At 35.9% G+C, this 72,089-nt stretch overlaps 2 protein-coding genes and 1 pseudogene across 4 annotated transcripts in view; all 3 read left to right on the top strand.

Moving 5' to 3' along the window:
- The window catches only part of LOC110735445 (vicilin-like seed storage protein At2g18540), a 3,552-nt gene extending 1,669 nt beyond the window's left edge, over positions 1–1,883 (top strand). Inside the window, exons 5-11 of the mRNA XM_021915637.1 lie at positions 47–109; positions 232–324; positions 409–485; positions 769–858; positions 978–1,064; positions 1,316–1,423; positions 1,633–1,883. Of these exons, the coding sequence (XP_021771329.1) occupies positions 47–109; positions 232–324; positions 409–485; positions 769–858; positions 978–1,064; positions 1,316–1,423; positions 1,633–1,883 (769 nt within the window). The remainder of the gene's footprint in view (positions 1–46; positions 110–231; positions 325–408; positions 486–768; positions 859–977; positions 1,065–1,315; positions 1,424–1,632) is intronic.
- A 28,726-nt stretch (positions 1,884–30,609) lies between these two features.
- On the top strand, positions 30,610–38,353 carry LOC110735402 (BTB/POZ domain-containing protein At3g05675-like). 3 transcript variants are annotated; one of them, XM_021915595.1, is made up of 3 exons: positions 30,610–30,707; positions 36,134–36,190; positions 36,700–38,353. In XM_021915595.1, the coding sequence occupies exons 2-3, from the start codon at positions 36,179–36,181 to the stop codon at positions 37,993–37,995; spliced, it is 1,308 nt and encodes a 435-aa protein (XP_021771287.1). In that variant the 5' UTR covers positions 30,610–30,707; positions 36,134–36,178; the 3' UTR covers positions 37,996–38,353. The 3 variants fall into 3 exon arrangements, with proteins under 3 accessions (XP_021771287.1, XP_021771286.1, XP_021771285.1); XM_021915594.1 differs by lacking the exon at positions 30,610–30,707 and adding an exon at positions 33,755–33,840; XM_021915593.1 differs by lacking the exon at positions 30,610–30,707 and adding an exon at positions 34,537–34,623.
- LOC110735401 lies at positions 32,600–34,303 on the top strand (annotated as a pseudogene).
- Positions 38,354–72,089: the final 33,736 nt, after the last annotated feature.

A 72,089-nucleotide genomic window follows, 5' to 3' on the forward strand; every position in this document is an offset into this window, starting at 1 on the left:
TTATGTGGTTTTTTTTATTGAAAGTATTACCTAATATTGATTTCAGCAAGGTAAAAGAAGTTGAATCAGAGGGGAAAAACAATACAGAAAAGATAACTACTGGGCCAAAGTAAGAAATATTAAATTTTCATTTTATATAGACTTTATGTTCATTTTTTATAGACTAAATGTTCATTTTATAATTAATTAGTCAAAGTTATATATTCATATATGTTTTTAATGAATTATCAGAAAAACCAAAAATGATGATCAGAAGAAGCCAAAAATAACAACTTTAAAGGAGAAGATGCAACAAATACATATAGACATAGAAGAAAACCCAAAGTATGTTCAAATTTGAATAACTAAATAAAATAAAATAAATAATGTTATATAAAAGAATTTCATAACACTATCTCACAATTACAGGAAGTACAATGAATCAACACCGAGAATCATGAAAAATCTCAAAAGAAGGGAAGAGTTGTACAAGAAATTTAACAAAGGTAAATGTTCACATATATTGAACATTTTGTCTAATGTTTATATATATATCAGTTATAATAATCATATTAATTTTGCAGGTGAAGAAAAATAGAAGAAAATAGATTTTGTAAAGAAGAATAATCCTGAAAAAGAAAAAAGCCCTAAAAAGAAAAAGCTGAAAGGTAAAAAGTTAAAATGTACATATTTATTTCATAAAATGTTCATTTTTTATATATATAATAAATTATTGTAATGTTCAATAAGATTAATCAATTTCAATTTTGACTAATTTAATTCTCTTAGAAGGACAAGAGGAAAAGAGGCAAGAAATAGAGAAAAACACTGAAAAGAATACTGTGGAAAATGTTTTTCAAAAGTCAGATGAGCAAAAAGGTAAAAAATGTAAAATGTACATATTTATTAGATAAAATGTTCATTTTTAATCTACATAATATTTAATGTTCAAAAAGATTAATAAATTTCAAATTTCCCTAATATAATTCTTATACTAGGAGAAGGGAATAAAGGGCCAGAAAATGAGAAAATCCCTATAGAGAAATCTGTGGAAGATGTCTCTCAAAAGACAACAGAGCTAAAAGGTAAAATTTTAAAATGTACATATTTATTACATACAAAGTTCATTTTGGATCTGCATAATATATAATGTTCAAGAAAGTTAATTTATTTCAAAGATAAAATATGCATAGCAGGGCAAAAGGAAAATATACCAAAGGCAACATAGAAAGAAACTAAAGGTAAAATGTTCATTTATATTGTAAATAATAAACATTTTACATTATTTTACATAAATGATCATTTACTATTTATCCTTTGATCATTTATTATGCAGCAGAAATGGCATGTGATTATTATGAAATTGAGGATGAGACTGATCTAATATCTGAGGATTTGGATAGTGCACGTGTAAATGATGATCCAGTTCCATCATCTCAAAAGAGTGAACAATCAAGCCAAAGGAAATCAAAGTGAACAATCAAGCCAAAGGAAACCAAGATACAAAACAGTAGCAAGAAAAAACAAAAATAAAACCCCTATAGTGCCAAATACAAGAGTTACAAGAAGCCAAAGTAAACATAATACTTTTGTATTTAATGTTAAATAGAACATTTTTTATCTTTACTAACAAAAAGTTTAAAAACACAATAGATGTTTTGTTAGATGAATCTGCTGAAGGAGGTCAAAAGGAGGCAACTACTGATCCTGCTGAAGGATCCACAAAAAAAAAAGGTGTGGAAAGAAGAATTTCTCCAAGGAAATCTGCAGCACCTACTCCAATAAAACAAATGACAGGTGCCCCTGCTGAATATGTTCAAGCACCTATTAGAAAAATGGCTGGTGCTCCTGCTGAGAAAGTTGTGGAACAACAAGGAAAAAAGGGTAAATGTTCAATTGATTAAAAGTTTGTTATGTTTTAATTAATTTAAAATTTGTATGTAATATATAAAACTTTAAAATTATATAGGTGGAAAAAATAAACCTGCAGGACAATTGCAGAAAACTTCTAAGGTTGCTGGCAAAAGAAAAGCAGGTATACAATGATATGTGATAAAAGTTCAATTTCAATGTATAGAATGATCATATATAAAAACTATTTTGTTCATTTTGTCATTTGATTAAAATTCATTTAAATACATGAATAATCATATATGTTGACTTTTATATTCATGTCAATTTTCAGCTGCCAAGAAAAATGTTGGAAAAAGAAAAAAAATTCAAGAAGTGCCATCTGATGAACCATCTAAAGATCCTTCTGACAGTGGTGATGACAGTGAAGAATCTGTCTATAAAGCTGAACAAGAACCTGTTAGTGAGGAAGATGATGAATTGGAGGAGGAGGAAGAGGAGGAGGTTGAAATTAAGCCAAAGAATAAAAAAGCAAAGAAGGAGGAGAACGTAGTGAAGCCAAAGGCTGAGAAGAATGTGCAAGAGCTGGTTGTGTATAAGTCAGAAGGTGAAGGTAAGAAAAAAAGGAAAGCAAAAACTGAAATAATTGAGGCAGAGGAAGTTGAAGAAATTGATGAAGAACAGTTTCAAGAAGAGAAAGCATCAACAAGAGGGGGCCATGTGAAGTTGATGCAATGGATAAAGAAAATGAGTGCAGAACAGAAATTAAAGATACAGGAGATTGGATTCGGAGCCTTGCTTGAAATCCAGTTACCTCAATTAGATCGAAGTTTCTGTTATTGGATTTTGAATAGTTTTGAAGAAAACAATCAAACTTTTGAACTTCCAAAAAATCATTCGATTGAAGTGGAAGTAGAGGATGTTAGAGTAGTTTATGGTCTACTAATGGGAGAAATACCCATTGATGAAGAAAAATCAGAAAAAAGCAAGTGAGGAGTTTGAAGGTTTTATGAAGAAGTGGAGAGGAAAATGGAATGGAAAAATTCCTTCCGTAAGCCAAATTGTGGCAAAATACATTGACAAAAAGTTTGAGAAAAACAGACCTGACAATGAAGATTTTATTACAAACTTTTTGGTGGTGGCGGTGAATGCATTGATAAAGTGCATACAAAACAATCGATGCCATTACAAGTTTCTCTATTCAACAATGCACAAGGAAAATATTAAAAATTTGAATTGGTGTCAATATGTGTTTGATTCACTGATGAAAAACCATGTTGATTGGAGAAAATAGTTAAGCAAGGGATTCCACAAAGGACCCCTACAATTTCTAATGGTATGAATAATAATGTTCATTTTTTAAATAATTGTTCAAATTTGTTATAATAATTGTTCAAATATATGTTGATAATTGATCAAATAAAATATTCATTTATTGTTTGGTAATTGATCAAATATGTTTTATAATTGATCATATATAATCTTGATCATATATAATCTGATAATTAATCATTTTATTTCTTTTGTAGCTGTTCTATTTTGATAGAGTCTAGAGATTGGGGAAAAAGCCACCAAGAACAATTCCAATTATTTCTGTTTGGAAACGGGACATGGTTCTTGAAAGAATAAAAAATGAATTGGAATTGGGACTTGGTAAAGGGAAGATACTTCCTAGAATTGTTGAAGAAGCTGAAATCAGTCCTGAGGTATGTAAAATGAACACTTTGAAATACATAAATGTTCATTTCTTTAATATGAAATATATTGGTTAAAATCTAACAATTTATTTATAATATAGATTTTCATAAATGATTTCATTGATGTGATGATTGAAACTGATCGTTCCTTGTCAAAACTATCAAGCAAACTGTTGAAAGCTAAGGAAATATTCCCTGAAAATGACTTGGTAAAGAAAGTTGTAGAGGTTATGGGGAAAGTGGCAAGAGAACCATCAATATTAAGCCAAGATGAAGAAATCTATGGCTCGGAAGATTTCTTGAATGCAATTGCAGAAGCTGAAAGGGAATTTTTTAAAGCAGCTGATATGGATAAAAACAAAAAAGGAAAACAGAAAAAGGAGGAGTTCAACATCGACAAAGCATTCAGTTTGGGACTTACTCCTCTATCTCCACAAATTGGTAAGAACAAAATAAAAATGTTTAAATATGATACTCAATATATTTAATGATATGTTTAACTAATTTTTTTTTTTTTGTAAAAAATGAAATCAGATACAAGAAATCCAACATCTACAACAGTGGGTGTTATTGCAGCTGAAGTTTCTGCTTCTGTAGAAGTTGAAAATCCTACTGGAAAATCTCCTCCTATATGTAAAAAAAAGGTTCATAATTATTATGTATAATGTTCATATTCATATTTGATAATGTTCATGTTTATATTTGTTAATGTTCATTTTAAAAATTGCAGAATTGGCAAATCCAAAGAGCACTGAAAATCAAGCCTCTGGTTTTGTACAAGTTGAAAATGAGCCTGTTAAACAAAAAAAATTGGAGAAGACATTTCACAAAATAAAACTCCAGCAGCTAGTGAAGTTATAAGGAACAAGGAAAGTGAACAGGAACATGTGTAAAAAACAAAACCCCTAGCAATTAGTGATGTCCTATGTATTATTAGTAATAATGTAGTTTATTTTGTTGAATAAAAAAAACAATTAAGGTTTATGTAACTTTGAAGAATGTTTTATTAAATCAAGAACAATTAAGGGTTATGTAATTTATGAATTTCAACATGTTATTGTAATATTAATTAGTTTTTGTGTGGTTTAAACTATTTCTATTAATAATTTAGTTGTTAAAATATAAACATAACATTATGTTACTAACTTCACTTTATTTTTCAGAAAACAAATGAAAAATCTAACAATGGAGATACATAAGAAAATTTTGACAATGAAGAAAAAGAAGAAAGATACATCTTCCTGAGATACTGACAAAAGGTAAATATATTACATATCTTCCTCAACAAATAAATGAACATTTGTGGAAACCAATATGTTCATATATAAATTACTTTTTGTTCAGGGAAGAAAATATAAAAAAAAGTCATCGAGAAGTCAAATGAAACACAACAAGAAAAGAAGATATATGAGAGGTATAAATTACAATCCTTAATTTTCTAATTATTTTAAATGTTCATTTGTATATACATATATGATAATATTTGGTTCATAATATGTTCAGTTCATCAAAGAGGCTACAACGTCAATCCCAAACTCTTCCTCTTGCATTTAGATCTCCATATATGGTCAAATACAAAGATCTTTTTAAAGATGAGCAAAAAATGAATCAACTTGTATGTGACTTTGCTTATAGTGGAGAAGATGAAAGGTAACTTATTCATAATACATTAACTTTTATAAGTTTCTTGGGAAATTACTCATTTACACATTGCTTAATGTTCATTTGCAGTACACTTTTATATCATGATGGATTAAATAACATAAATAGAGCAAAAATGAAAACACTTGGAGATGATGTACAAGTTATGAATTGTGTCATAGATTCATGGGCAACAATTCTAAATCATAAGAACACAAAAAACAACATATATTTCTCAACAATGCCACATGTAAGTTTATTTCAATTATTTTAGATATTTATTACTCAACAAAGGTTTTATCAATTAACGTTTACATGTTTAAAAATGCAGCAAATTATGTGCACCAATAATGTCTGCAGAGAAGGATCAACAATGGAAAAAATATTTAAGGAATTCATAGAAAGAATAGACAATGAATTGAAGATGTACAAAATCAAAAGCATTGTTGGATACAAACAGGTAACATCAATACATATATTATAATATGTTCAATTCTAATAAATTAAATGTTCAATAACAATTTATTATTTGTTCAGATATTTTTTCCAGTAGCAACTGCCATTCATTTTTTCGTGTTGTGCATCAATTATATGAAGGATACCATTCATATCATCGACAGTAGAAAGCTACCATAACATGTATCAGTATATCAAAAGTATCTTGACCAACCAAAAATGATTGCAAGTTAAAATATTATTCAATCATTTTGATAATTGACTAATTTTTTATTATATATAATTTAAATGTTCATTTTCTAATTAATAAATATTCACTTATTGATTGATAAATGTTCATAACAGCTAAAAGGATTGGCTGCATACATGAAACACATTGGGTATGAAGATGCAAGTTACATTGAAGATTATCAAATTGTATTGGAAAAAAATGAAATGGCGCAGCAATGCCGACTACACAAACTGTGGAGTCTACATCATGAAGCATATGGAAACTTTTACTGCTGATCCTATGAAGAATGGATTTGTGATCTGAAAGCAAACAACGTAAGTATATCAAATGTTCAATTATGTAACATATAATGTTCATTTATATAACATAGAATTGTTCTTAACTTATAATTCATTCTCATTCACAGTTGAACCAAATAAGGAAATTGAGGATGCAATACACAGCTGAACTGATGCTTTTTGAAGAAAACACTGAGTCTAGAATTAACAGAAGAAAAGCAAGAAAGTTGGAAAAAGAGTAGTTAAATAGCAAGAAAAGCAAGAATGTTCATTTATATGAGCAATATAGACATATTTCATATATAGACTGTTAGTTATTATTTTACATATGTTTGTATTTGGATATTTCTTTTTAATCAATTTTATGTACAAACAATATTACATATCATTTCAAAAATGAACCATTACCATTTCAAATATGAACATATAACAAATAATTATATGAACATTTATATAAGCATATATATTCATATTTGAACATAAATTAAAATATAATTATTTATGTCAATAAAATGTAAAGATTCAAAATAATAAGACTATGATAATTGATCAATTGTGAACAAATAATGTACAGCATATATATTAAAAATAATAAGACTATGATAACTGATTAATATAATTGTGAACAAATAATCATATGTTCAGCATATATATTAAAAAATTGCAAGTGTTAATAATATTCTAAATTAATGAATTGTATTAACAACAACATTTTGAAGAAAAACATTATAATATCAATAATGGTGTAAAACAATATATGAAATACTACAAGTATGAAGTACTAATGAGCTCTCTTATTTACCACTATTAGCCAATCTCTTGGCTACATTAGTATCAAAAAAAGCTAAAAATCTATCATACTTGGTAGAAAACTGTGAAGAACCAACATAATCAATTCCTGAAACATTTGATGCACTTTCATTATTACCCCTTGAAGCACTAGCACCAGCTTGAACATTCTTTTGAGAAGAAGGATGTAGAATGTATAGGAACTCTTGGAGCCCTAACAACAACATTATCATTTAAAGAACCAACATGCAACCTCTTCGGAACATTTGTAGCTATATGTCCACTAGCATTGCCTTGATCATTCTTTTGAACAGCTTGAAGAACAGAACGTATCGGAACTCTTGGAGCACTACAAGCAGCATTATCATTCACAGAACCAAAATGGACCTTTTTGTAACACCTCGTCCTTAACAACGGAAAGATGTCAGCGGAAATAACATCAGGACGGAAATGCCACTTAAGAGACGAAAGGGTTTTACAAAAGAAAGACCTATGTTTAGAGTTTCAAAACAAGATAGATGAAACTAGGTTCAAAACACAGCCTATAAAGCCTTATTACACTCAAAACATCATACGGGTTACATCAAAAGTCTTTTTAGTATCTACCTCTATCAAACAAACCAAAAAGGATCTAGAGAAATACTATAACATAAAAGGACTCTCTAACGCCGTCCTCATAAAAGTCTATGATAGCCAACAAAAGAGGGTAGGTCCTTAAGCCAATCCTCACTGACCCAGCCCAGATGGTGATAATCCTACAATCATTCAGCATCTGTAACAACAACAAAAATTCCACAATCAGTGGAGAGTAACTAGCAGTTCTCCCTAAAACAAAGAATCACAAAGCATACATGAAAGACTACGCCATTAGAATGCAACCAAGAAACATAACAATTCTTAACATAACAATTTAGCTTTCTAAGAGAAACAACATGAATTAATAATTAAGGCTCATAGTGTAATAGCCCAAATCATAGGAGTAATAATTAAAGTGATTATTCAAACAAAAATGAATTGAGGTAGAAATGAACGCTAGTGGATCCCGCAGCCCACTTCCTAAGGTTTGTCAGGGCGAACCCCCAGACGATCCCACAGCCGTCTGTGTCTAAGAATGGCCAAACTCCCGGTTTTCCTACTCGAATTCTGCAGCCCGAGTAGTTCCGGACGACAACAATTAACCCAGGTGGTACTACTTGAGTCCCGCAGCCCAAGTAGTTGGCATGTTCTAACCATTGGATCCCGCAGCCCAATGGCTTCTTACCCTCACTTATTTAAGAGAAATTATAATAAAATACTTTACTCAAACATCACCCAAAAATAGTAGAGAAGCCAAGACGGCCTTACACTCGTGCTCATCAACCAATCCATTAACAAAAAAACTTATAATTTAACGGTACTCGTCTAATTAAAATAGACCCCAAATAAAGTCAACCAATACACACATTTTAACATACGACCGATGGAGAAAAAATCATGTCAGTACAATGTTTTGTTCAATAAAACAAGCATATATATGTTACTTTATACAACTAAAGCTGTTGATACAGATTCATCCTAGGTGTTATCAAGCAACCAAATACCAACATAATCATAGAAGTGTAACCAAATTATTAAGCTAGGATAATGAATTCTCGTTTTTATAATTAGTAGTATCAAAATGAGTAGCTAGTATACGTGGCTTAGCAAGGTAAGGATGATTAAGCTTATAACTTGGCAAGTGTTCCACCTTCATGATTATAGCTAGTAAGTTAGGCAAACCTAGAATATAAACTAAGCAAGGATGCATGGTCATAAACATAACAGTAGGACAATCAAACAATTTTACATGGATAATGAATAATATTATTTCATTAACAGTAACACAAATAAACTTTCCACTATAAGGTGAAGACATATATATTGATTAATTAACAAGTTCACAAATTAATCACCAATTCCTATGAATAATTACAATTGCCAGATTTATTGTATAATTCCAATCAGTAATCGCATGTAAACCATAACCCACCATACGAAACCCCTACACCACCACATATATAACTAGCATGTAAATCATATATGATAGGACTAGTAAGTGCATGATTATGATTAGCAAAATACAATTTAGCCCACTCTAATTCGTAATCTGACATCTAAACTATGAAATTCTAAGTTTAAGAGATTTTGCTAGTTACCTTATTGTAGAGTAGAAGTTACACAAGAAAAACCAAAGAACGACGCTTCCCACTTCAACCTTCTCCCCTTGAGTGTAATAGTATAGATTAATTTTGAGTGGAATTGTGTGAGGAAAAAAAATAAGAGAGTTTGGCAGCCAAGACTCACGGCACATAGCTCTTAATATAGATGGAGTGAGAAGTTGAATGGAGGGGATTTGAATGGCTTACAAGAATAGGAAGTGAACGCAAAATTAAAGCGGTTATTAGTGACATAAAATGGAGGTTAAGAAATCCAAAGGTTAGCAATTAACTACTAAACTTTTCACCTTAACAAATGTCCACCCATCAAGTTCACGCACCACTTGGGTTTCAAGAAATAGAGTTGGTTCAAATAAAAATGAAAATGGTAAGACAACAATGTATGTCAAATATCATACCAGTCATGCACCAATTACTCACGTACGTACTATACAAATTATTCTTAACTAACACTCTTATAAACTAACGAGATATGATAATATATATATATATATATATATATATATATATATATATATATATATATATATATATATATATATATAGGAGAAGGATCATGTGAGAACCCATGGCTTAGGTGAGAACCATTTAAGGGTGAAAACCCATCTTACACCATCCATTTTTATGTTATGGATGGTTGAGATTAAATCTTGGTGTTATGACTTGTGCAAGTGGGCCTCCTTTTTTTTTGTATTGGGACACACAATCTGTCAAAGCCTGTCATTATTGCATGCTTTTTTTTATTTCTTGCATTGAAACACGCTAATTTGCATTGGAAAACCAAGAGATTTAACTAGCTAATTTATTCCATTCATAATTTTCTCCTCTTTCTAATATATATATATATATATATATATATATATGTGAACTATTTCCTCTTTCTCATTGACGCCATTATCACTCCCATCCAGCATATTTCAAGCTTGGTTGGTTCAATCATCCGTTTTTTTTTGGTAAAGGTAGTATAAGATTTTTATTTCAATTGATTAGGACAATTAATTTTTGTTTTTTAAGAAAAAAAAATGCACATTCATGTAATAAATCTGCATATTTTGTTTACAAAATTTGCATATTTGATTTTTAATTACTTATTTTATTGTATTAAAGGAATAATTTTGAGATGTTTCAAAAGATGTTATTATTGTTTCAAAAAGACTTGTCGTTGTTTCAATTAAAAAATGTAATGTTACATTGAATTGTGTTGTCAACGTTACATTAAAATGTAGTTGAAGTGTACGTTAATGATGTTTCATAAAATATATTAAGTGTTTCAATTTATAATATTAATGTTTCATATATATTATTGCTTGTTTCATATATATATATATATAGGGGCAGGATCATGTGAGAACCAAGGCTTATATGAGAACCTGGTTAAAATGAGAACCAATCTCATGCCATCCATTTAATTAGATCTGACGGTACACATTTTGCATAGAAAGTGTAATTAATCAGCCCCATTTTGCACGCATTCCTGAAATTGAAGAGAGAGAAAATCTTATGACCCACCACTTTCTATTCTTTCTAGAAATTCTCCCATCTTCCAATTTCTCTTTCCTCCATTACTGAATTATTTCTGCCATTGAATCAACCATGTCTACCTATCAAAAAAAGCAACCATGTCTAACCTACCTCAAGAATATTGATTTTAGAAGGACGAAAACGAAGAAGAATTATCAATAATCATCCTGAGTAATGGTCTTCCTTCTTCAATTGCGTCAAATATTTATGGTCTTTTAGTTGGGAAAAGCTCATTCACAATGTCATTAATGGTGGAAAACATCCTTTTATCATTTTGTTAATTTCGTTTTTTTTTTGGGTAAAGGTAGTATAAGATTTTTATTTCAATTGATTAGGACAATTAATTTTTTTTTTTAAGAAAAAAAATGCACATTCATGTAATAAATCTGCGTATTTTGTTTACAAAATTTGCATATTTGATTTTTAATTACTTATTTATTGTATTAAAGAAATAATTTTTAGATGTTTCAAAAGATGTTATTATTGTTTCAAAAAGACTTGTCGCTGTTTCAATTAAAAAATGTAATGTTACATTGAATTGTGTTGTCAACGTTATGTTAAAATGTCGTTGGTGTACGTTAATGATGTTTCATAAAATATATTAAGTGTTTCAATTTATAATAGTAATGTTTCATATATATTATTGCTTGTTTCATATAGTTGGGCTCTATATGTATAAAACTTTATTGATGTTTCAAAAAACATACCTTATGTTTCATTTTATACTACTTATGTTCCATAAAATATATGTATTGTTTCATATACTAATGATATTGTTTTATACATAAAAATCATTGATGTTTCATATAATATTTCATTCGAATATTATTTATATTGTTCCAGAAATATGAATTATTGTCCCATAAATATTATACATTGTTCATACATAAGAATTAGTGTTCCAATTATATGATATGCTATAGTTCTCGAATTTTAATTATGTTGTTCCATAAATTTGAAATGATGTACCACACATATGGTCTATTGTTCCATAGCCATGAACTAGTGTTCCAATTGGATGATATGCTCATTATTGTCAAATAGTATTTACATTGTTCCAGAAATATGAACTATTGTCCCATAAATATTATATATTGTTCCATACATAAGAATTAGTGTTCCAATTACATGATATGCCCATAGTTCTCGAATTTTAATTATGTTGTTCCAGAAATTTAAACTATTGTACCGCACATATGGTCTATTGTTCCATAGACATGAACTAGTGTTTCAATTGGATGATATGCCCATTATTGTCAAATAATAACTATATTGTTCAAGAAATATGAACTATTGTCCCATAAATATTATATATTGTTTCATTTATAAGAACTAGTGTTCCAATTACATGATATGCTCATAGTTCCAATTACATGATATGTCTCACCATATTAATTCTTATGTATGAACAATGTATAATATTTATGGGACAATAGTTCATATTTCTGGAACAATATAAATAATATTCGAATGAAATATTATATGAAACATCAATGATTTTTATGTATAAAAAAATATCATTAGTATATGAAACAATACATATATTTTATGGAACATAAGTAGTATAAAATGAAACATAAGGTATGTTTTTTGAAACATCAATAAGGTATAAGAAATCACAGTAAACCTAGTTCATATAAAGCCCAACTATATGAAACAAGCAATAATATATATGAAACATTAATATTATAAATTGAAACACTTAATATATTATATGAAACATCATTAACGTACACTTCAACTACATTTTAACGTAACGTTGACAACACAATTCAATGTAACATTACATTTTTTAATTGAAACAGCGACAAGTCTTTTTGAAACAATAATAAAATCTTTTGAAACATCTCAAAATTATTCCTTTAATACAATAAAATAAGTAATTAAAAATCAAATATGCAAATTTTGTAAACAAAATATGCAGATTTATTACATGAATGTGCATTTTTTTTTTCTTAAAAAACAAAAATTAATTGTCCTAATCAATTGAAATAAAAATCTTATACTACCTTTACCAAAAAAAAAAACGGATGATTGAACCAACCAAGCTTGAAATATGCTGGATGAGAGTGATAATGGCGTCAATGAGAAAGAGGAAATAGTATATATATATATATATATATATATATATATATATATATATATATATATATATATATATATATATATATATATATATATATATATATATATATATATTAGAAAGAGGAGAAAATTATGAATGGAATAAATTAGTTAGTTAAATCTCTTGGTTTTCCAATGCAAATTAGCGTGTTTCAATGCAAGAAATAAAAAAAAGCATGCAATAATGACAGGCTTTGACAGATTGTGTGTCCCAATACAAAAAAAAAGGAGGCCCACTTGCACAAGTCATAACACCAAGATTTAATCTCAACCATCCATAACATAAAAATGGATGGTGTAAGATGGGTTTTCACCCTTAAATGGTTCTCACCTAAGCCATGGGTTCTCACATGATCCTTCTCCTATATATATATATATATATATATATATATATATATATATATATATATATATATATATATATATATATATATATATATATATATATATATATATATATATATACATACGTACATATTTATTGTAATTAAAGATAATAATTCATTAGAAATTAAGTTATTAGGGAAATTACTCGCGAAGGATACTAGCTCAAAATGACAGGGTATTACATTTTTATGGACATTTATAGATATATGTGAATCCTTTTCCTAAAAAAAAATTAAACATTATCAGACAATTAAATGTTCAATTTCTAAAAATACAATAAACAAATAAAATGATATAACCTTAGCAATAGCAGAAATATCTTGATCAACAGATTTATTGGATTGAAGAGAGCTTTCACCAGTAGCCTTTAAAATAACAAATTAAAAAATGTTAATAATATACATATAAAATAGAAAGTACAAATTTCAAATATTAAACATTGTTTAGATACCTGATCGACCTCATTAAGAACACTCTTATCAGAATCCTTTGAGTTAGAAGGCACATCTACAACCTACAAATTATTATTATAAATTAAATGTTTATAAAATAATGATATAATAAAAATAAAATAAAGAAAATAAATAAATTAACCTAATCTAATGGGTTTTCCAGCACAATCAAGTCAGTGGGATCATTTATAGAATTAGCATAACTAACTGCAAATCCATTCTCATCAAATTCTTATGTAAAAAAAAATAAAAATTTATGTTTCAGATAAATAATCAAATATAAATATATAAATGTTTATTCCTGAAGATATAACTGTATGTGATAAATAAAATGAACATATATGAAAAGATAAATGATCATAATTACCTGTACAACAGCTTGCCCTTTAGCTCTTATATATGGAGTATATATTGCCTTTCTCTTCCTCCAAGTACCCTTTGCTTTGTTGCATGCCTTTTCTAAGGCACTCTTTGGCCTAAAATTCCTCTCTCCAGCAGGCCTTGATTTTGGAAGTTTTTTGATTTCATGATCAACAATTTCAATACCTTCAGCAGGCTCACTAAAATCTATAGCACCAAAAACACTCTCAACCTTTTCCTTTAAAAGGTTAAAATAACAATCAACCTCAGCCCTTGCATTCAATGAAATTTGACAACTTGTTACCAACTTTACAAATTTCCTTAGTGTCTGTTACCTCCATACACTAGTAGACACAACATTAATTCTCAAAGTTGGTTCTTCAATACCATGACTACACATAGCAGCCTTTGTCCATTGTTTCATTATGTACTCTTGTGGAATATTGCGCACACACTGCAAATGATATACTCATAAAGAATGAGAGCAAAGAAAACCAGTTTCACTAAAGAACATGCAAGGGAAAAAGATTGCATGTGATTCTTTATTAAAAATAACTTCATGTTTAAAGATGTCCTTCCCAGGATGCCAAAGATGATATGAATATTCAGGAAAACGTAAACCAGAATCTCGATGATCATATGCAGTACCTTTGATAAACTGCTCTTCAAAAAGCACATAAGCTTAAATAGTATACACAGATCTTGCATGAACTAAGATACCAATGTTAGCAAAAGCTAAATGTCTATTTCCCCTCAAATTATTGAAATCTCTACCACCTTCTTTGCTTCTCCACTCAGAAATAACATCTAGAAAAACATGACAAAAGTCACATAGACCTTGTGTCTTATTAAGTCTTTGAGAAACTGACTTATTAGTAGTTTCACTACGTTGAGAAGATAGGATATATACCACCAGACCAAAACTTCTTAGAATAAGATGGACACCACATCTCCTTTATTTTGTACAAATCACACAACCAATCATCATTTGCACAATTATATTTCACCAACATTCTGTAAATAAAAAATGAACATTCATCATTTCAATAATGAACATTCATCATTTCAATAATAATAAATATGCTGTAAGCAAGTACTTGAATGAACATTAATATTAACATAAATGATCATTTTAAACAATACATTTAAACATGATCACTTATGTAACCATAAAAATGTACAGATTCAAAATAATAAAACTATAATAAATGATCAAATGTGAACACATAATGTACATATATGAATTATAAAATGATCAAATTTTCAGAATTATTAAATAGTCAGAACGTATAAAATATAATGATATTACCTTTTCCAAAAATGCTCAAACTCAGCAGGGGTTTCACAATATTTCAATAAATAGCCAAACAAATCTGTAAAACCATCCAAAGCTCTCAACGCTGCAATATGCTTCTTCGAATTTTGTTCAAGATGCCATACACATAATCGATGATGGACAGTTGGAGGGAAAATGTTTCTTATACCAGCTGCAATTGCTTGTGCTTGCTCAGTCATGATAGTGATGGGGCTTTTCTTTCCCATTGAATAGAGAAATGTATCAAATAACCAATTAAAAGAATAAGTGCGCTCATTAAGAATAAAACCCATACCAAACATCACATTGTTACCATGATGGTTCATCCCTACAAAAGGAGCGCAAATCATTCCATATTTATTAGTCTATATGTTGTATCAAACACCAATAGATCTCCAAAGTAATGATAATCTCTAAGAATTCTTCCATCACGCCAAAAAAACTAACTAAGGCGCCACTTTCATCTTGCTCAAAATCATAATAAAAATCTGCCTCATCTACATGTCTCTTTGCAAAATACTTTATCAACTGATTGCTATCACATCCATCAAGTTTAGCAGCTTTATCACATGATAATGCATTATACACATCCGAAGCCGTAAAAGTAAGTTTAGGAGAACCGCCAACCCCCTCAAAGAATCAGAAACTTTGACTCCACTCATTTTCAATGTAGAAATAAATCGAAGTTGTTCTTCATTAACACTCCTTTGAGACCTTATTAAATGCCTCTTTTCAACAGGAATCATATCATGATTATGAACCATTTCATGTATTGAACATGTCCAAACACCATCATGATCAACAAAAAACTGTATAAAAGCATTACAACCAGTTCGAACATCAAGCTTCTCATAAGCCCTACGATTCCTACGCTTATCATCCTTATAACCCTCATTAGAACAAACAAATCGTTTCTTCAATAATGAGCCATCTCTTCTCCACTTAGACTTCCCAACTCGAACTCCAAAACCCTTCCTAGAAGCGTACTCATTACACATTTCATAAGCTTCATCTTCAGATTTAAATCCTTTATACAATAATTCAGACTTATCTACTTCTTGATAAACAATACCATCCCCTTTTCCCACTACATAAATATGTGAAATAAAATAATGATCAACATCAAAGCATAAAATGTACAATAACAAAACAAGAAATAATCAACTATAAATACATTTAAAATCTATTGTAATTAAAAATGATCATATACACAAATGATCATTTATCAATTAAAAATGAAAAATATTAACAAATATATCAGTAACTCAGTAACAAACAATAAACATATGGAAATATAAAAATGATTATTTAGCATAATACATTTGCTCAAAAAACTTTAAAATGTTTAACCAATTAAACAAAACAAATTAAAACACATTACAATATATGAACAATTAAATTAAGATCTAGCAAAACAAAATGTACTAAATTGTACTCCGATTTTTAACATGTAGAAAATCAAATCGATGAACAAATCAAAATCATTAGCGAATACAGAACATAAAAATACAAACAAATCACAATTCCTTTACAAATAATCAAAATCACAATGAACATGCAAAAATTATAAAATACGAAATCAAAATCAATGCAAAATCAAAATTACAGGAAACATAAATCAGTAAAGGAATTATAGAGCATCAAAATACAAACAAATCCTGAAATTATACAAATAAAATTATAAACAGAGCAAAACCGTAACACCCTAGAAATTCCTTTCCTTTAAATGCACACTTTACTCCTTTTAAAATACGTTTTAGGAATATCTAAGACATTACCGCCACCGTGAAAACGGTTAAGGAAAATATCAAAGATACACAGCGGAAGACTTGAAAACCAAAACTATTTAGATAACACAATTTAAAAACTAAACCAACGAAAATAAAGTTGAAAATCAACAAAACCAAAGCCAATTAAAATCCACTACAACTTGGAACCATTTAAGGCCCTTATTCAAAACCCAAACAACCCAACTTTTAGTGTTAGTCCACAAAGTAATATAATAAAACATTCAATGCATAAAACAAAACATATCCTAATGGAAGCTAGCATGATTCCCTCTTCACTCATGCCCCGTCATGAACATGTTTCAATACCTGAATGAGTATCTCTACTTGCCCCCACTACTCTCCATTAAAATGGATCATCGTAGGGACAAGATAAAGACATGGCCAGACACAAACAACACACACAATCAGCAAAGCTGAGTACATAAGCGTAGCTAAACACACTAGCATGCATTCTCCTATCATCACACATACTTACCTCATTGCACCTGTTTACAAGCACACCCACAACAAACAAGACACAATGACTAGACAATAATTAATTCATTTTGCCTTGATTACGCATCGAACGGGTTTCCAACTCTTAACCTCCCCCAAATAAAATTTGAGGTTAACTGGCACGGGAGCTAACCGTGCCAGCGACAAACCACACAAAGGTGGCGGAATTCCTGCGCATAATAAATAACAAAAAGGAAGATACATCGTCCTGTACTCCATTGGAAGTTATGGTTAAATATAAAACCCCATAACCCCCCCATTGTTCATACTCAAGGTATATACGTTCCAAGAGTTTTGGTGCGTAATCTCTTTCACTGTACGTTATTTACATAGTATTAGACTTGGTGATGACTCTCAAAGCATAATAATCAATCAACAATAATTATTCAACCAAACAAACTTACCAATTTAATTCTTGAATAATTAGTGACCGCATATGATTTAATGTTGAACCCTTTTTAATTCTACCTCAGTCTCAAAGACACCTTAACCGCATAATGCGCCACAAATCCTATCCCTCGGTGTTAAACACACCTTAAGTGCACAAAGGCACCGACATACAATTTATTCCTCGTGTACATAGACACTTATCTAGCTCCTTCCTCATGCTTAAAGCACCAATAAAAATTATATGAACCATAATTAAATTCCTTTTCAATATTCCAAACATAATTAAACAATTAGTTTAATTAAACAAGCTCTCTATCATGCCATAAATAAATATGTAGTCCATATAATCATGCCAAAATATAATTTTCAAATCCATAAACCATCACAAATAATTCATGCTTCACAAATCAATCACCAACACCAATAATTCACAATTTAATACATAAACCTTAGCATGATACTACTTGTAATTGATTGAAATTAAATCTAGCATGATTCTACATCATCAAAATATGCTAAGTACGCGAACGTACCTTGAATACGATCTTAAAATCGTCACAACTAATAAAAATTGCTCACTGCGAAGTCTCCTACACATTAAAATTACAATAGAGCATTAAAACCCACTCTAACAAATTTCCAGCAATATATACTATCCTAAAATCCCTCGTAGAATAATTAGAATAAGCTGAAATTATATTTAAAACACTCTAATTAAGTCCCACTTGATGGGTAATTTAAATTTCCTTCAAAAACATAATATTTAGGGTTCTACATAAAATTCCAGCACTTTATTTCTAATTAAAACTTGCTGTAATTTGGTTTCAAAGCACTTAAATTGAAGATCTAAACATTCATACATCATATACATTCATAATTTCATAAATCAAGAACCTAGGGTTTAAAAAATTGCGGCTTTTTAAATTAAAACCAAAGCTGAAAATTAATTAACATGATTACAACATTCAAACATCAAAATTTAATCCCAAAATTCATAATTTATAATTAGATCTAAGCATAGATTGAATTAAAACAAGAAAGCTTCAATTTTTTTTTTATATATATGGTCCGAAAAAAAAGAAAAAGGTGAAGAAGGGCGGCAGCCACCACCGGCTGCTGGCGGCGGCGGCTGCCTGCTGCCGGCGGCGACCACCAGCCTGCCGGTGGCTGGCAGCGGTGGTGAGGGAGGGCAGCCGCAAGTTTAAGGGGAAGGGGGAAAAAGAAAAAGGAAAAAAATAAGGAAGAGAGAGAGAAGTTTACCTTGGGTTTTCTCCACTCTGGGCAAAGTTTGATTTGCCTCATAAGTGGGATATTTATACCCCTTCTCTACTAACCCTCTTCAAGGTTTTTTTTTCTAATTCCTTCCCTAATAAAACTTGTTAAAAAATTTAAACTTCCAAAAATAAAACCCGAACTTTTAAATAAAATAATTAAATAAACTTTCCTTTTATAATAATATTAATTAAAATACTTTAATTAAAATAATTACTACTATTTAAATACTTTATAAAATACATACTTTAATTAAAATACGTATAAAATACGGGGTATTATAGTCTACCCCCCTTAAAAAAAGTTTCGTCCCGAAACTTGGGGAACGGAAATCAAACCTTTTTCCTTATTATGTATAATATTGTTGTACTTTTTGTCACACCTTTACTTTTTTATGTCTCTTTGAGAGCATAAATACTCGAAATACTTGTTCAAATTAGTGCAAAGAGCACGAAAATAACTGAAATATAGGGGAAAAGCGCGAAATTCTACCGCATTCTACCCCCTTAAAGAAAACGAGTTACGCCCCCGTAACTCTACATACCTGAAACAACTCTGGGTATTTCTTTTTCATTTTATCCTCTGCTTCCCAAGTGGCTTCCTCATATTCTTGGTTAGACCAAAGTACCTTTACAATCTTAACGTTCTTGTTGCGTGTACTACGCACTTTACTGTCAAGAATCTTGACAGGTCTCTCTTCATAGGTTAAACTTTGGTCTAACTCGATGGTTTCTGGTTGTAGCACATGGGATTTATCGGGGATGTACCTTCTCAATTGGGACACATGAAATACGTCATGTACTTTACTAAGCTCCATAGGTAAGGCTAACCTATAAGCTACTTTGCCTATTCTTTGTAGTATTTCATATGGACCGATGTATTTTGGACTGAGCTTTCCTTTCTTCCCAAATCTCATCACTCCTTTCATCGGTGAAACCTTTAGTAACACCTTATCGCCAATTTCAAATTCTTCTTCTCTTCGCTTTAAGTCTGCATAACTCTTTTGGCGATCTTGAGCTGCTTGGATTTTAGATTGGATTTCTCTTACTTGCTTGACTGTGTCCTTAATCAATTGAGGCCCAAGAATCATAGTTTCACTAATGTCGTTCCAACAAATTGGACTTCTACATTTTCTCCCATATAAAGCCTCGAATGGTGCCATTCCTATGCTTGCGTGGTAACTATTATTATAGGAAAACTCAATTAAATCCAAACTGTCTTCCCAACCTCCCTGGAAGTCTATTACACAAGCTCTCAACATGTCCTCCAAAGTTTGAATGGTCCTTTCGTTTGCCCATCTGTGGCAGGGTGGAATGCTGTACTCATCTTAAGTATAGTACCAAAATTTTCCTGAACACTTTTCCAGAATTTTGAGAGAAACCTGGAATCCCTGTCAGAAACAATATCTTTTGGAACTCCATGTAACCTTACTACATGCTTAATGTAAGCCTTCGCAAGTTGCTCCATCTTCCAAGTTTCTTTCATAGGTATAAACACTGCCGATTTCGTAAGTCTGTCCACCACTACCCAAATGGTGTCATTTCCACTCCTTGACTTAGGTAAGCCAGTCACGAAATCCATTGAAATGAAATCCCACTTCCATCCTGGGATTTCTAATGATTGTACAGTCCCTTGAGGCCTCTTGTGCTCTATTTTCACCTTCTGACATGTTAAACACTTTGCCACAAATTCAGCAACCTCCTTTTTCATTCTAGACCACCAAAACATCTTCTTCAAATCCTTGTATAACTTGTCTCCTCCCGGGTGTACTGAGTAAGGTGTGTTGTGTCCTTCTTCCATCAACTTTTTCTTCACTTCCTCACATTTCTGTGGTACACACCATCGGCCTTTATACCTCAAGCTCCCATCTTCGTGAATTTTGAAGTCTATAGCTTTTCCTTGCTTAATCTTCTCACGAATCCTGTCCAACTTTACATCCCCTTCTTGGTTCTGTCGAATCACGTCGAATATTGTTGGTTGGATACTCAGATTCGCAAGAATACCTGCTGGTACTCCCCATTCCACGACTTCTAAATTCAATTTCGCCATTTCTCTACATAATTCATTAGCTACTACTAACGAGTTTAATCCATGACTAGTTTTACGACTTAGAGCATTCGCAACCACATTTGCTTTCCCTTCGTGGTATTGTATGTCTAGATCGTAATCCGTCGTATACTCTAGCCATCTCCTTTGACGAGAGTTCAAATCCTTTTGGGTGAAAATGTACTTTAAGCTCTTGTGATCTGTGTAAATTCTACATTTCACTCCATACAAATAATGGCGCCAAATTTTCAATGCAAAAATGATGGCGGATAATTCCAAATCTTGAGTTGGATAGTTTACCTCGTGTGATTTTAGCTGCCTTGATGCGTATGCAATCACCTTTCCATTTTGCATAAGCACACACCCCAAGCCATTCTTTGATGCATCACTATATACATCATACAGTCCACTATCATCTGGAAGTGTAAGCACTGGTGCTGTAACTAATTTGTGTTTTAAGAGTTGGAACGCCTCTTCACACTTTTCATCCCATTCGAATTTCCTGTCCTTCTTCATTAGAGTGGTCATAGGTTTAGCAATCTTGGAAAAATCCTTAACAAAACGCCTATAATACCCTGCTAACCCTAAGAAACTTCTCACATCAGATACTGTTTTGGGTGTCGGCCAGCTCTTAACAGCTTCTATTTTGGCTGGGTCTACCTCTACCCCGTCCTTGGACACAAAGTGTCCTAAGAATGCTACCTTCTCCAACCAAAACTCACACTTAGAGAACTTTGCATAAAGATGGTTTTCTCTCAATGTTTGTAGAATTGTCCTTAGATGTTCTGCATGCTCTACTTTGTTCTTTGAGTATACCAAAATGTCATCTATGAACACCACTACAAATTTATCCATAAATTGATGAAACACTCTATTCATCAAATCCATAAAGATTGCTGGAGCATTTGTCAATCCGAAAGGCATAACTATAAATTCATAGTGTCCATATCTTGTCCTAAATGCCGTCTTAGGAATGTCCTCATCAGCAATTCTCAATTGGTGATATCCAGACCTCAAGTCAACTTTCAAAAACACTGTGGCACCCTTTAGTTGGTCAAACAGATCATCTATCCTTGGTAAGGGATACTTATTCTTTATGGTCACCTTATTTAATTCCCTGTAATCAATGCACAGTCTCATGCTTCCATCCTTTTTCTTCACAAATAGAACTGGTGCTCCCCAAGGGGAAGCACTTGGTCTAATGTACCCCTTGTCCAACAAATCTTGTAACTGATCCTTGATTTCGCTCATTTCTGCAGGCGCCATTCTATATGGTGCCTTGGATATTGGGGCAGTTCCGGGTACCAAATCTATAGTAAAATCGATTGCCCTTTTAGGTGGAATCTCAGGGATCTCTTCCGGAAACACATCCAGAAATTCGTTAACCACTTCTATGTTTTCTGGATTTGCCACCTGCTCGTGGTTCATATCCCTAACGCTGCAGAAATATACTGGATGTCCCTTCTTCCTGTACTTTGCTAATTTTAACACTGATATTACCCTTGGACACTTTGTTTTACCATCCATCCAGTAAGTCACTAATTCGTTTCCACTTGTGATCATCTTCACTTTCTGTGATCTACAACTAATCTCAGCATTATACTTACTTAGCCAGTCCATTCCCAAGATAAGGTCAAAGTCGCTCAGCCCAAATTCAATAAGATCAGACGGAAATATCTTTCCCTCTATTTCTAAAGGCACGTTTCTAAAAGTTTTGTTACAATTCACTACCCCACCTGTCGGGATGGTTATAGGTAAATCTACTGCCTCTATTATTGTTAAGCAGTCCCTAAGTTTTGAAACAATACCCTTAGAAACAAAAGAAAAAGTTGCACCAGAATCAAACAATACTTTAACAGGGATAGAGTTAATAGAAAAAGTACCAGTGATAACATCCTTCGTGGCCTCTGCTTCGTGCCTACTCAAAACATTCAGTTTTCCTGCAGTTCCTCCCTTTTGTTGGTTGTTACCATTGTTGGGGTTACTGTTTCTCACCCCATTCTATTGCACTCCCTTATTCCCAGAAAAATTGTTGTTGTTCCCCTGGAAATTCTTCTGGTTTCCTCCTGAGTTATAGTTGTTCTGCTTATTTCCATTAGCATTCTTGGACTAACACTCGTACTCCCTATGCCCCAGTTTGTTGCAAGCGCGACAAGAAACCATTTTGCCTTCACAATCCTTCCCAGGGTGATTGTTCCTTTATCTCTTGCAGTAGTAAGACCTTCCATTCTTATTATTCCTCTGGTTATTGTTTCTAGTACCTCCATTGTTGCTGCGTCCCCCTTGGCAATTATTGTTCTGGAAATTATTGTTGGGGAAATTATTGTTATGGTGGTACTTCTGCTTCTTAAACCCATTCTGGTTTCCCTGTTGGTGTCCTGAAGCTTGTCCTACTTCCTTCCTTTTCTCTCTCCCTTCTATTTCAGCTAACTCTTTCTTCTTCTTTTCCTCCAGAGCATAAAGGTGTGCGACCCTGCCATATACTTCATCTAGGGTCTCAAATACCTGCCCGCACAGCTTCAACTGCAGATCAGTTATTAACCCACTCTCAAACTTCCTAGCTTTCGCTTTCTCCGTGGAGACGGATCCTTCAGCAAAATGGGACAACTCAATAAACTTGGTGTAATATTCCGTGACTGTCATCTTATCCATCCTAAGGTTTGAAAATTCCTCAGCCTTCTACTTCTGCAAAAAGCTAGGATAGAACTTGTCTCTCACTTTTTCTTGGAATTTGGTCCAGTTGAACCCAGGTAACGCTCTAATGGTAGCCTCGTTTTGTTGCCACCAAAGGTCAGCTTCACCCCTCAGATAGTAGGTAGCATATCCTACTTTGGAGTTTTCAGGACACCCCATAGCTCCAAACAGTTTTTCAAATTCCCTTAACCAGTTTTCCAACACCACAGGATCAGGCTCGCCCTGATAGGTTGGTGGCTTGCTTTGCGCCACCTTTTTAAATAGCTCCCCTTGAGCATCCCCATTACCAGTTGAGTTCCTTGCCAATTGTTGGGCAACCGCTGCCAATTGTCTTACTACATCATTCAAATCATTTCCACCACTACCTGAACTTCGTCCCCCCGCCATTTGGTTTCTCCTGAATATAGGACAAGGATAACTATTAGAATTGTCTAGAATTAGCTCTCAAGAAGAACACCCTTATATATATTAACAACCCTTTCGAACATTTACAGTAAAATGTGAAGCTAACAATTTGGGATAGCGATTGCTAAAATTTCCCTTAATGTAGCTTTATCAGTCAATTATGATTGCTAACCAACCATCAATTAATAATGCATCACAATAAATATAAAAATAATTCCCATGGACGTTTGGTTTATAGTTGTTTGTTGGAGATAAGTTGATTGGAATGGTGATTAGCATTTCTATAATTGCCTGAAATCAAAAAGTGCTTAAAAATTGTATTTAGAGGCTGAATTTGGCCACGAGAGGGTAGTGCTCACTACCAAAGGTAGTGAGTATCTCTTAAAACGTTATTTCCACTCGACAAAAACTACTTTTTCATCAAAATCGAAGGAGTTTAGAACCTGATCGGGATTAAAACAAATCAATATTAACGAACGGAATTCAAGTATTTGCGTGTTCAAATAGTGGTGTGAAATGGAATATTTGTAAAACAAAAGAATTTATAAATAAAAATTTATCAAGAAATAAATAAGGTTTATTAATTAAAATAGACTGAAGATATTAAAATAAAAAGTGTGTTCCAAAAACGGATGTGGTCATGCCACTTATTTGCTAAAACTGAAGTAACAAATAAAAATCATTAAAATAAATAATATGAACTCTTTGCGAGGAAAGTCATAAGATTTAATCCTTTCGAACGTTGTCCCTTTTGTCGGTGGATTGTATATAGCTTGAAGGATCGAAGTTAGAATCGTTTGACTCCTCCATTGGTTCAGGTGATTCAGGTTCAGGTTCTACTGGAATAAACTCCCCTTCTTCTTCCTCATCCGACGAGATATCTATAATTATTGGAGTTGGAGGTGGATTTGGATCAGAAATGTCCATAAGTGAACTATCACCCTCTTGTTGTTCTCCATTCTCTATTGGATTTCCCCCTGACGAAGAAGAAGAAGAAGAAGAAGCGGAATTTCCTGGTTGTTGATTTGGAGGAGGATTGTTCTCTGCTGGGTTATCAAGGTAGTAGTCAGGGTAGGGAAGGTTTAAGCGCTGACAATAAACTTTCTCCACCCTTACGAGATATTCGGTTAAGAAAATATAGTCTGGATACCACTGGCCATAATAGTCTCTGTATTTATGGTAATTTGGGATGTCTCCTGGAAGATAAAAATCATAGAATCTTTGTTTGACAGCAAGGTAAGGGGGCTCCTCTAGAAGACAATGTACAATCATTGACGAAATACGATCAGGGGTGTCATAAACTTTCTCCCGCAAGACATTGCTCATGTAGGAACAAAAGTATCTGATCTTTTCTACAAAGTCATAGGGGTGTTCATTATTTTTCTTTACGAGAGATCCCATTTGGGTAAACTTGCTAGGAAAAATTGGCATCCTGTAGAGAAAAGGTTTAGAAAAGATTTCCTTCCCCTAAAGGAATAATTAAAAATTAAATAGATAATACAAAGTTTGGTGTTCAATCATACAATCTGAAGAATGACATAAAATAATTCATATATTGCATGCTTTCATCACAACATTTAGTCATACAACATGCTTGAATATTCTAAAATAAAATTTATGCACACAGGGAAGAAATTAAATTCTAGCCTATATGCCCCTCTCCTTTCCTACCCAAGCTCACCAACATGTTAATAAAAGCTTTTAACACATAATTCTTACCTCAATCCTTTGCTCCCTGCAAAATTAACAAACTAAAAATATTTTATTTTGCTAAATTTTTTTTTTTTTTTGAAATTATAAGGAAGAGCCAACTTTCGGCCTTCACAAAATTTAGAAAAAAAATGAATTTCGGACACTAAAAAAAAATTTCGAGTGTCCCTAAAAAAAATTTCGGACTAAATTAAAAAAAATAAAATAAAAAAAAATTCGGCCCTCTTAATGAAATAATTTAAAATAAAATAAAATCGGAATGAAATTGACATTGTAAAATTAAATTAGCACTTGGCCAAGTTTAAATCATAAAAAAAACGTTTTCGTGTTAGTGGTAATTTAAAATCTCAACCTAAGCTCCCAGACACCACTTTGTAACACCCTAGAAATTCCTTTCCTTTAAATGCACACTTTACTCCTTTTAAAATACGTTTTAGGAATATCTAAGACATTACCGCCACCGTGAAAACGGTTAAGGCAGATATCAAAGATACACAGCGGAAGACTTAAAAACCAAAACTATTTAGATAACACAATTTAATAACTAAACCAACGAAAATAAAGTTGAAAATCAACAAAACCAAAGCCAATTAAAATCCACTACAACTTGGAACCATTTAAGACCCTTATTCAAAACTCAAACAACCCAACTTTTAGTGTTAGTCCACAAAGTAATATAATAAAACATTCAATGCATAAAACAAAACATATCCTAATGGAAGCTAGCATGATTCCCTCTTCACTCATGCCCCGTCATGAACATGTTTCAATACCTGAAAGAGTATCTCTACTTGCCCCCACTACTCTCCATTAAAATGGATCATCGTAGGGCCAAGATAAAGACATGGCCAGACACAAACAACACACACAATCAGCAAAGCTGAGTACATAAGCGTAGCTTAACACACTAGCATGCATTCTCCTATCATCACACACACTTACCTCATTGCACCTGTTTACAAGCACACCCACAACAAACAAGACACAATGACTAGACAATAATTAATTCATTTTTCCTTGATTACGCATCGAACGGGTTTCCAACTCTTAACCTCCCCCAAATAAAATTTGAGGTTAACTGGCACGGGAGCTAACCGTGCCAGCGACAAACCACACAAAGGTGGCGGAATTCCTGCGCATAATAAATAATAAAAAGGAAGATACAGCGTCCTGTACTCCATTGGAAGTTATGGTTAAATATAAAACCCCATAATCCCCCCCCCATTGTTCATACTCAAGGTATATACGTTCCAAGAGTTTTGGTGCGTAATCTCTTTCACTTTACGTTTATTTACATATTATTAGACTTGGTGATGACTCTCAAAGCATAATAAATCAATCAACAATAATTATTCAATCAAACAAACTTACCAATTTAATTCTTGAATAATTAGTGACCGCAAATGATTTAATGTTGAACCCTTTTTAATTCTACCTCAGTGTCAAAGACACCTTAACCGCATAATGCGCCACAAATCCTATCCCTCGGTGTTAAACACACCTTAAGTGCACAAAGGCACCAACATACAATTTATTCCTCGTGTACATAGACACTTATCTAGCTCCTTCCTCATGCTTAAAGCACCAATAAAAATTATATGAACCATAATTAAATTCCTTTTCAATATTCCAAACATAATTAAACAATTAGTTTAATTAAACAAGCTCTCTATCATGCCATAAATAAATATGTAGTCCATATAATCATGCCAAAATATAATTTTCCAATCCATAAACCATCACAAATAATTCATGCTTCACAAATCAATCACCAACACCAATAATTCTCAATTTAATACATAAACCTTAGCATGATACTACTTGTAATTGATTGAAATTAAACCTAGCATGATTCTACATCATCAAAATATGCTAAGTACGCGAACGTACCTTGAATACGATCTTAAAATCGTCACAACTAATAAAAATTGCTCACTGCGAAGTCTCCTACACATTAAAATTACAATAGAGCATTAAAACCCACTCTAACAAATTTCCAGCAATATATACTATCCTAAAATCCCTCGTAGAATAATTAGAATAAGCTGAAATTATATTTAAAACACTCTAATTAAGTCCCACTTGATGGGTAATTTAAATTTCCTTCAAAAACATAATATTTAGGGTTCTACATAAAATTCCAGCACTTTATTTCTAATTAAAACTTGCTGTAATTTGGTTTCAAAGCACTTAAATTGAAGATCTAAACATTCATACATCATATACATTCATAATTTCATAAATCAAGAACCTAGGGTTTCAAAAATTGGGGCTTTTTAAATTAAAACCAAAGCTGAAAATTAATTAACATGATTACAACATTCAAACATCAAAATTTAATCCCAAAATTCATAATTTATAATTAGATCTAAGCATAGATTGAATTAAAACAAGAAAGCTTCAATTTTTTTTTTATATATATGGTCCGAAAAAAAAGAAAAAGGTGAAGAAGGGCGGCAGCCACCACCGGCTGCCGGCTGCTGGCGGCGGCGGCCACCAGCCTGCCGGTGGCTGGCAGCGGTGGTGAGGGAGGGCAGCCGCAAGTTTAAGGGGAAGGGGGAAAAAAGAAAAAGGAAAAAAATAAGGAAGAGAGAGAGAAGTTTACCTTGGGTTTTCTCCACTCTGGGCAAAGTTTGATTTGCCTCATAAGTGGGATATTTATACCCCTTCTCTACTAACCCTCTTCTAGGTTTTTTTTCTAATTCCTTCCCTAATAAAACTTGTTAAAAAATTTAAACTTCCAAAAATAAAACCCCAATTTTTAAATAAAATAATTAAATAAACTTTCCTTTTATAATAATATTAATTAAAATACTTTAATTAAAATAATTACTAATATTTAAATACTTTATAAAATACATACTTTAATGAAAATACATATAAAATACGGGGTATTACAGACATAAACAAAAAAAATATAAATAATAAAAATAGCTCACATTGATGAACAAATGAATCAACCAATGGAACACCAGATGGAAGAACAGCTTCGCAATCTCGATCAAAATCAGCAGTAGAAGAATCATCCATCAAACAAGTTAATAATAATATGAAAATCAAATGAAGAAATTAGATGAAATCAAATTAAAGAGAGAGAAAAAATAAGAACAAAATCAATTGAAGAGAGAGAAATAAAAGTTTCAAATGATATATATACATAGCTTGAGTAAAAAGTTAAACAATTAAAAAAAAGGAAAATTAAACAACTAGCCAAAAATGGTAGAGAAGAAAAAAAGGAAAAAAAAAAAACCAAAACACACATAAACGACGTCGTGGGGAGGAGGGGTGTAGCTAGAGCACGCTACACAAGGGAGTAGTGTAAAAATTGTGATTTATTATATGAATGAAGATTTTTTCCAAGGCAAGTAATCCATTTCCAAAAAGAATTTGGTCCAAGATTGTAACTAATTTAAGTAATTAGCATCATGTTAAATTCGGGCTTGGGCCTCACCTCTCATCAGAATAGAGAATCCACTTTACAAGTTGAAGTGTAGCTGCAACTCCTAAGACCTCAACCATATACTATGTAAAGTGTTTTAGTCTATTTTTATTATCAATACAAGACACTCACATCAGTCACATATGTTGTTTGAAAAGACTATACTTTAACACATTCACATGACAAATTCACCAAGTATTTTTTTACTTGATCCCTTTAACTTTTACACTATTCATCATCTCTATTTGACCGTCTTTTATAAATAATATGTAAGGAAAAATATATTCATGCGGGATCTGAATTCATCTGAATAAGTACTATCATAATATATAATTTTTATAATTTATACTTATGGAGAATTAAAGTTATTAATCGTTAAAGTTTTGCATAGGCAAGTGTAATAAAAGAAACAAGTCAAGTAAAAAAGAACAGAGGAAGTAGCTTTTAGGCCCGAATGATATCCCAAGTTATGTCATTAATTCCATGATTGACATCCTTATTTATATTTAATTTTAATAGAATGACATGTAATATGGTGATAGTTTAGTGGTTAACATTAATTTTTAAGCTGATGGTTGAAGCAAATTTTTTTAGATACACGATGCATTAAAGATATTTTTTTTGCTTATTTTGATAATTAAATGGTTATTTTGCAGCATTTCAAGTCTAATTAACAAAACGTTAAACCAATTGGCTGTTAGTGTAGTTGTGATTCAGACTACACTTAGTAGGGACTAGGGAGGATTCGTGTTCGATCTTCCGCAAGGCCGCAATAATAATTGAGATAGAAGTAGAACCTAACCACCCAGAACTGATTCTCAAATTTGGATTAGCCCAATGGATAAATCGGAAGAAACCAAAAAAAAAAAAAAAAAGTTAAAAAATGTTAGCCTATATTTTAGGGCCGACAAAATATAATCCGGCCCAATCTGAGACAATGCCCATGAAACTAACTGTTAAACTCCACGTGCTCATGTCATATTATCACTTTCTTTCCGACAAAACACAAATTACACAAAAAAAAAAAAAAAAAAAAAAAAAAAACTCTCAACTCAAACTGTGAAAGTCGATGAGAGAGAGAAAGTAGTTTTGCTCAAATCAATTGCTTTACCAATTTCAAACCTTGGAATTATGTGCAAATATTTTAATTCTAATCATGCAATGCAAGATTGCAACTCATAAAATCAAGGTATTTTACTACTTTTTTAACATTATTTTTACTTTTATTTTTTTTCATCATCATTTTGTGTATTTGTATGCATTTTTTTTTGTTATTACACTTTTAGATTGTTAATTTGAGTGTTAGAATTTGGGTGATGATTTGAATTATACAATTAATTGAAAACAAACGACTATTTGTATGCTTTGTTGTGCTTTAATTAGAATAATCACTAATTGCTGAGAAACCAATTTAATATCATAATCTCATTTTTGGAATAGCCGAATGCAAAGGATAAATGTGTATAAATGTGTTTGTTTTTGAGTTTAATTAAGTTAGTTTCGAAAGGCGCGGCGAGCCTATGGCAGGCGCGCGCCTGTATACGCTTTGGTTGAGGCGCAAGGCGAGCCGCCTGCGCGCTTTGTGGTGTTTGATGCGCGTCTGTATAATTTTATTGAAAGACCAACTAATTTTTTTTTAATTAAACATGTAATTAAATACATAGAAAAAAAAAAAAAAAACAAATCCTTTGGATAGTTGGATCTCAATTCTCTGTACTTCGAAGGCCGGAAAACCCTAGCTGTGCCCTGCTGCAGCATTACCAGCATTGTTCGGTAGTGAAGGCTGAGTTTGTCGGCTCGACTTTGCTGACTCTCCTTGACGCTGATTTGAGGTATATGATCTTTTCTTGGTTTCTTTTTTGTTTAATTGGTAGTGTGGTAGGTCTTTTGTTTATTTTGGTTGTATTTTTTGTGTTTTCAGGTTGTTGTTTAGTGGTTTGAGGATTAAGATGATGAATTATGGTAATTTGGATTTGGCGATTTCCTCTCCGTGTTCATTGGACCCTAAGGATCCGGCAAGGAAATATGGAAGTCCGGAACTTAATAATAGGAACAATTTTACTTGCAACTTTTGTGGTAAAGTAACTAAGGGAGGGGCTTATCGTTTAAAGCAACATTTGGTTGGAGGATTTAGAAATGTGACTAAATGCTTTAGTTGTCCGGAGCATGTAAGGGAGGAAGTGAAGTCTTTTATGATAAAGAAGCAACTAGCAAAGAGTGGTGGTCAAATATTACCAAGGGTAACTCAACATGATGTTGATGATTATAATGACGAGGAAGAAGATTGGGAAACATTGAACTCGAAGGGAGGTAGCTCGGGTAAACTGGCTAAAAGACTAAGAAAAATGAGTCGGGTGGACATGTACTTCACTCCTAGTCGTGAAGATGCAATTAAGTGTAGAAAGGATGGGCATGAAGGGAAGCAACGAGGTAATTGTGATGAGGAGTTTAGGGATAAATTATGTAGAGATATAGGTAGGTGGTTTTATGATGCGGGAATTCCATTTAGTGCAGCAAATTATGGAAGTTTTGGAGAGATGATTGAATCAATTGGACAATATGGTCCTGGCTTGAAACCACCAAGCGTGCATGAGCTAGAAGCTAGCTCCCCTCCTTCAGAAGGAAGTAGACGACATTCTTAAGCAAATGGAGGAGCATAAAAAAGAGTGGCACAAAAAGGTTGTTCAATTCTAGTTGATGGATGGCATGATTCGGTTGTTGATAAGGATTTTGTGAATTTTCTAGTCAGCTCTTCAAAGAGCACCGTGTTCATAAAATCAATAGATGTGTCTGAAATTGTGGAAGATGTTAACTTGCTATTTCAAATGTTGGATAACATGGTGGAGGAAATTGGAGAGAAGAATGTGGTCCAAGTGGTGACGAGTTATACACCTAATTATGTTAAAGCAGGTAAGAATATGAGCTCCTTTCTTTTTATTTTTCCTTTGTTATATGTATTTTTTAATTTATGGTATGATAATAATTTGAATTTGTTTTTTATTTTCCTATTTTTATTAACTTTTAGGAAGATTACTAGAGGCCAATAGGCCATGTCTCTAATGGACTCCATGTGCGACACATTGTATTGATCTCATGCTGGAGGATATTGGAAAAATTGCTAAAGTTAAGGATGCATTGAAGAAGTGCAATTTTATCAATGACTATATAAATAGCCATGTGTCTCTTGTGAACATGACGAGAAGGTTCACAAATCAAGGAATTCCGTGTCGGCCAACAATCGCTAGATTTGCATCATCTTTCATTACTCTTGCACAATTTCACAAGCAAAGAAACAACTTAAAGAAGATGGTCAAATCTCAGGAATGGAATTCTTCCAATCGGCCAAAAGAAGTGGGGGCATAGAAAGTTGCATCCTTTATTTTGCAAGACACTTTTTGGGAGAATGTTGTTTATGCTCTCAAGTTGTCAGGACCACTAATTAAGATTTTAAGAATGCTTGATGAAGAGAAAACGCCGTCCATAGGATACATATATGAAGCTATGGACAGAGCCAAAGAAGCTATCGCTAATAGTTGTACCACGGAGGAGCACTGCAAGAAAGCGTTTGAGTATATTGATGAAAGATGGAATCGTCAACTTCATTAGCCTTTGCATGCAGCAGGCTATTTTCTAAATCCAGAATTTCATTACGATAACCCTGATGTATCAGGTTGTGAAAAAGTTATGACGGGTTTTCTTGATTGCCTTACACGGCTGGTCCCAGAAATTGATCTTCAAGACAAGATTAGTTTTGATTCGGATGCATATCGAAATGCTTCCAGTCTCTTTGGCCTACCCATAGCTGTTAGGCAAAGGAAGACAAAACCTCCTGGTAAAAATAAAATAATTTTTTTTTTTGAATTTAGGATGCCAATCATTTATATCTTTGTTGTCTTACACTACTTATTGAATTTATCAATGTTTGGTTGTTAATAGCGGAGTGGTGGTTTACATATGGATGTTCAACACCCAACCTCCAGAAGTTTGCGATGAGAGTTCTTAGCCTCACATGTAGTGCTATTGGTTGTGAAAGGAATTGGGATGGTTTTCAACTTGTAAGTGGATAATTTACTTATACTATTATTGAACTAAGTTTTGATAACATAAACTTATACATTTTAACCTCTAACAGCTCCGTACCAAGAAGAAAAACAAATTGGCACAAGGTAGATTGAATGATCTGGTCTTTGTGAAATTCAATCGTGCATTGCAATGCCGATACAGTAGGAAAGATCCCACCAATCCCATTCTCTTGGAAGAGATTGATGATTGTAATGAGTGGCTACTTGGGAAAATGGATGAGAACTCTTGTGCTGATGAAGGTAATTTTGTGTTAGATGGTGATAATTCAAATTGGGGTGCAGTTGGTGGAGTTGTTGGAACCTGTGATCCTAGCCATGTCATTGCGGCATCAAGGGTGGTTAGGCATGGATCCAAGCCCTCCTTATTTAAAGCTAATAGAGGAAAGGGTCATGCTAGTAGCTTGTCTCACAAAACATCTATTAAAATGATGACATCGGATGATGAAAGTGAGATGGAAGAATACATTGGTGTAGATGATGTTTATGTAGATGATAGTGATGAGTTTGTTGATCTTAGTTTGGAAGAGCTCCCCTCCGATGAGCCTAGGCAAAAGGTGAAGAGCAGTGTAAACCCAATCCCATCAGACACGCCCTGTCCCAGTGACTTACAGCTGCAGGGCAACTCTAATCACCTTCGGCGGAGTGCAAGGCACAAGGTACAGCGCCTTAAGCACTTCTAGGCTAGAGTCTCGTGAGAGAGAAGAGATTTGATTTAAAACCAAAAAACCCTTTGCGGATGAATTTTGCACAAGTCTTAAGATAGAATTACATCTGTAGAGCTTATGCGGATGAATCAAACGAAAGAAATAAGGGAGAGTAATAGGAATTTGAGTACCATTGTGGCCAGTAAGGCACTCGAGCTACCTGCACAATCTGTTCCAATCGACCAATTATTAGTGACTCTTTCTTATACGATTATGGGTCTTAAGCATCAATTTCTTCAGCAAGTACCGCATTGTAGACAGACATTGTAGTGGTAAAGATCAGCAAATTTTTTTTAACACATGAGGAGACATTTTAGTGGTAAAAATTCTAGAGAACCTTGAGCTATGTCGTCTATCATTGTTGTACTTTGGCTTTGAGTTTTTGGATCAGTCAACTATAGTTTTGTTATGCTTACAGATATAACTCAATTCTGCTTATTTTGAGGATGCTAAATGAACATGGAGATTTGTGTGCTCTTCATTTTACGTGCGTAACTTGCAGCATTTACTTATCTCTCCTGTAAATTATTTCATTAATACTATCAGTTGATAATGCTTGCAAATATTCCTGATGCTGACAAAGCAGTAACTAATGAAGCAATCAACCTTTTGACTGACCGATAGCAGAGTTCATGTATTACTCGAAATTCAGTTTGATTTCTTATGCTTCTATTTTACGGAAAAATTCCTCTTATATTGTAGGAAGATGTAATTATGTCTTAAATTTTCATTCTCTCCTGATTTGGTCTAAGGAATGGTGAATCTTGTGCTGCCATTCCATGAATCGAGTGGATGTGTCCTTATTTGTAGTTGCTGACTTATGAGTTGTCGGTTTTCAATTCTTGACTTAAATGTGTTCATTTGTCCTTTACAGTTAACTTACGAATAGTTTGATGGGAAATTGTTCTACTAGGTCATGTTAGTTTTATTAAGCTATTGGTGAGCTGTTTGTTAATAGATATCTAATTCTACTCCTATTTCTTTTTTTTTTTCTATGATTGGGTTGGTTATATACTTATATTTGTTTTATATTATTCATGATAATGTTACTTTTCAATCCCTTATATAGGAAATGAATTTTAAATAGGAAGATGTTTGAGGAAAACTATGCTCTGACTGTACATGGTTTGGGAAACTGTTAATCTTGCTGTTGTAGCTGAATAGAAATAGTGACATATTTTTATAAGAAAGCAAGTGCATTATTTCGATTGATGTCTTTCTGAAGAAGTTGAGTTTGTGCTTAATGGCAGGACCAAGGGTCTTAGAGAAATCGATTAAAATGAATCTAAACTATAATAATAGTTTATGAATTGACATTTTGGGAAACTGACTTTTCTAGTTTGACCTGATGAGAGGGTGAATACATAATTTCATTTTTTTTTTTTCGTTTTTCTTATGTTATGGGAGTTGAGAGTGCCTTCAATGAAGAGGAAAAATGATTAGAACATTTGAGTGACGATAGGGGAATATGAGGTTAGAGCACTTGAGTAAAATGAATTCAACTCGAATTATGTGTATAAAACTTTTTGCAATTTGACAAAAGACATTGTCTTGTTTCTCAATGTACAGCATGTTGATATAGTGATCAATGTGTTATCTTTAGTAGCTGACTAACTTCATTTGGATCTTACTGATTGGTTTCCTTTTTGATGGTGCCTACTAACTTTAATAGCCCCCGTAGAATTATATCATTGGCCTTATATTATTTCATGCTATTCTATATTGGCTCAAGGTCTTTTAGTTGTATGCCTTCAAAAAAAAAAAGGTCTTTTAGTTGTATATTCTGCTAATCTTTTTAACTCGCTCTTCATTGTTTTGTGAATCTGTAGTTGTCATGATTGGTTGCTTCATGCCCAAAGCTGCCTGTCAGTTGAATGGAGAAGCCTGTAAGTATTTAGACCAGTTGGCTTTTTCACTGAAAACTAATATTGCAGTTCTTATTTCTTTTATCCTTTCCCGAATTTGCTGCTGTGTCGTCTCTCTGCAACTGACTGTGGAGAGAATAGGGTGATAGAATGTTGTAAAAACTTTTAACCGGGATGCATTTTGTACCCTGTTGAAATTTTTGAGCTGGAAGAAGATTCTTAGCACCATGGGTGATAATGGGCTGAGTGGAGCTTCAGTCTGACTTAACTCAGTTTTGCTATAGCTCGTACCTGAGCTTGACTCAAGCTTGAAATGCACAATTGGCGGCCTAACTTTGACTGCACTTGCAGCCTGAGTTGAGCTCAAGTAAGAAGCTGTGGCCAAGTTTAATGAAAAAGTTTGCTAATGAGTAAAAATATACATTAGGCTTTGATGGATTGATTTATTTGTGTATATGTGTTGGTTGCACACCATATTTTCTATACTAATTAATTCTTTTAATTTGGGGTCCTCAATGTCCTTTGAGCAGGAAAATGGATTAGCTTCTTCATTCAAATTTAATGACCGACCAACTAGTGATGTTGTTGTTAGGCTGCGGACTCCTGAAGCTCGTGATGAGTGGTTATATTGCCACTCCTCCATCCTTGTCAAGAAAAGCAAGTATTTTGCTGATCGTCTCTCTGACACTTGGCCAACATGTCAGATCCTTGATGCGCGCAGCTGTGTTGAGGTTCATTGCCAAGAATCTGACTTTGACTACAATATCACTCTCCTACGTCTCCTCTATGTTCCTGACAGCTTGATTTCTGAAAGTTGGCATGGAGTTCGAAACACCCTTGGCATCCTTCGAGTGGCTGTTGAACTTGGATGCCCTCAAATTATTACTTCTTCGGTAGAGTATTTGGAAGCTGTCCCTTGGGAAGAGGCTGAGGAGGAGGAAATTCTACATACCATACCAGTCATTGGACCCACAGCTAACTCGATTTTAGCCCGCCTCCAACCAGTAGATCAGGGAGCCATTTTGAGGATATTTATGTCAGCCATTCGATTTGCCACTTCATCACCACCTTCATCATTGAAGGATCTCAAAACTTCGGCCCAAGAGCAACTAGAGTACATGCTTGCTGAGGATGATGATGCTCCACTTCTCACTTCATGTGATGAGCTGAAGTTAGAGGTGAGAGACTGTATTAAAAGACTCTTATTGAGATTTAGTGTTCTTCTAGAATCTTTATTGAACGAGCTTGAAGCAACAGTTGTTGCGGCTGAAAAGTTTGAGCTGCTACAATCATATTTATCGGATCTATCATGGGCATGTCAGATATCTGCTAAACTTGAAATAATGAGAGATTTAGTGATTTTTTGGCTAGAGGTTTCTGATATGATTGTCAAGCTTGTTGTGAAAGCAAGTTTAGAAGTAGAAACGCTTGAGACAAAGATGAAGGTGATCGAGGTAGCAACAAAAGTATTAGAAGCAGTCGGGTATGGAAATGTTATTTTGCCAACTGCAAAGAGGCTTCACATGGTAAAGTTATGGCTCCCCTTTGCAAGAGTTACAAAGCCTTTGATCGATACTGCTCCATCTGATACCGAGGAGGATAATTTGAAGCTGAAAATAGATTGTGAGGTGTGGCAGACCTTGGAGTCTGCATTTGTTTCAGTCATACTTGCGTTGCCATCACGGGATCAGGCGGAGATTTTAACAGAATGGTTGGATAATCAACATATTCAGTATCCCGACTTAACTGAGGCATTTGAGGTATGGTGCTATAGGTCTAAGGTTGCCAAAAAGAGATTGGCACCGTTTGCTGCATCATTATCGTAGAAATTGCAATGTGTTTCATCAATACTATGCTTGTCCAAAATTAGCATGTTATGACTAGTATGATGGGTTGCTCCGACTAGTAGCTAAATTAAGGTAGAATTGGATACTTCTGCCTGCAGAAGCTTGGGTTTAGTAACAGTCAGTGTATGTCATGAAAGATAGTGACAGTGATACTACTACTCCGACTGATAGGATGTTAGCACTGGCATTAGCTGTAGGAAGAAGAGTCGAGGGGGTTCACTGGGAACATTGAGGGATAGGAAGGCCGGAGGAGGTGGTAAGAGTTATTAAATGTGTAATTTGGATCAACTGTATTGCTCTAGTAAGTTATTGATGAATAAACTTGTGAGTTGAACCATTTTAATTGAGATTTAGGGGTGATATCTAATCATCATAGCTCCCCCAAATTCAATAATTTAGTGGTAAAGAAATACAAGGGATTGATTAGCTGTATTGGTTTTTATCAATACATTAGTCACAAGTTTTAAAAGTATAAACTAGTATTTGGGCCGAATAATGCACCGGGTCTGTACATTTTTTCTTGTAATTAATTTTTTTATAAATATTAATATGTTGTATTCAAAATATAGTATAAAATATCACATAGCTTGGTAGTAAGACACTTGGTTTTAAAATTAGAGATTGCATGTTCTAATCTTGTGGAGTACTTTATTATGCCATGCCATGGGAAACAAATGGAAGGGAAAACCGTGTACCATTAAGAGAGTGATTTGGCTTAATTAGTGCTGTCAAATTACAAACCGAAACTGTTTAACTGCTTGAAACAAACCGACCCAAATGAGAACCGAATCGATTAAAAACCGTTTTTTTTTAAATCGAAAATCGACCCAAACCGTATGTGAATGAACCCGAAATCAAACCGATCCGAATAACGTTAAACCGTATAAGAACCGAACCCGTTAATGAACCGAACTAGTTCTAAACCGAAGTGAAATCAAACCGAACCGAAAAAGAGCCAAACTGTTTCTAACTCAAAATCGCTTTCAACCCGAAACCGTTTGAACCGGGATAAAAACCGTTTACACCGAACCGTTAACAACCCACAACCCATTTGCACCGAACTGTATTATAAACCGAACCCGTTGCAAACCGAATCATTATGAACCGGACCGCTTATAAACGAATCGGCTACAAACTGCTTACTATAAAATGAATATTAAAATTAAGTTAAAAGGTGTTTTAAATGAAATTTAATTATCATAGTACAAAAATTCTTCCTGCCAAATTAATATTTATTAAAAATTTATTATCGTAGTATAAAATATCTTCCTGCCACTAAAAATCCTCATGCCATAAACTGAGCCGAAAAAGAACCGAACCAATTATAAACTGAATCGAAAAAGAACCGAACCAATTATAAACTGAACCGAAAAAGAACTGAACCAATTATAAACTGAACCGAAAAAGAACCGAACTAGTTATAAACTGAACCGAAAAAGAACCGAACTATTTCTAACCTGAAACCGTTTCCAACCCGAAACTGTTTGAACCGGGATAAAAACCGTTTACACTGAATCGTTAACAAACTGCAACCCGTCTGCACCAAACCGTTTACTACCCGGACTGTTTACAACCCTAATCGAATTAAAACCGCTCAAGAATAAACCGAATCAGAATCGAACCGATAACTATTTAAACCGAATTGGAACTGACCCGCGAGACACTGAAACCGATTTCAAACTAACCCGATTTAATGCCGAATCGATTTCAAACCGAACCGAACCCGAACTGTCAAACCGTTTTGACAGTGCTAAGCGTGATAAAAAGTTGAATGACATGCCATGAGAAACAAATGGAAGGGAAAACCACGTAGCATTGAGTGGGTGATGTGGTGTAATAAAAAGTTGAACGGATGATATGGCGTATTGAGGGGTTTACGTGACACATAGACTTTTTTAGAATTGAGGGGTTTATGTGACACATAGACTTTCTTAGAAACATCGTGGTGGTTGGAAGTTTTTGTTGTAACATAGCATATCCAGTTTTAACCAAGTATTTCCTTGAAGGAGTACGAGACCAGTAACGACAATCTTGTTCCGTTTAAACCGCGGAGTCTGGTTGGAAGCTGGACATGACCTTGTCTACATCCCTAGATTGATCATAAGGATTTGAAAAAAAATTTACCGTCCAATCCTTAGTGACATGAAGAGGAATTCTGGGCTTGAAATCTGGAACGGTCTAGTTAACCCATTTGGATGTACCAACGAGAATGGAACAATCATTCCCTACTTTCCAACCACATCCTGTTGATAGTAAGCTATCAGCTCTAATCAACCTACACGGGCCATAAGAATTGCGTCTTGTGAATTGATGCGTAGGAAGAGGTTGATCCGTGAGGAATTTAGAGAGAGCACTAAAGACTCTAGAAACTAGAAGTTGCGGATGCTTCACAAACCTCCAAACTTGCTTCATGAGAAAAGCTTTATCAAGGTAGAGATATCTCGAATTCCTAGCCCACCTATTCCACGAGGAAGATGGAACTTAACCCGATTGACCAAACACATTCCTTTATTATTCGAATGATGAGACCGAAAGAATCGAATAAGTAAGGAATAAATTCTATTCGAAACTGATGCCTAAAGATCAAAGCAAGATAGAACATGAGAGGTCATATGACCTAGAATAGAGTTAATAAAAATTAATTTTTGGGTTTAGGAAAGCCTGATAGCATTTAAAGAATTTATTTGACTTAGAATCTTGTCTATAAGAAATTGTAACTAATCTTTTTTCCTTCCCATGAAGTCGATAGGGGTACAAATGTGGTGATCATCAAACTGGCTAACTTGAGTTATTCGGAAAAGAGATTTAAATTCAGCTTGAACAAGAGAGGTAGTATTTGGGCTGAACTTAATAAGAGATTTTGACAAATTGAATTCCTCACCCGAAATTTTAGTAAATCGGTTGATAATAATTCCCATAATATTGGTGCATGATGAAGTATTAGCCTAGAAAACGATCATGGCGTCGTCCGCAAAAAAGAGATGAGAAATAATCGGAATGGATCTTGAAATTTTGATCCCTTTGAACATTTGTAAATCTTGACCTAAATGTAGCATTTTGGAGAGTATATCCATACAGAACAGAAAAAGGTATGGGGAGAGCGAATCACCTTGTTGAAGAACACATTGAGGTACAAGGGTCCCTGAGGTAGAACCATTGAGAAGAGAATTATAGGTGACTGTGGATATGCTTTGGTGAATCATTTGTATCCAACGATCAGGGAAGCCATAGGCTTTGAGTATGTGAAGTGAAAAATTCCATTGAATCCTATCGTATGCCCTACTAGATTTTATACACGTATATTTTACAGAAATTCATAATAACAAAAATGATATAATCTTTTTCATATGTTCACACACAGAACCCTATAATTATTTGAAATATGTAACCCAAAAATATGTTGCACTTTTTATGCTAATTTTTTTCCACATATATGTCAATTTTAAGGAGTTTTTTTAACAATTGAAGAACGAAATAAACTAATAATATCTAGGATATTTCATAATAGATGATGCATTTGAATGTTCAATAAAGTTTGAAAAAAAATTAATAATACAAGTTCTATTATAAAAATAAGGAATTAATGTGAAAAACTATCTTTTAAAAAAATTGTTGTAAATTTGCACCCAAAAAATAAAATAAAAAATGTTGTAAATGACTACCTCTTTAAAAAAAATGTTGTAAGGGACTACCACTTGCCGAAATCTAGCCGTTGACTCACTTTTCCGGCGTTGACCACCCACGTGCCAGTTACATGATCTGTAATTTTTTTTTCTTTTTTTCTATGCATGCACCACCAGCAATGACGCCATCTTCACCACCGCCCCACCACCACAACACCTCATAACACCCTTACCACCGCCCTCACGCATCCAAAAACCAACCTAACCCCACTTGAAACCGCCTCCACCCTGTTGAATCCAACACAAGCCCGTAAATCGCTCCGCAATTGTGTAACCTTTAAATAGCAACATTATTAACTCCGTTCCCCTTCCATCACCACACCACCACACTCCATCTTTACCTCTTGACGCCACCAATGATTTGGTGCCAAGCTTCTTGATCCGTAACTTGGAATAAGACATATAATATATCATTGGAAATATTATGAAGTCTACTTTCCAACCCAATTGGAATCCTGTCAAAATCATTTGTAGATTTTAAGATATGTTTGTTTTAGTGAAAGGGTGTCGGTTTTGGGCCGAATTTAGTATTTTGCTCATATCTTATTCGTTTTAAATCAAAATTGGGCTAATAATATATTGTTGGAAAGCTTATTGAAAGGTATATCCAACTAAATAATAATTGGATCAAAATTATAGGGCCAAAAAATCAGTTTATCTCGGTTTTGTATGTGGATACGGAAAGTGGAAAGTATATTATGGTTTAGGGAAATAAGCTATGAATTGGATTGGATTATGAAATGTATTGAACGAAAACATGGATTTAAGCATTCCAAAGATTAAATACTCAACTCGACAAATAATGGTAGTGAAAGGTTATTCATCATCGGGTTTGGTTTTGGGGAGACATTTTTAGGTGTCTATAGAAGCCCCCACTTTGAATGAGTTTGTAGAAACGTCAGTTTAAAAAACAATACTCAAAGTAGTCGAAAGCTGTGTTTTTATCAAAGACATGTTTATGTCAATGACATTGGAACACTTGACCTTTTGTATACTTTTATTAATTTTTTGCTTTTTTGCTATCTGAATCTTTTGAAATCACTCAAGCTTTTATTCTTTGAAAATTGCGTAAATTGCACACTATTCCATCCCAAGGTTAGGTAGATGTGGATTGAAAAAAGAAAGGTATATCGTTAGACGAGGCTCAAAGTGGTTTATCAAGAAATGATCTATATTTGAAAGGTGAAAGGTGATTTGATGCGGCTACAAGGAGTGCCTCTAATCATAAGTATACCTTGTGCTTAGTTCAACATGATTTTTTTAATGCAAATATGCGATAATCATATGCAAGAAAAGAAATGCTCATTTTATTAAAAGGTAAAAAGGAAAAACCTACAAAGTAAATCTAAGGAAAATGAAAGGTGCCTATGCTAAACTTATTGGGGAAATGATGAATAAAAGAAATAGAAAAAGAGGTCACGAAATCTTGTCGTTGAAGCTCGCCTCGTGTCTCCGTTTTATCATCACCCAATCTTCTTGCAATTTAGAGGTGTGGGAAGCTTGTTATTATCAAATAGATATTAGATGACCTCTTTTAGCTTCCAACAGCTCTGAGTAGTGTGACCCCTACCTTGATGGTACTTGAATTGTACGTTTGGGTCCTAACTAGGCGGTGGGGGATCTTGAATAGGTCCAATGGGAGTAATGAGTCCCTTGGCATGGAGTCGATCGAAGGCAGTATCATAGCTAATCCCAATAGGAGAAAAATTCTTTTTTAGCTGCTTTCTAGGTCTTTGATTATCCATGGCTAAGACTTCATTAAGGTCAAAGGTAGTAGCACTGTTACTAGAGTAGGTGTTTTTGGAAGAGGAAGGATGGTCTTTCCTTTCCAGCCACTGTTGTTATTGCTACTAATCTTGGCCTTCTTCTTGCTCGGAGGAACATGAAGGAGATTTGAATCAATGAGGTCTTGAACGCGATCCTTGATGGAAAAACATTCTCGGTGGTGTGACCATGGCCTCTATGATATTGGAAATAGGATTTTGGGTCCCAATTGGAAGACCGTCTCTCAGGTACTGGATCAGGAATTGGACCAATAGGGTGAATGAGACCTTGGCCCTGGAGGTAGTTGAAAGCTTCGCTATAAGTCATTCCTATTGGTGTGTACTCATCAATGGTCCGTTTTGCTCGCGGCTTAGGAGTATTGAGTTTTTCATTAAATTTTTGACAGGAGGAAGAGGAAAAATAGTGATCCTCCTTTTTGTCCTTTCGGTCTTGACAATGAGAACATTGTTCGATAACCATTATCCGGTTTGATAGTCCTTCTATTGCACCCATAAGCATGCCAACCGTATTGCGTAGTTCATGAACTTCCTCTCGCAAACTTGACAAGTTTTTCTTGTTATTATTTAAGAAAACTTCTTCTTCACTAGCCATTATTATGTCCCTTTTTCTTCTACCATAAAGTGATACAAAAAGACGTTGTCTTGGTTAAACACTCTTCTCTCCTCAATGAAGCGCTGCGGAAAGGGAAGTTAGGGGTAAGTTTTTCATTTTTGACTCAAGCTCTATTCAACATGCAATAGATGGGAAGAGATCATGGAAGAAAGGGAAGAATGATAGGTATGGAAAAAGTATGTAGAGAGTGAAAAAATGATATAGATGGGAATATATAGAAGAATTTAGGAATAAAGTGGACCCCCAACTTGAATGACGGAAAGGACGAATCATGCATGAACTTTAGACATGGTCATGGTGACATATACACAAAGTGTGCTAAGGCTAGTGAGTGTAGGTGACATGTTTGAATCGTTTCATGACCATGTGACTAGACTATGTGCCTAGACTCAAATAAAGACTGAATATGATTACTGCCATTAATAAACCGATTAAACCATTTTAGCCAAATTGATTAGTCAGACCCATCGTGAAGACTCGAGCAAAAATACAGGCTGTCGTCAAACGACAGTACCGTCGCCAGACGCTAAGGGTCAGCGCCAGACGACAAGATCATCGCCCGGCACTAAAATCTAGCGCGTGGCTCCACAATCCAAATCTCTTCGCCATTATTGGAACATCGATCTAAGACTATTTCTAGTATTTTAATCTAAAGGGATAAGCCTAAAAGCCGTACTAACTCAAGTTTGATCAATTTAATTAGACTTTAATCATTTATTAATTAATTAATTAAATTAGCAAAGTCCTTTAGTCATTAATTAATTTATTCAAATCATTCACAAGTCAAACAAACGGTTAGGGGAAACACATATAAGATATGCACAACAAATAATGCACAAGTAGTCATATAATCACGATATGATGCAATGAGTTTACAACCTAACCATGGCTCTAGTTCTCTAAAGTTCAGGATATGGGTTAGTAAAAAAGGGTCCATGTTAATGATTCCAGATGCACCACGCATAATCGTTACCTTTGGAAGGGTTGGCGCGAGTGGATGGGACCCCGCGAGTTAAAGTCGCTTCCATGGTTTGGTGAATTCTACAAACTCGGATGTACCCTTCGTTGCCAGGAGCGTTCGATTGGGTAGATGGAGCGTGAATCCCCAGAGGGTTATGGCCATATGTAGAGCACATATGGATTTAAAAAAAAAAAGGGAAAAACTCAATCAGGAAGTAAAATCGAGCAAACAGTACTAGAAAACTAGTCGAAACAAGAAGGTAGACTTCTGGCTCGGTATTGGAAGAATTCGGCGTGAGAAAATAGCGTTTGTCGCTAGACGCTGGCACTTTCGCCAGATGACAAGACTGTCGCCAGGCGACAGCACCATCGTTTGGCGCTGACGATGTTTTTTCAGTGCTAATTCCTACATGCCTCGACAACTTTCTATTCTTGAATTTTCCAGTTTTTTTTCGTAGCATTATTTCGATTTTAATTGTGAAAGATATTTCCCTAGATTCCTACGTGTAAAAATCCTATGTTTTTGATGCATTACGGCTGGTCTTTCAAATGAGAACCTTTTTATGCTTATGCCAATAATGTCAATCAAAATTACGCACATGAAATACTTAGAACTTTTCGAGTTTCATCCACTCATTCTAAATCATTGCCAAAATAAATTTTAGGAATTAAAATAGAAATCCTCCCAGTGTAGTCGCCAAAAACTGTAGGGAATATTTCAAGAATCCCACACTTGAGCCCCACTGTGATCATACACTTAAGCATGGTGGCGTCCAAAGGGAAGGAAACTAGAGCAAAAGAGTCGCCAACAAGTTTTAGGAACATGTAAACCATTCATAGGGTGAAGGTTACACCCCTTAACGATCCAATAGATCGTTAACTCTTATAGGTCTGGAACCATGACTGGAAGTTCGGGGATAAAGGTACAAATCCAACCTAAAAGAGATTGAACTTTCCCTAAAAAATAGGCCTCTACTTTATTCTTCTCGTATTCATGTGCGCTTTCTGACTAACATACAATCAATAGGTTAACCCTAAACCTGTTTAATCTATGTTGGTTGAATTTTAATGCACAAACAAATCTATTATTGGCGTTCGCTTGAATTATAATCATATTAGCCTAACAAGATTATTAATTATCTTATTAAGCGTGATTACAAGTACAAATTCACTTTAAACATGCCTAAAAGGCGTGATCATGCAATAACAATAATAATAAACATCAAGCAACATAATAATAATCATCATCGTAACAAACATGTTAAATTTTAATAATAATAGCAAGATCCTAGGCATGATACCAACAAGATTAATAACAAACCCTAGCATGTTACTAAACAATAAAGATCAATTATCCCTAACATGACACTAACATGATATCAGGAAAGAAACAAGAAGCATCATAATAATATACATGATATTAGAAATTTTAGTTATTACCCTAAACATGATACTAGGAACATCAAAACACCCTAACATGATACTAGGAATCAACAATAATTTAAGCATGATTTCTATATCAAAAGATCAATAAAACAATTAAAGTACTTACTTCGATGCCTCATACCTCTTTCTAATAACAAAATAGACACGTTAGTAACTTCAAGGAAAAATATTAAACAAACAATTAAATTAAATAATTGAAATAGGGATTTGGGACCAAACCCTCAAAAATATCAAACCTTTCACGTCTAGGGCGAAGACAACTTCGAACTTGGCTATGTGTTTCTAGATCTAATGAGTGAGGAATTTTGAGAGAGGGAAGGTTTAGAAAAAGAATAAGAGAGAATAAGCTTATAGCTTTTAGAGAGAGAGAGACGATGGTTAATGATTGTGAATCTGAATAAAAACATAGAGATACGACCCCTATTTATAGGAAAAATAGCACGGGATCAAAGAAAGTCATATTCGGAATAAAATACCTCTTGTTTCCAACGAAAGGAGTCAGCTCCAGACGACAACTACAGCGCCAGGCGACAGTTGTCAGCGCCAGGCAACGACTCTATCGTCTCGCGCTGATTCACAAGTACAACGCGCTTTTACACGCAAAATCATCTTTTAAACCGGTTACAGGTAATTCTGCGTCTAAGCAGATTAAAAATCAGATTTAATATATTTTATTCAAAATAAAACATCTTTAAAATATAATTATCAATCCTAATCTTGTTAGATTTAAAAAGAACCTTCTAAATATTCCTAGGAGATTAAAATCAATCCTAATCACTTTAAGAATAATAATTAAAAGGTCATCCTCTAGATCATTAGGCCACATGTAAAACATGGGCCTAATTTAATTTAATCAATATCTTCCTCATTATTCATCGGAATTGAGCTTATAATATATCATTGGAAAGCTCTTTTCGAGCACAATCCAACTACACTATTATTGGACCCTTATCATGGACCAAACCAAATTGGACTGGCTATTTTTCATAAAATAGAAGTAAGAAAAGAAATATTTTTTGAAAACAGAAAGAGAAATATTTCAATAAAACATCCTCATCACTAGACTCTTCACACTTTCACCTCGTTCGATAATCGAATGACATGAAAGGTATTCATCACTGGGTTTGGTTTTGGGGAGACACATTTGGGTGTCTACACAGTCAAACTCGGATTTCGAGAAACACTTCTGGACCTAATAAGGATGACGAATAATCTTACCTTATAGTTTATGAAGAGACATTAAGTGACATAGGAAATAGGCTATATACAAAAACTGTACTTGTCCGGAAGGACAAGTGGGAGATTGATAGGAATGGTGTTCTTCGAACAAGTGTATTATTTCGATAGAGGGTTTCGGAATTATTAGAAAGCTGATTATTCAGTAAGGTCAAGTGATCGGAATGCCTAGTTGGAGGCCAATTCCAATCAGTATTATTAATCTTTAATTAATATTCCAGCTTAATCTTGACTGAACTCTTCGGGTCACACCCAAACAATTAACGATCTGACACGAAAAATTAATTCGGAAAGAATTAATGAGTCACTCGAGTATTAAAGATTTAGACGTCGAAAATCGAGCCAGGAGCGTCGAAACCGAGCGTCGCAAGTCAAGTCGGATTAATAAAAGACGACCAAGCTGTGCTAGCATGCAGGAGCAGCAGCAGCACCAAGCTAGCAGCGAGCTAGTGTGCTAGCACTGCTAGCAGTGTGTGGCATGTAGTTCCCTCGGCCAGCAGCCCACAAGTATGTGTGGCGTGCTGTGTTAAGGCAGCAACAGTGCCGCACATGCGTGCGCCCAGCAACAGGCCTAGCCGCACGCACCAAGTGCCAGGAAGGATGCTTGGGTGTCAAGTCATGGCCTGCCACATGGCAGCCATTCATTGGAGCCGAGAGATGTGAGAGGTGTTTCTTGGGAGCCTTGGGGATCAAGTTTTGGTCCCCCTCTCCCCTTTGGTCCTTACCTAACCTCTCACTCTTAGAATGCCACTTGTTGATTTATTAGTTGCTTGCTATTTTCTTTTATTTTTGATTTAAAAACAAAAGGGAAAATTGATTTTACCAACCCTCCCGCATTGATGGGAGAGTGGAATTCTCTCATGATATTCTCTATAAATACCCACGTTGGGATTTGGAGAAAGTCACTTGAGTAGGAACTTAATAAGGCATCTCCACTTGAGAGAAAACCTTTAAATTTATATAATATTCAAGCAGTGTTTTGGTCCGACTTGGCTAAACTCCAAGTAAGAGACCGGTCGGGGTCGAGTTGCGGGTGGATACTGTGGGAGGTCTCTACGCTTGCAAGACTTGGCTTTGAAGTAAAAGCTCCGAGTAAGAGCGAAGCGCTCGGAAAGGGTAAGATCGTCTTTTCTCTCTTTATTGTTATTTATGTCGTTTTAGTTATATTAATTATGAGCGCGTCATGGGGTCGGGTTTTGTTCCATGGTGAGTTGGACTCATCGAAACCCAACACAATAGGAGATAGATATGTCAAGCATGACATAAAATACTAAGAAAAAAAGTTGGTACAAAAATAATTAGATCGATTTGTTGATCTATAACTAGAAGAATTTGAAGTTTAATTGATATAACATGTGATTAGGGGTGTTCATAAATCGGTTCGAACCGAAAAATGAACTAGACCACCCTGGACTGAACCCGGACTAGACCGGACCGAATTATTCGGTCCAGTCTTTGGGTCTTGAAATTCATTTTTCCACTTTTCATTCAAGTCCAGTCCAAAACCCTATAAAAATCAGTCTTGGACCGAACCGATTTTTTTATTAAAAATATGCATGAAACCTTAAATAATGGTTAAAATTATACTTAATAAGCTTAGAAAACTATAACTTTATAAGTTTTTTTGTACTAAACATACAAAAAAAAAACGTGAAAATGACGTTAAAATATAGTTTTCCTTTACTTTTTTTGGGTTTTCCATAACTTTATAAAAAATTTAGTATTCTATTTTAAAAAATTCATAAATCGGTCCAAAGCGGTTCGGTCCGAGTTCGATCTGAGCTTAATCGGTCCGGTCTTCGGTTCTTAAAATTCTAATTTTCCGTCTTTGGTCCAATGCGAGTCATCCGGTTCGGTCTTGGACTGATGAACAACCCTACATGTGATAACAAATAAATCGTGACGCAAAACGTTACAAAATATTTGATAGAAAAACATAGGATTGATTCAATTATCTATTTCAAAATAAAGTATATTTTGATTAATGTACCATGTGATATAAAAAAATGACATAATTATTACAAATGAAGTTGATAGGATTGGAGAACAAAAAAAGGAAATTCTCATTGGTACAATATTATCTTTTTATCTTCCCTAATTAGCGGTTTTTGGTCATTTTAGTCATGGTTGGAAAAAAAACTATGCTACATGTTTACCAATGGAAAGACACAAAGTTAATACTATACGAATAATGGGAAAAGTGAAGTCTAGATCGATACGAATGGAAATATCCTAAAAAAATTGCCTTAATCCATTGAGTTATCACTAGAAGTGAGTACTTGGATACTGACGTAAATCAATCATAGTAATTATCAAGAAAAACATGCATGAAATAGTAAAACAACAAACTTTTCGTGCCCTTCAAATGAAATTCACCAATACACCAACTAACATAGATTAAATCAAATGCGTTGTTTGGTTGCACAAAAAAAGTGAGGAATTGAAAATTCATGTGAATTGAGAAAAAAAAAGGGGTTTATTTGGTTGGCCATAAAAATTGATGGCTATTTCAATTTCCCATATAACATGAAATTTTTATATACACCTGGGTGCACTGTATACCCAATTAACCAAAGGTTAGTTTTTGCTCTTCATTTGATGATTAAATGAAAAACAAATCATCAAAATGAGAACAAATACTCATGAGTGTACAGTGCATCCGGGTGTATATAACAACTTCTCCATAAAACATGGGAATTAAATTACCAAGCCCGCCCTTGGTAACTCATAATTCGCATAATTTGTAGATGTCTTCATAACAACCAAACAAGTTTAGCTATTTCCTAGAAAATTTGATGTAGGAATTTAATTCCAATGAAATGCAAATGCTTATTGGAATTTATTAATTTCTATGTGAAGCAAACAAAAATCCTATGTAGAATTATGCTAATCATATGCCCAAATTACAAAAAATCATTCGCCTTATATTATTTCACGCTAATCTATATCGGCTCAAGGTCTTTGTTAGTTAGACGAACACTACAAGAGGGGGGGGGGGGTGAATTGTATGTGAGTTCCTAATGACTATTTTTCGCAGAATATAAAACAACATTAAAGGAACTAGTAGTGCACACAATATTTTACGAGGAAACCTTTCGGGGCCCAGCTGGAAGTAAAACCTCGACCCTTCTAAGATATTTCTAAAAAAAAAAACCAATTCACTATAATAAGGCAAACTTCACAAGTTACAAATCTATTATAATCAGACCTTTTACTCACAAGTTCCAAAATGAACTTGCTGCACAGTAGGACTCTATCCTACCTAGTCTATGTTCTCGACTTAGACTCACTCGTACTTCCTAAGTACAAATATCACTATTGTATGCAAAGACTTAATATAATCACACACCCAAGATCCCAACCTATTACAAAGTAAAGACTTATTATATGAGAGGCAAGCAATGAATGAAATCCGAAAGTACTATGACAAAGGTAAAGGCTTGGCAAACTTACACAATTAAGCACTCTTAGAGATTCTTCACGCATAAAACTCACAAAAATGTATTTTCAGATTTCTACTATACAAGTCTAGCTTGTATAGAAAGTAGGGTTTTAAAAGATAAACATGTAAATTTTTCCTTAATCTAAAAACACGGTTTTAAGTAAATCTTTGAAGAAAATCTTTTAGGAAAATTTAATAAAGATAAATTATCTTAAAGAATAAAATCCTTTGAGATAATCAGTTTTTTTAAGAAATAAATCTTTTTCCAATGAAAATCCTTTCTAAAAATTTATGTTTTTGATTTTCCAAATCTAATACGCTTGCCAAGATTTTGTCATACATTCTAATAAATTTCATGCATAACCTACTTAACATATTTACAACAATTTCTAAAGAAGAAACATTATTTAATCTAAATTTCTGCACCAATACTTTAATCACGTAGGATACTTGGGCTTCACGCAGTCCAGGACTAAGTTCCCGCTGTCAATATTCTTCCAGTCTTAAACTGGAACTTCGCTGACCAAGTTTTTCAGAACTTGCTGTCTTTGTCGCAAACCAAGTCACTTTCATGCCTTGTTGTCTTCAGGTTCATGTAAAGGAACTTTATTAGTTCCTGTGAGGGAACTCTTCTTCTTTCTATCTTTACTTTCCTTGAGCTTTCTAGAATATCTTGATAAACAAAGTTACTCTTCTACTTCCAAAGTCAACTTCACCTGTCTAGATCACAACACTTAGAAAACTCTTATTAGATTCAAAGTTTTCTTAATTTAAATTCATCATCATCAAAACCTTCAAGGTTCAACAATTTCCCCCATTTTGATGATGACAAAATTTAGCAAACTTCGATATAAAGTTAAGCTATGTAAGAAGAAAATATTTTTGTACTTTAAGTTTTCTACGTTTTTTTGTTTTTATATTAAAAAAACATAAGCAAAGGTAAACAAAACTAAGTATCAACAAAAAAAAAAATAGAAACAGAATAAAAACAGAACACAATTAATAGGAAAGAAAGCAAACAAAACATAAACACATAAACTAACAAAAACTATAGTAACACGGAAGCATCAGAGAAAGTTTCTGATACTTTATTAATTGGAACCCTAAACAACTTTGTAGACACCTAAAAATGTCTCCCAAAAACCAAACCCGATGATGAACACCTTTCACCGCCATTATCGGTTGGGTTGAGTATTTAATATTTGGAGTGCTTAAATCCATGTTCTATCCAATACATTTCATAAACCAATCCATTTCCTAGCTCATTTCCCTAAACCATAACTTGTTATCCACTTTTCGTGTCCACATCGCAAAACCGAGAGAAACTGATTTTGTAGTCTTATAATTTTGATCCAATTATTATTTGGTTGGATAGGCCTTGAAATACTCTTTCCAACCATATATCATAAGCTCAATTCCGAGTTATAACGAAAAAGATATGAGCAAAACACTAAACTCGGCCCAAAACCAACACGCTTGCACTAAAACGGCCATATTTTAAAATCTAAAAATTATGACCTGATTACAATTGGGTTGGAAAGTAGACTTGATAAGATTTCCAATGGCATGTTATATGTCTTATTCCAAGTTACGGATCAAAAGTTATGATGATTTTAAAAAACGGGTAAAAAACTGGAATTACCGCGCACAATATAAAAGCACCGTGTCATGGCGCCTGATGACGTGGCACGGTGCCTGGTGCCGTGACATGGTATTTTAAATCAAAGCTTTTTCACATGAAAATCCACCGTTGCACGGTATCTGATGCCGTGGCACGGTACCTGCTGCCGTGACACGGTATTTCTCACCGTGTCACGGTGCTTTTTCCGTGTAATTTTCGCGTTTTCCCATAATGTGACACAGTGTACAATACCGTGCCATAGTGGACACTTCTGTGTCACGGTATGTGTGCCGTGTCACGGAATTTTCTCGTGTCTTTTTCGCGTAAACCTTCACGCGTTCACTTCCCGTAGGTCAAATATGTCCCGCTTCGCACCAATTTTCCTCGCGTCACGGGGTTTTCCCCCATCTGACGGTGCCTAGCACCGTGTCACGGTGTTCTCTGCTGTATCGCGGTGTTAATTTTTAGGTTTTTATCATTTTAGGGTTCCGTGTGTTTCCTCTGCTCATTTTCCCTATAAATAGGACCCCCCTTTCTGCAGTTCGGGGCATCAAATCATACTCTCTTCCTCTCTTTTACACCAAAAAATCATTCTATTCTCTCTCTCCCATATTCTAAGCCTTAAACCTATATTCCTAATTACACCATTCTTCCCTTAAGCACTCCAAGGAGTCCATACTTAACCCGAGGTTTCGTCCTTAAACCAAGGCGTGAAAGGTAAAAATAACTGAGGGTTTGAACCAAATCAAATCTACATTTATTTAATTTAATTTTCATTTGATTTATATTTTTTTTTATATTGAAGTTACTAACAATTTATTCATGATGTAGCAATTTTAAGGAACACGCGGAATGTGAGTAATTAATTAATTTAATTACTCTTATTTTATTTTAATATTTCTAACATCATGATTAGGTTATTTTATATTTGATTTGACTAACGCTATTATTGTTAAATTGCTTCCAATATTAATATTTATTCTTCTATTATAATTATGATCACCATATTGCATGTTTAAAGGGAATATGTAATTGAAAATCACGACTAATAAGATAATTTGGACAACCGGTTTAGGTTCCTTTTTAATCTTGTTGTTTAATAAAGTGATCACAATATTTTAGAATTATATGTTGCGTTAATATTCAACCAATTTAGCATAATAATAGTTTGGAGCAAATTGAATCTTTATTTGTATGCCTTTGAGATCGCATGAATCACTTTTAACTATAAGAATCGAGTAGAAGCCAATACGGGCGAATGTGACTCCATGACTCACTTCGCCGCATCATCCCCGATATTCCGAACCATATGGATTTAGTAATCTCATGGATTATGAATGGGGTGTAACTTTCACGGGTCAATTGTTGTTGCCTATCGTTGTCCCTTATTCGTGGTTGCCTTATATAATCCGTGAACGGTTTACAAGTTCCTTAAAAAATTGTTAGTGGCTCCCTACTTTCCTTGTCCCTAATCGTATTATGTCAATTCCCACTTCCTATGAGTGCCAAGCATATTCACAACATGATTTAACATAGGCGCACTTCGAGCGACGCCTACAAACTTCAACCTTCAAGTTTGCTTCTTCTTTTCCCCCTTCTAGCATTATCAAAAAGTTCTGCATTTCAAGTGTATTTTGCTACCAGCCACAACCCCACAAGCAATTCATCGAGTGTGGGAAACTGAAGGCAGCGCTACCAAACCCCTGTCAGTTAAGTTCCACTTGCATACATATGTTTTCATAACACACAACACACACAAGTATAAGCTAAGTTCCAAATATTCAATTAAAAAAAATATAATCCTGCTTATCCCATTACAAACCAAAGTATTTTCAAAAGTAACCAAAAACAGAACATGTTCATGACTTAAATAGCAGAAAAGAAAATTTAGGCTAGGCTAGGCTGAGGATAGGCTAAAGATAGGTTGATAGGGTTCAAACTGGTCAACTCTTGAGGAACTCCAGTATCTTCATGTTATCTTCCTTCTGATGCTCAATACTGGCCTCCAGTTTTTCTTCCAGTTCCTAAATAATCTTATGGAACTCGGCCTTCTGTTCCTTGAGACTCTTCTCCAGGCCTTGTACTCTTCTTTCCAGCATTTGAATTGTGCCCATAGCCTTTTTAAGCTGTTTCTCTACAACCTTAGCCCTGTCAGTCAACTCAAAGACTTGGCCTTCAAGTACATTATTTTCAGCATCCAGTTCCAAAGGCTCCTCCAGGCTGGTCTTGGGAAGTGTGCTTGCTAGCAAACAACCTTCTGCTTTTCCTTACCTGTTCTCCAGAAGCAGGTGCTTCCTTCCTCTTGCCACCAGCAGATGCCCTTTTTTCCTTCTTTTCTTCAACCCTCTGAATATTTCCTCCTACAACTTCTAGGCTAAGACCCAGCAAGGTTTCCTCACATATCACATTCTCTAGCTTCTCATCTAGAGCTTTATAATTTCCTTTCAACACCACTCCAAGAGAGTCAAAAATAGTGGACAAGATTGCTCCATAGCCCACTTTGTTCTTGCTAGGAACACAGTGAGCCAAGTGTTGATACATGAGTGATGGAAAACTGATTTTAATCTTTCTACTCAAATAGAATATAACAGCCATGTCCATTAAGCAAGCTTAACCTTTCTTTTGAGTTCTAGGCAGGATGGTTTTATTTACCAAATCAAACAGCAGTTTGTTTAGGGGTATCCGATTGTTGTGACTCATTATGTTTTTCCCCCTCTTTTCTCCCAAAGACTCAACAATATCAGCACCCAAAAATTTTCCAATCTTCACTGTTGATTTTCCCTTAATGTATGTTTCATAACCCTCTTTTGGCACTTTTAGAATTTTACCTAGGGTTTCCACTACAAGAAAAATGTCTTTTCGTAGAGATTATTTCGTAGTGATTGTACATTCGCTACAATATGCAAGTCTATTTGTGAATTAATTAAGGAAGTCGTATCATTTTACAATCGCCATGGTTTTCCCATATAAAATCAGTACGAAAAACATAATAATACATATCAACACTATTTTTACACATTTATATAATTTTGAGAAACCGTATCATTTACAATCGCCACTAAATCCTAAAAATCGATACGAAAAGCCTTTTCAACACTAGATGTATAAATATTATTTGACAAAGAATACATAAAATATGTCATAGCTTATTGGTGAAACATTTAATATAAGAGTTTGAGGTTGCATGTTCGATTCTTGTAAAGATCATACGCATGTTTTTTTTTTGAAGAAAATGAGTTAAACATTTATAGCGATTGTAATCGCTACAATAATCACAACGATTGGATGTAGTTTTTCGTATCGATTATTGAGGCCAACCCCGGCGATATTGAAAACCACTACTAAAGGCTAAGGTAACGGGGGATATTGTATCGGATGACCATTCGTTGGGAAAGCTTTTTGTTGCAATTACAATCAGTACTAAAGGTTAAAATAATCGCTACGAAAAGGTTATTTTCTAGTAGTGTTCTACATCAAACTCAATTTTTATTTCATTCACTCCACTAGAAATTACCCCTTGTTTTTACTTCAAAATTTTGACAAAACTCAGTCATAGGTACAGGATACATGCAATTGTTCGAAGCCCTAGAAAGCAAAAACTCCAATTCCTAAAACTTGATTAAATCCAGAAATTCCAGAAACCTGGCCTTCCTACACCAAGATAAATCAATTCTATGTCCTACAACATACCTTCCAGCCTGATCCTCAAGCTTTGATTGATCAGTTATGATGTCTTCTTCAATTTGATCATCTTCTCCCCCAAACTCTGTAATTCCAGCCGCAAAATCTTCGACCTCCTTGATGTGGTGTTCAACAGTCTTTTCACTCTTTTTCCTTTCTTTCCACTCCTTCAACTTCGCAAAGATATCTACAGTTTCCTCTTCCTTCTCACTTAATTTCTTCTCCTTAGGGTTTCTGGTTGAAGTACAGGAGGTATAAGCAGTTTCAGTTGGGGTTTTAGTTGGGATTTTCTCGTTTTCTTTGTACGAAACCACGACTAAGGGTGAAGTAATTTCTAGTTCTGACCTTAATTCGTGTTGGGAGTTGTCTGAGGAATTGAATGAAGTGATGATAACCATGTCTTGACGTTTAAAGTTTATGTGGAAGCTTCAATTATGTTTTACAGTGAGGGTGAATTGATTTGACAGTGGAGTAATTTTGGGTGGGTGAAAGATGCCTTTTATATTAATTGAAGAGGTGTCAAATAAATGAAGAGTTAAGTGCCGTTTGGTCATTAATTGAACAAGTTCAATTTATTTCAAAATTTAAACAGTATTCTGTAATTTAAAAACTTTCCAAAATTCGTTTTCTTTCCAAATTCAATTTATTTTCAAAATCACATTAATTTGAACAAGGAAAACACGTATTTGGAACACACTATATACACGTATTTTCAAAATCACATTAATTTGAACATTACTAATTACATACATATTTGGGTGTTTGTGAACTAACCTCTAGGACTTCACCAACGGTGACACTTCAGCTATGTTTAGCGCACCATAATTGTGCTGGCAGCCTTTTAGCTTTAATTTGCATTATTTTTTATTTTGCCATGTCTTAGAACTTTATAAGCAATCAAGTCAGCTTGATCATCCCAAGTTCCAATCTCAATTTCTAATATCTTTCTTTGTTCAAGGGCATTGTTAGAATATCTGCAATTTGATTTTCTATAGGACAAAATTCTAACTTAATGTGCCCTTGCTCCACATTATCTTTTAGGAAATGATGCCTAATGTGGATATGTTTGACCTTTTAATGTTGAACTGGATATTTAGAAATATAGATAGCACTTGTATTATCACAATAAATAGGAACACACTTGAAAATAATACCAAGATCTCTAACCTGTTGTTTTATCTAAAGCATTTGAGAGCAATAAGCTGCTGCTGCTACATACTCAGCTTTAGCAGTGGACAAGGCTACTGTGTTTTGCTTCTTGGAACCCCAAGAAACTAAACAGGGTCCTAAAAATTGTGCCATACCTGATGTGCTTTTTCAATTGACCAAGTCACCTGCATAGTCAGCGTCAGTAAAACCATTTAAATCAAATGAGTCACTTCTAGGATAGAAGAGACCTAAATCATCTGTGCCTTTTAAGTAACGAAGGATTCTCTTCACTGCTTTAAGGTGAGACTCCTTTGGATTAGCTTGGAACCTGGCGCATAAACCTACACTAAAAGATATGTCAGGTCTACTTGAATTTAGGTAAAGCAGAGAACCTATCATACCTCGATACATAGTTTAGTCTATGTAAGTTCAAGACGGATCCTCATCCAGTATTGTAGCTATTCCCATAGGAGTTTTATTCAGTTTTGCAATTTCAAGCTTGTATTTCTTCACCATTTCCTTAATGAACTTTTGTTGATGGATCATAATACCTTCCTCAGTTTGCTTAATTTGCAAACCAAAGAAGTTGAGTACTCCCATCATGCTCATTTCAAATTCTCCGCTCATAAGGTCAGCAAAATACTTGCACAAAGAGTCGTTAGTTTCACCAAAGATTATATCATCAACATAAATTTTTACAACTAGAATGTCACGTCCATTTGATTTTAAAAACAAAGTGTTATCAATTTTACCACGTTTAAAACCATTTTCTAATAGGAACTTAGACAATCTTTCATACCATGCTCTAGGAGCTTGCTTAAGTCCATATATGGATTTATCAAGCTTGTAAACATGGTTTGGGAATTTTGGATTTTCAAATCCATGGGGTTGTTCCACATAGACACCTTCTTTTAATAAACCATTAAGGCACATTTAACGTCCATTTGATACAACCTAAATTCCATATAAGCAGCAAAAGTAATAAGTAAGCGAATAGCCTCTAACCTGGCTACTGGAGCAAATGTGTCCTCATAGTCTATCCCCTCCTATTGATTGAAACCTTATACAACCAGTCTTGCTTTATTTCTGAAAATAATACCATGCTCTTCTAGCTTGTTCCTGAATACCCATTTTAGACCAATTGTCTTTTGGTCACTTGCTATAGGTTCCAGATGCCAAACCTTATTTCTTTTAAATTCATTTAGCTCAGCTTGCATAGAATTAATCCACTCAGCATCAATTAAAGCTTCAACATAGTTCTTAGGCTCCATGGAAGAGAGAAATTCGTAAAATGCACAGAAGTTTCTAAGTTGAGATCAAGTCTGAGTTCCTTTTGTAATATCACTCATGATTGCATCTACAGGATGTGATTTATGATGTTTTCAGGACTTAGGAGCGAAGTCCTTGATTGGATACAACCTTTCTTGATTGTTGTTGACTAGGACTTCAATTGGAACTATATCTTGTGATCCAGCTTGAACTTCTTCTAGAACTTCAAGTTGCTCTTGATCTAAATTTTATGTAGAAGTTCCTTATGCATCTTCCTTATTTTCCTCTACATTTTCTTTATTGTTTTACTCACTTTTATTTTCCTTATGCTGCTTCTCCAATGATGTAACTTCTTCATCTTTATCATCCATCCAATCTCGAAGTCATCATCATCATTCTGTACATCAGATAAGTTTTCAGTTTCATAAAAAATTACATTTACAGATTCTTCAACACACATTGTTCTCTTATTATAAACTCTATATGCTTTACTATTTGAGGAATATCTTTGGAATACAGCCTCATCACTTCGTTCATCAAACTTTCCCAAGTTCCTTTTACCATTTTTATGAACGAAACATTTACAACCAAAAGATCTAAAGTAAGAAATATTAGGATTTCTCCCTTTAATCAGTTCATAGGGAGTTTTGTTAGAGATGGCTCTAACAAATACTCTATTTAGAATATAGCATCCTGTGTTTACTACTTCTGCCCATAAGTTCCTAGGCAGTCTACTTGAGATCAGCATAGTCCTAGCCAGGTCTTCAAGGCTTCTATTCTTACGTTCCACCACACAATTTTGTTTTGGAGTTCTTGGGCAGAGAAATTGTGATCCATTCCATTTTTAGTGCAGAATTCATCAAACTTGGAGTTTTCAAATTCTGTTCCATGATCTGATCTTAGATGTATCAATGTATTACCTGTGTTTCTCTGTTCTTTCTTCACAAATGCAACAAACTCATCAAAAGTCTCATCTTTACTTACAAGAACTAATACCCAAGTATACCTTGAATAATCATCAACTATAACCATAACATATTTCTTACCACGACTTCTACTTTGGAATTCTCATTGGACCACAGAGATCCATATGTATGAGTTCCAAAGGTCTTTTGGTGCTTACTATCTTTTTAGATTTGAAGGAACTTTGAGTCTGTTTACCTCAAGCATAGGCATCATAAACTTTGTCATATAGGAACTTATTGCAAGGAATTCCTTCCACTAATTCCTTTGATCTAAGCTTATTAATCAAAGTAAAACTTGCATAACCAAATATTTTATGCCATAGTAAAGGATCATCCTTAATAACATTGAGACATGTTAAACTGCTCTTAGGAACTTCGTTGAGATCCACAATGTATGTGTTCCCTTTGCGAGTTCCTTCTAAAATTATGTTCCCATTGTTATTGCGGATGATTTTACATTTATTAGAAGTAAAGCTAACAGAGTTACCTTTGTCACAAAATTGTGAAATACTTAACAAGTTGTGTTTAAGACCCTCGACCAACAATACATTATCAATAGCATGGGAAACTTGACCTTCCTACCTTACCAATAGCAACAATGTCACCTTTCATATTATCACCGAGGTCATAGTTCCACTGTAGTAGGAATTCGGTGATAGAAATCGTGATTTGTCTCCATTCATGTGATTAGAACAACCACTTTCGAGGTACCAAGTGTTGCTCCCCCTAACTGGAACCTGCATGAAAAATCAAGCGTTAGAGTCAGGAACCCAAGTTTCCTTGGGATCCTGTGTAACATATGTTGAGTTAGATTTTCTAACCCATATCTGTTTAACATGATTTTCATTTTTTAAGGTGCTCTTTTCTTTCTTTGGACAACTTACTTGCTTTTGTCCAGTATTACCGCAGAAATAACAGACTATACTACTTGGTAGGTTTACATACTTCTTTTCCTTCTGGAACTTCTTCTTATACCCTAACCCTTTAGTTCTTTTGGTTTGAGCATTTACAATCCATTCTGGCACATTATACTCAATAGGTTGTTTACCTTTTCTAGCTCTTTCAAGTTCCCCCTCAAGATTAGCCTTATCCAGTTTTAGTTCTTCTAAATAACATTTTAGTCTTTAAAAATTTGGAAACTGATCACGAAGAGGAATTTTTTCACTAGGTATAGTGTCACCAATTTTGAATGACAAAAGTTCCACATTCAGAAGAGTATTATCATGTTTTAGTCTTTCAAGAATTTCTTTTAAGTTAAAATTTTCATCAAAAAGATTAAAGAACCTATTCTGAATGTCAAGCTTTACATTGTCCCTACATTCACTGTGTTCTTTGTAAGTTTCAAGAGCCTTGTCACTTTGTGCTTTAGCTCTGTGGATTTCCTTTAGGTCTTCTTGGATTTCTAGAACAGCATGTATCAGATTATCTTTAGAAAAATGTTTTAGGTCTTTTTGAGAATACCATACCTCATCCTCGTATTCTTTCAATTTGGCCTTTTCATCAGTCTTAGCCATAAGACATTGATGAGCCGTTTCTTCTGAGGGTTGGTCTTCTTTTTCATCTGAATCTAAGTCACCCCATGCTGCCATCATTACTTTCTTTACATTCTCCTTTGTAAAGTATGTCTTATAAGTTTTTGAATCCTTGGCTTGTTCCTTTCCTTTGAACTTGCTTTTATCACTCTCCTTTAGGGGACAATCCCTTATGAAGTGATCTTTGGAACCATACTTGAAACAGGTAGTGTCTTTGGAACTTCTAATCTTCTTGTTCCTATCAAACTTCATGCTGTTCATCATCTTCTTGAACTTTCTGACTAGCATTGACATCTCTTACTCATCAACTTCTAATTCGTTTGAGTCTTATACTTTAAGAGCCTTCTGCACCCAGTTGGCGCGAAAATTTCGAACTGCGCCGGTACAATAAAAAGCCTGACCTTCTGGGTCGAAAGTGTTGTCTTCTTCGAATTCCAGAAGAGGATTATGACAAAATAATTGAGACCAACTTTTTTGGTCTTGAAGATGCTACCCTGTCAACCGGGGAAAAAATAAAGGTTCCAAAAAATTGGATTCCGAAAAGCGCCTGGTTCAGGGATGAGGCCTTTCTATCCGCCTGCGGGCTCAACACAATGTTCACCAAACGTATGCGTCCAATTTAAGACTGTTTGGGGTAATTTTGTGTCGAAGTTGGCGATTACTAATGTCTTTCATTATTTTTTGTAGAGGACGCTCTAGCCATGCTCCCAGACGAGAAAACGCCCAGGAGGTCCTCCGCCGCCATCCGTCGAGACCTGGCGGAGAAGCAGGCGGCCGCTATTAGGGCCAAGGTAAGACGCCTGACCCCTTTTTCCTTATCTTCACAAGTTTATTCTCCGGATGCATAACTAACTTGTATCCAATTTGCAGGGAGGCGAAATCCCCAAGACGTTTGAGAAGACTCTCAAACGAGCCAGAGATGACTCCGCCTCTACCCCCTCTAAGAAAAACTGGCTCCTCCTAGACTACTGGAGCTAGAGCCGGGAAAACCATACTGCGCCTTGGGGGAAAAATGACGGAGGTGGACGACAACCTGGGCCTGGATCTCGTCAACCCCTGAGAGGGGTTACAACGGTTGCAGGTGGCTCTCGCCAGGCCGTCTCCGAAGGTAAGGCTAACCCATTTGAGTCCCCACCTAAGTTAGGGTGGCCTTTGCGCGTGAAATCCCACTCCCAACAGACTTCTTCCTCAGACGGTCGGCAACAGATTGGTGCCGCCTATATTTCGCACTCATCAAGTGTTGATTGTGGTGCAGATGTCTCTCCCCGCTGGCCAGACGTCCAGAAGTATGCCAAGGCCATGCTTGACGCCGTCCGGAAGAGGGAGAAGGACAACATTCCTGGGATAGAGACGTTCAATCTATAACGCATTCTATCCCTTCTGGCTGAGGTATGATGTTGAAATTACAAGTGTACTTAAAGTGTTATCCCGCCTGCATGTCTGACCTCATTCCTTCTATGCAGGCTCTGTTGCGGGTAGACGGTCTCAAACGTCCATATTCCCGCAAGCGGGAAAAGGTAAAGAGAGCCAACAAATCAGCCAGAGACTCTGAAAATGTTGCTTTATACTCTTGCACAATAAATGAACTTGAGACTAAAGCCACAATGATGACACAGGCTTCGAAGATTGATCAGCTGGAGAAGGACCTGGAGGCGTTCAAACAGAAAGCCGGGGATGCTGAGACGACACTTAAAAAGGCTAGCGAGGAGCTTGACAAAGCCAAGACGGAGCTGGACTCTCTAAAGGGAATCTCCTAAGAGAACAGCGACCTCAAGGCCAAAGTCAAGGGGCTGGAGGAGGCGGCGGCCTAGGCGCAGCTGAACTTTAAAGCAACTTTGGAGGCGGAACAAGAGCGCCTGGTTGCTGAGAGTGAGGCGGACAACGACTCCTGGATGAAGATTTCCTGGAACGCCTTGTATCCAGACAACGAGTATGGCATCTGGGCACTGGCTCACAAATATGCAGAGGAAATTATATATTTGAGAGAGAATGGTGAGCTAGAGCCGGAGTCGTTTGACGCCTGGGCACAAGCTGAGCTTCCAAAGCCTGCCCAACCAGTCTCAGCCAAGGCGCACGAGGTTCCTTCTGAAGAGGAGGCCGAGGACGAGGGGGGTGATGACCAGGTTGACCTGTCTGCAGCTCAACAGTGATTTTCTGCGGCAGTATGCCATTTTTTATTATTTTCTTGTTTCAGCGGCTGTATGCCAAAATACTTTATTTCCGGCCTGCGTGCCGTATATATTGTTTTTACCGGCTGAGGAGCCGGGTGAATTAACAGTTTGCTTCACTTCCCGGACGGGGTCCGGTTAACAATTTCCTACCTTAGCCGTTTGGCTGGGTAGTTTTTAAATGAATGCGCCGACTAAGTCGGTTTTGATAACTCCGGTTTCGAATTTTACATTTTTATTTTGTTTGCAAGTATACTTAGAATTTTGCTTTTTTGCCCAACTTATGGAAAGCAGGTGGTAACTGATAAACCGGCTGCACTTGCCCGGCAGCTAATAAACCGGCTGCACTTGCCCCTGGGCGGTTGTGTGGTTGGTTTCACCTTTTAAGGCGATTGATTGACTTTGAAACATCTGATGCTTTAAAGAGCATGATATGTTTGCAAGTCAATCAATCACAACAGTGATTGCCCCAAACCAAGTGCACAGTCGCTCATGTGACAGGCGCTGAGGATCAGACGGAAAAAGGCCGTCTTGATACCAGACGAAAGATGGAGAGTCGTCTGCCCTGTCAAGAGACAAGGGGCAATTTTACCGTCTGCGGGTTTTGCATCCTAATTAGGTTTTTCCGCCTTGGGAAAATATTACATTTGAAGGGTGATTCATTTTACCCAAACCAGGCGGCTTTGGGCTGGGTCATGCCGCCTGTATGTACAAGTGCACTGATAGTGCTTGTGATGATTGCACCCGGAAGAGTGTCGCCGGACGCCATATTTCAAATTGGAGCAGGCGATTTTACAAAGATGTGTCACCATCTGGCCATTGGCCTCACGTCTCTTTCAAGACGGTGGTATAGCCATTGCACAACTTATTTGCCCCAATGGGAGGGTCTGTGCAATTTTGAACTGAAAAGCCCAAGTAAGAACTTCGGTCGGTCACCGACTGATGTCTTAGGACATCCGGTGTTACAAAAACTTTGTCGTTCTTTTGAATGTTCTTGGTCAGACGGTTATGAGTTGACCAATTTGGTCATTCAATCTTTGTCGTCTGCATAGGTACGTAGAGCAAGCATGTAGTCTGCTCTCTGCTACGATTGCACCCGGAGGGGTGTCGCCGGACGCCATTGTCTATGTAGGGACAGAAGATTTTATGAAAATAGATCGCCAACCGGCCATTGGCCTCTGGTCTAGGTTGAGACTGCCTATATAGCCACTAAGCGGTTTTGTGCCTAGTTTAGTTTTCCGGCCAGTGGCCTCATGTAAAATAAACGTTAAATTATCTACCAAGTTTCTAACTTAGAGACTTCACTAATTAGGCCGCCTGTGAACTTCTCAGACGGCCTTAAGACGTAAAAAGGAAAACATAATTGAAAACAAAAAGCGATTTCTCATTAATAGACTACTTGTTTACAAAATTTTTACAACTCAGAAGTAGTACTTTTTCAAATTGTCTACATTCCAAGTCCTAGGCAGGCGCATGCCGTTTGGAGTTTCCAGGCGGTAGGTGCCGTTTCTAACTTCCTCATAGATCCGGTAGGGGCCTTCCCAATTTGGAGTTAGCTTTCCAAGCTCATTAGCCCTACCGGTTGCCTCCATTTTTCGTAACACAACGTCGCCAACTTTCAAAGGGCGCTTGTGCACTTTCTTGTTGTAGGCTCTTGTCATTCTTAGACGGTATATCTTATGACGCAAGGCGGCATTGCCCCTGCGTTCTGGGAGAGAGTCCAAAGCCAGACGCATGGCCTCCCAATTTGCTTCCTCATCATAGACCATTACTCTTAGGGTAGGCTCGTAATGTTCGATGGGCAAGACGGCCTCAACACCGTAAACCATGAGAAAGGGGGTTTCCTTAGTTGACCCTTTGGCCGTTGTCCGGATGGCCCATAAGACATGAAGCCCATAAACCACCGGCTCTTTCAATTTTCTTTTTTATGCCGTCTAAGATGAGTTTGTTGAAGGCTTCAACCTGGCCGTTCGCTTGGGGTCGGCCGACTGATGCAAAATAGTTGGAGATCCCTTGATCCCCTAACCAAGTCTTGAGTTGAGGCGTCTCAAACTGAGGGCCATTATCAAACACCATAGACATAGGTACCCCAAACCAGGTGATGATGTTCTTCCAGATGAAAGAGATGACATCCTTAGTCTTGATGTTCTTGACCGCCTCCGCCCACTTGGTGAAGTAATCCACAGCCACTAGAATGTAGCGTATTCCTCCTGGAGCAGGCGTATAAGGACCTAGAATGTCCATGCCCCATTTTGCAAACAGGACTGGGTTGTGGATGGCCGTCAGATCAGTAGCCGGGCGGTGAATAAGCTTGCCAAATTTCTGACACTTGTCACATTTTTTCACAAACTCTTTGGCGTCTGCCTCAAGGGTAGGCCAAAATTAGTGTCTCCTGGCTCTGACGGCTAGGGATCTTCCGCCTATGTGGGAGGCGCAATACCCCACGTGAAATTCTTCGAGAACTTCCTTCCCCTTTTTGGGGTAACACACTTCAGAAGAGGCTTTAGAAACCCTGCCTTGAAAAGTTCTCCGTTTCTCATCTCGAAGTTTGCCGCCCTCTTTTTCATGACGGCTGCTTCCTTTGGCGAATAAGGGAGCGTGTCGTATGTCAAGTAAGCCCGGTTGCCGTCCATCCAGGTAGAGCTTTGGTCCGTAGTTCCAATGGCCTCTTCATAGATGCTTCTTTTTTCCAGAACTTCCCAAAAGACTGACCGAGGCATATCACAATAGGCGGAAGATGCTAATTTGGACAAGGCATCCGCCTGGTTGTTTTCAGATCTGGGCACTTGGCTCAAAGTGAATGATTTGAGTGTCCCGGCCTCTTCTTTGACCTCCTGGAGATATTTGATCATTGCCGGATGGGTAGCCTCATATGTACCTTCGTACTGGCTAACGACTAATTGAGAATCAGAGTAGGTGTCATCTTTGGTTGCCCCTGCTTCCTTACACATGCGGATTCTCGCCAGCAGGGCTTCGTACTCCGCCTCATTGTTTGAGGCCTGAAAGTTGAACCGTAGTGCATACTCATATTTATCTCCTTCCGGAGATTCATAAATTACGCCTGCACCACAGCCATTCTTTGTTGAGCTCTCGTCTACCTACACCTTCCAAACCTGATCAAGATTATCCGGAGCCATCGGACGAGTCATTTCAACAATCAAGTCGGCAAACGCCTGACCCTTCACTGCCTTTCTTGGTTCGAAAGTGATTTCAAGACTTTGCATTTCAATAACCCATTTAAGCATTCTGCCGGATGAATCCAAGGTCGACATTGGCCGTTTGAGTGGCTAGTCGGTGTATATCACCACCGGATGTGCCAAAAAATAAGGCTTCAACTTCTTGAATGCCATATACAGAGCAAGACCAAAATTTTCAACCATGGGATACCGGAGTTCAGCATTTTTGGGGACATGACTAATGAAATAGACCGGGAGCTGAATACTGTCTCTTTCACCAAGGAGAACGACACTGAGGGCGTGATCTGAGACGGCTAAGTACATGTACATCGTCTCTCTGGGCAGAGGACTAACGAGCCTCGACAAGGAGTGCAAGTTCTCTTTTAGCCTTTGAAAGGCCGCCTTAGCATCATCCCCCCATTCAAACCTGGTCTTCTTCCTGATTGCTTGGAAGAAATAAAGGCATTTGTCACCTGACTAGCTGAGGAACCTCCCCAATGCCGCCAGACAACCAGTTAGTCTCTGTACTTCCTTGACAGTGCTGGGTGACTTCATGTCAATCACCGCCTGTATCTTTTCGGGGTTAGCCTCTATCCCCCTTTGATCAATCAGGAATCCGAGAAACTTCCCAGACTCAACACCAAAGACGCATTTCTTGGGATTTAACATAACCTTATGCCTCCTGAGGGTGGTGAACGTTTGTCGGAGATCAGCAAGATGATCCGTCTGTTGCTTGGATTTGACTATCATGTCATCAATGTGCGCCTCCACATTCCTCCGGATTTGATTAATGAAGACCGTATTAATCATCCGTTGAAAAGTGGCAGGCGCATTTTTCAAGCCAAACGACATCACAGTATAACATAATAACCCCTGATCAGTGACGAAGGCCGTCTTCTCTTGATCCTTTTTCCAAAGGGGTATCTGATGGAAGCCGGAATAGGCATCCATAAAGCTCATCAAGGCGTGGCCAGCTGTAGAATCGACCAGGCCGTCAATTTTTGGAAGCGGGTAACTGTCCTTGGGACACGCCTTGTTGAGGTCTGTGTAATCAACACACATACGCCAGGTCCCATTCGGCTTCTTTACCAGCACAACATTGGCCACCCAGTCGGGAAAATTACATGGCCGAATGAACCCAGCGTCCAACAGCTTTTTTACTTCAGCAGCTGCCGCCTGACTTCTTTCCTCGCCGTGATTTCTTTTCTTTTGCCGGATGGGCTTCTTTTTAGGATCCACGGCGAGTTTGTGGACAGCAAGATCCGGGCTGACGCCTGACATCTCTTCCACTTCAAAGGCAAAAATGTCTTTGAATTCTTTCAGCAGAAGGTGCAAGTCTGCACCCAACTTAGCATAAGCAATTGTCCCAACCTTTACAGTACGATCTGGACGGCTGTCGTCCAGAGGTATATCAACATGTTCTCCAGCCGGTTGGGGACGGAGCTCATCTGACCGTTCCCCGGTCAGTGATTGCTATTTTTTCTCTTTCTTCACCTCCACCAGAAGAGGGGCCTTTCTTTTCTTCCCGACTGCTGATGGGGCTGGGGATGGGTCGGCATCCTTGACATTATCAAGGTCTATTGGCTCCTGCCCTTGGCTGTCTGGGGCCACAGTATCCTTGACGGCTGAGAGGTAGCACTCCCGGGCCGTCTTCTGGTCCCCATTCAAGGAACCAATAGAGCTGTCATCCCTCTCATACTTGATGAGCATGAGAGAAGGGATGATTACAGCCTTGGCCTCGCTGAGGGTGGGCCATCCCAGAATAATGTTATAGGCGGTCAACTCCTCAACGACCAAGAACTTGATGACCAGGTGTCGTCCTTTTCCTTTCTCACCCAGCCGGATTGGTAAATCAACCCTTCCGACTGGGTAAACCATTCTACCCCCAAAACCAACCAAGGGGTGGGTAACTGGATGCATGCTGCTGATGTTGTATTTCAGCTTTTGCTGGCACTGGAGACTGATGATGTCCGATGAGCTGCCGGTGTCTATAAGGATTCGTCCAACCAGCTGGTTGGCAACCTTACATTCAATGATGACCAGGACGTCATGCGGACGGCGAACGCTGCCCCTGTCCTTTTTAGTGATCAGAACGTCTGGGAAGGAGGAGCTACCAGACGCCTACTCATCATCATCTCTGTCCATCTTTCGAAGATGGCTCTTGGTGCCCCGAATGGTAGGGCCACCGCATGAGAACCCGCCTGCTATGGTGTAGACCGGCTCCTTATCAGTGTCCGAACTACTAGCAGGTTAGGGTGTCCTAGACGACTGCCCCTTGTTCTTCTTATTAGTCCCTTTGGACTTAGAAATGTAGGAATTTAACATCCCTTTGTCAGCCAGACGGTCCAACGCCCGTTGAAGGCTGGAGCAGTCGTTGGTGTCATGGCCAACTTCCTCATGGTATTGGCAGAATTTATTCTTATTCAGTGACTGGACGGAACTCTTCATTAGATTCGGCTTTTCAATGGTCAATCGGTCCTTTATCTCCATGAGGATGGAGTTAGAGTCCTTGTTAAACTCGTACCTGGGGACGTATGGTTTAAACTCTTTTTTCTTCTTCTGGGACGGCTGGTTAGAGTTACTAACCGCCCAGACTTCTTTTCTCTTTTTTCTCTCTTCTTTCTTTTTGGCCGGCTGAGAAGGCCGGCTGTCTTTCTGTTTGTCAGACTTCTTAGAGTCCGACTGGTTACCAGGCGAGCAGAGATTGGTCGCTTGAATATAGCTTTTCGCCTCCCTCAGGGCCGCCTGTAAGGTGAAAGCCCCTATTCTGACTAGGTCAAACTTAAAAGTCGACCCATCTCTCAGTCCCTTGAAAAATTCTGTAAAAGCTACCTCATCAGACAGTCCTTGAATCTGAATTCTGATCAGATTAAACTGCCTGACATATGAGCGCAACCCTTCTCTCTCCCCCTGCTTAATGGTGCTCAAGTCAAGACTTGTTTTATTCGCAGGGATGTTCATCGAGAAGTTGGAAGCAAACAGGAAGGCAAGCTTCCTGAAACTATCAATGGACCCGGTTGGCAAGTTGTCAAACCATTGTTGGGAAATGCCCTTCAATGTAGACGAGAAGCATCGACACCAAGTGGCATCATCCAACCCCTGTAAATACATGAGGTTGGTGTATGCCATGAGGTGATCTTCTAGGCTGGTGGTACCGTCATAGGTACCTACCAACACATTTTTAACCTTAGCCGGCTGTGCCGCCTCAGTTATGTCCCGGGTGAACGCAGAAGGTTGTTCATCCAGGCGGAGCAGACAGAGCTGCCAGTCCAGTGGCTGGACATTGTTGTATGCCGCCTGACCTCCGAAGAAGGCCGGTTGCATGAAGTAAGGAGGATACTAACCATAGACCTGAGAAGGTACATACGGTGCAGTCCCAATCATCCAAGGGCCAGAATGGACGGTATTACCCCCTGTCTGGCTCTCATGCAAGGAAGGTGCATTCCCTGCAGAGGTGTTGTTGAAGCTGTCTGGAAAGTTCGACGTAGAATCCGACTCAGACAACTGCTGATTCCTCTTGCGGGTGATGATCTCCCGGGCATCAAGAGTTGACTTTTTGCTTCCCACCGGCTGTTGAGTCCGGCGGGGATTGTTGACATTCCTCTTAGGCAGAAGAATTTTGTACTAATCAATGGTCTCGGCGGCCGATCTATGACTGACTTCCCCTTCTCCAGAGGAGTCTTTTTTGCCGCCTAACCCCTACTAGGGCTAGCCCGGTTCTAGGTGATCAGATCTTTAATTTCACCCTTGAAACTTGTCATGAACTTCATGAGTTCGTCTCGGGTGACGGGAGCTGATCCACTTGTCGTGTGGGTTTCTCCTTCCGGCAGCCCAGGGGGTCGATTTGTACCCGCCTGGCTGGCACCCCGCTCTAGAGTGTCTCTGGGCCGGATGCGCTTGGTTATCAGATAGCCATCTTCGGCTGTATAGGTTTCAACCTGAGGATCTTCATCCTCTTGGTCTGTGAAAACTTCTGGGTCGTCACCCAGACGCTTAGGAGGTGGCACAGACTCTTGAACAATCTTTGAGTTACTCTCCCCACAGACGGCGCCAAATGTTTTGGGTATTTTTGTCCCTCGGGAGAGTTACGTCACAAAGTCTGGTCCGGCGTGAGCTGTACCTGCAAAACAACGGAGACTCCGGGTGGTTAGAGCTCCGCCTCCGACGATCAAGTTAGTAACTTGAATAGGAGTAAAAAGGTGCGGAAATTTAGGTGGGTATCTGCTCGGATTTCAAGCTCTAGATGTCTCTATCAAAGAGTGAACTGTGTATTAAATGGTAAAAACGTGCCTCCAAATGGAGAAAATCTCCCTATTTATAGAGTCCTCGGGAATTGTGCCCCTGATTAGTTCATCAAGCCCTAATCATTGGTGGGTTGCGGCGCATTCCGGCTTTCTCGGGCTTTGGGCCATGAAGGCCGCCTTTTCCTTAATTTCCTTGGAAGGACACGTGTCAGACAGGGATTGGTCCTACATGGACCAACCCTAAGGTGACACGTGTCACTCCCAGATTGGGCCACGTGTCAGGGTAAAATTACCCCAAACAACTATTTTCGCAGAATATAAAACAACGTTAAAGGAACTAGTAGTGCACACAATATTTTACGAGGAAACCTTCCAGGGCCCAATTGGAATTAAAACCTCGGCCCTTCTAAAGGATTTCTAAACATAACCAATTCACTATAATAGGGAAAATTTCAAAAGTTACAAACCTATTATAATCAGACCTTATACTCACAAGTTCCAGAATGAACTTGCTGCATAGTAGGACTCTATCCTACCCAGTCCATGTCCCTGACTTAGACTCACTCGTACTTTCTAATTACAAATCTCACTATTGTATGCAAAGACTTAATACAATCAGACACCCAAGATCCCACCCAATTACAAAGTAAAGACTTATTATATGAGAGGCAAGCAATGCATGAAATCCGAAAGTACTATGACAAAGCTAAAGGCTTGGCAAATTTACACAATTAAGCACTCTTAGAGATTCTTTACGCATAAAACTCACAAAAATGTATTTTCATATTTCTACTATATATACAATTCTAGCTTGTATAGAAAGTAGGGTTTTAAAAGATATACATGTAAATTTTTCCTTAATCTAAAAACACAGTTTTAAGTAATTCTTTGAAGAAAATCTTTTAGGAAAATTTAATAAAGATAAATTATCTTAAAGAATAAAATCCTTTGAGATAATCAGTTTTTTTAAGAAACATATCTTTTTCTAATGAAAATCCTTTCTAAAAACTTATCTTTTTAATTTTCCAAATCTAATACGCTTGCAAGCTTTTGTTATACTTTCTAATAAATCTCATGCATAACCTACCTAACATATTTACAACA

The sequence above is a fragment of the Chenopodium quinoa genome, unplaced genomic scaffold, assembly GCF_001683475.1.
Source record: "Chenopodium quinoa cultivar QQ74 unplaced genomic scaffold, ASM168347v1, whole genome shotgun sequence".
Classification (NCBI taxonomy): Eukaryota; Viridiplantae; Streptophyta; class Magnoliopsida; order Caryophyllales; family Amaranthaceae; genus Chenopodium; species Chenopodium quinoa.